A 71,426-nucleotide genomic window follows, 5' to 3' on the forward strand; every position below is an offset into this window, starting at 1 on the left:
CCGAGGCCCATATCTGTATGTTGTGCCGGTCGGCAGAATGTCTGAGATTTCCCTCTGAAAACAGACTTGGGGTTACTTGTGTTTTAGGCTTTCCCCTTGGCGGCCAGATAGGTGCACCCACACATGTGAGGTACCGTTTTCATCGGGACACCTGTGGGAATGCGTGACAGTAGGCCATGTGTTGTTGGGGGCGTGTTTCGATGGGTGCATCGAGCGAAATGTGCGGAAAATGTGTTTTTTTTCCCAAATTTCGGACTTTGTAGGGGTGTCTGGGTAATAAATTCTGGGGCAATGTGCGCAAATCATACCTCTGCGGATTCCCACGGGTGTTCTCTTTTCGGAAATGCATGGGGTTCCCTGTATTCCTTGGTGGCTTGGACACCCGAGGCCCATATCTGTATGATGTGCCGGTCAGCAGAATGGCTGAGATTCCCCTCTGCAAACAGACTGGGGGTTGCTTGCGTTTTCGGCTTGCCCCTTGCCAGCCAGGTAGGTGCACCCACGCATGTGAGGTACCGTTTTCATCGGGACACCTGTGGGAATGCGGGACGGTAGGCCATGTGTTGTTGGGGGCTTGTTTCAATGGGTGTGTCGAGCGAAATGTGCGTAAAAAGCATTTTTTTCCCGACTTTTCGGAATTTGCGGGGCTGTCTGGGTAATAAAATCTGGGGCGATGTGCGCAAATCATACCTCTGTGGATTCCCACGGGTGTCCTCTTTTCGGAAATGCATGGGGTTCCCCATTTTCCTTGTTGGCTTGGACACCCGAGGCCCATATCTGTACGTTGTGCCGGTCGGCAGAATGTCTGAGATTTCGCTCTGAAAACAGACTTGTGGTTACTTGTGTTTTAGGCTTTCCCCTTGGCGGCCAGTTAGGTGCACCTACACATGTGAAGTACTGTTTTCATCAGGACACCTGTGGGAATGCGTGACGGTAGGCCATGTGTTGTTGGGGGTGTGTTTCCATGGGTGCGTCGAGCGAAATGTGCGGAAAATGCGTTTTTTCCCCACATTTCGTATTTGCAGGGCTGTCTGGGTAATAAATTCTGGGCCGATGTGCGCAAATCATACCTCTGCGGATTCCCACGGGTGTCCTTTTTTCGGACATGCATGGGAGTTCCTGTTTTTCTTAGTGGGTGAAGCACCCCAGGCCTAAATCTGTCGGTTGCCTCCCCAAACACTTTGGGGGGGATAGCAGTGTTTTAGGCTTTCCCCTTGGCTGCCAGGTCGATGCACCCACACATGTGAGGTACCGTTTTCATCAGGACACCTGTGGGAACACATGACAGTAGGCCATGTGTTGTTGGGGGTGTGTTTCGATGGGTGCGTCAAGCAAAATGTGCGGAAAAAGCATTTTTTACCCCACATTTCGGATTTGCAGGGCTGTCTGGGTAATAAATTCTGGCCCGATGTGCGGAAATCATACCTCTGCGGATTCCCACGGGTGTCCTTTTTTCGGACATGCATGGGAGTTCCTGTTTTTCTTAGTGGGTGAAGCACCCCAGGCCTAAATCTGTCGGTTGCCTCCCCAAACACTTTGGGGGGGATAGCAGTGTTTTAGGCTTTCCCCTTGGCTGCCAGGTCGATGCACCCACACATGTGAGGTACCGTTTTCATCAGGACACCTGTGGGAACACATGACAGTAGGCCATGTGTTGTTGGGGGTGTGTTTCGATGGGTGCGTCAAGCAAAATGTGCGGAAAAAGCATTTTTTTCCCCACATTTCGGACTTTGCAGTGCTGTCTGGGTAATACATTCTGGGGCGATGTGCGCAAATAATACCTCTGCAGATTCCCACAGGTGTCCTCTTTTCAGAAATGCATGGGGGTTCCCTGTTTTCCTTGGTGGCTTGGACACCCGAGGCCCATATCTGTATGTTGTACCGGTCGGCAGAATGGCTGAGATTCCCCTCTGCAAACAGACTGGGGGTTGCTTGCGTTTACGGCTTGCCTCTTGCCAACCAGGTAGGTGCACCCACACATGTGAGGTACCGTTTTCATCGGGACACCTGTGGGAACGCGTGATGGTAGGCCATGTGTTGTTGGGGGCGTGTTTCGATTGGTGCGTCGAGCGAAATGTGCGGAAAAGGCATTTTTTCCCCACATTTCGGACTTTGCAGGGCTGTCTGGGTAATAAATTCTGGGGCGATGTGCCCAAATCATACCTCTGCGGATTCCCACGGGTGTCCTCTTTTCGGAAATGCATGGGGTTCCCTGTTTTCCTCGGTGGCTTGGACACCCGAGGCCCATATCTGTATGTTGTGCCGGTCGGCAGAATGGCTGAGATTCCCCTCTGCAAACAGACTGGGGGTTGCTTGCGTTTTAGGCTTTCCCCTTGGCGGCCAGGTAGGTGCACCCACACATGTGAGGTACCGTTTTCATCGGGACACCTGTGGGAATGCGTGACGGTAGGCCATGTGTAGTAGGGGGCGTATTTCGATGGTGCGTCGAGAAAAATGTGCGGAAAATGCGTTTTTTTCCCCGAATTTCGGACTTTGCGGGGGTGTCTGGGTCATACATTCGGGGGCGATGAGCGCAAATCATACCTCTGCAGATTCCCAGGGGTGTCCTCTTTTCGGAAATGCATGGGGTTCCCTGTTTTCCTTGGTGGCTTGGACACCCGAGGCCCATATCTGTATGTTGTGCCGGTCGGCAGAATGGCTGAGATTCCCCTCTGCAAACAGACTGGCGGTCGCTTGCGTTTTCGGTTTGCCCCTTGCCTGCCAGGGATGTGCACCCACGCATGTGAGGTACCGTTTTCATCAGGACACCGTGGGGAACGCAGGACGGTAGGCCATGTGTTGTTGGGGGCGTGTTTCGATGGGTGCGTCGAGCAAAATGTGCGGAAAAAGCATTTTTTTTCCGACTTTTCGGAATTTGCGGGGCTGTCTGGGTGATAAAATCTGGGGCGATGTGCGCAAATCATACCTCTGCGGATTCCCACTTGTGTCCTCTTTTTGGAAATGCATGGAGTTGCCCGTTTTCCTTGGTGGCTTGGACACCCGAGGCCCATATCTGTACGTTGTGCCGGTCAGCAGAATGTCTGAGATTTCCCTCTGAAAACAGACTTGGGGTTACTTGTGTTTTAGGCTTTCCCCTTGGCGGCCAGGTAGGTGCACCCACGCATGTGAGGTACCGTTTTCATCGGGACACCTGTGGGAATGCGTGACGGTAGGCCATGTGTTGTTGGGGGCATGTTTCAATGGGTGCATCGAGCGAAATGTGCGGAAAATGCGTTTTTTTCCCCACATTTCGGACTTTGCGGGGGTGTCTGGGTAATAAATTCTGGGGCGATGTGCGCAAATCATACCTCTGCGGATTCCCACGGGTGTCCTCTTTTCGGAAATGCATGGGGTTCCCTGTTTTCCTTGTTGGCTTTGACACCCGAGGCCCATATCTGTATGTTGTGCCGGTCGGCAGAATGGCTGAGATTCCGCTCTGCAAACAGACTGGGGGTTGCTTGCGTTTACGGCTTGCCTCTTGCCAGCCAGGTAGGTGCACCCACACATGTGTGGTACCGTTTTCATCGGGACACCTGTGGGAACGCGTGACGGTAGGCCATGTGTTGTTGGGGGCGTGTTTCGATGGGTGCGTCGAGCGAAATGTGCGGAAAAAGCATTTTTTTCCCCACATTTCGGACTTTGCAGGGCTGTCTGGGTAATACATTCTGGGGCGATGTGCGCAAATCATACCTCTGCGGATTCCCAGGGGTGTCCTCTTTTTGGAAATGCATGGGGTTCCCTGTTTTCCTTGGTGGCTTGGACACCCGAGGCCCATATCTGTATGTTGTGCCGGTCGGCAGAATGGCTGAGATTCCCCTCTGCAAACAGACTGGGGGTTGCTTGCGTTTTAGGCTTTCCCCTTGGCGGCCAGGTAGGTGCACCCACACATGTGAGGTACCGTTTTCATCGGGACACCTGTGGGAATGCGTGACGGTAGGCCATGTGTTGTAGGGGGCGTGTTTCGATGGGTGCGTTGAGAAAAATGTGCGGAAAATGCGTTTTTTTCCCCACATTTCGGACTTTGCGGGGGTGTCTGGGTCATAAATTCTGGGGCGATGTGCGCAAATCATACCTCTGCGGATTCCCAGGGGTGTCCTCTTTTCGGAAATGCATGGGGTTCCCTGTTTTCCTTGGTGGCTTGGACACCCGAGGCCCATATCTGTATGTTGTGCCGGTCGGCAGAATGGCTGAGATTCCCCTCTGCAAACAGACTTGGGGTTACTTGTGTTTTAGGCTTTCCCCTTGGCGGCCAGTTAGGTGCACCCACACATGTGAGGTACTGTTTTCATCAGGACACCTGTGGGAATGCGTGACGGTAGGCCATGTGTTGTTGGGGGCTTGTTTCCATGGGTGCGTCGAGCGAAATGTGCGGAAAAAGCGTTTTTTCCCCACATTTCGGATTTGCAGGGCTGTCTGGGTAATAAATTCTGGGCCGATGTGCGCAAATCATACCTCTGCGGATTCCCACGGGTGTCCTTTTTTCGGAAATGCATGGGAGTTCCTGTTTTTCTTAGAGGGTGAAGCACCCCAGGCCTAAATCTGTCGGTTGCCTCCCCAAACACTTTGTGGGGGATAGCAGTGTTTTAGGCTTTCCCCTTGGCTGCCAGGTAGATGCACCCACACATGCAAGGTACCGTTTTCATCAGGACACCTGTGGGAACATTTGACAGTAGGCCATCTGTTTTTGGGGGCGTGTTTCGATGGGTGCGTCAAGCAAAATGAGCAGAAAAAGCATTTTTTTCCCCACATTTCGTACTTTTCAGGGCTGTCTGGGTAATAAATTCTGGGGCGATGTGCGCAAATAATACCTCTGCGGATTCCCACGGGTGTCCTCTTTTCGGAAATGCATGGGGGTTCCCTGTTTTCCTTGGTGGCTTGGACACCCGAGGCCCATATCTGTATGTTGTGCCGGTCGGCAGAATGGCTGAGATTCCCCTCTGCAAACAGACTGGGGGTTGCTTGCGTTTACGGCTTGCCTCTTGCCAGCCAGGTAGGTGCACCCACACATGTGAGGTACTGTTTTCATCGGGACACCTGTGGGAACGCGTGACGGTAGGCCATGTGTTGTTGGGGGCGTGTTTCGATTGGTGCGTCGAGCGAAATGTGCGGAAAAAGCATTTTTTTCCCCACATTTCGGACTTTGCAGGGCTGTCTGGGTAATAAATTCTGGGGCGATGTGCCCATATCATACCTCTGCGGATTCCCACGGGTGTCCTCTTTTCGGAAATGCATGGGGTTCCCTGTTTTCCTCGGTGGCTTGGACACCCGAGGCCCATATCTGCACGTTGTGCCGGTCGGCACAATGTGTGAGATTTCCCTCTGAAAACAGACTTGGGGTTACTTGTGTTTTAGGCTTTCCATTTGGCGGCCAGGTAGGTGCACCCACACATGTGAGGTACCGTTTTCATCGGGACACCTGTGGGAATGCGTGACGGTAGGCCATGTGTTGTAGGGGGCGTGTTTCCATGGGTGCGTCGAGCAAAATGTGCGGAAAATGCATTTTTTTCCCCACATTTCGGACTTTGCGGGGGTGTCTGGGTCATATATTCTGGGGCGATGTGTGCAAATAATACCTCTGCGGATTCCCAGGGGTGTCCTCTTTTCGGAAATGCATGGGGTTCCCTGTTTTCCTTGGTGGCTTTGACACCCGAGGCCCATATCTGTATGTTGTGCCGGTCGGCAGAATGGCTGAGATTCCCCTCTGCAAACAGACTGGGGGTTGCTTGCGTTTTAGGCTTTCCCCTTGGCGGCCAGGTAGGTGCACCCACACATGTGAGGTACCGTTTTCATCGGGACACCTTTGGGAATGCGTGACGGTAGGCCATGTGTTGTTGGGGGCGTGTTTCGATGGGTGCGTCGAGCGAAATGTGCAGAAAAAGCATTTTTTTCCCGACTTTTCGGAATTTGCGGGGCTGTCTGGGTAATAAAATCTGCGGCGATGTGCGCAAATCATACCTCTGCGGATTCCCACGGGTGTCCTCTTTTTGGAAATGCATGGAGTTCCCCGTTTTTAGTTGGTGGCTTGGACACCCGAGGCCCATATCTGTACGTTGTGCCGGTCGGCAGAATGTCTGAGATTTCCCTCTGAAAACAGAATGGGGATACTTGTGTTTTAGGCTTTCCCCTTGGCGGCCAGGTAGGTGCACCCACACATGTGAGGTACCGTTTTCATCGGGACACCTGTGGGAATGCGTGACGGTAGGCCATGTGTTGTTGGGGGCATGTTCCGATGGGTGCATCGAGCGAAATGTGCGGAAAATGCGTTTTTTTCCCCACATTTCGGACTTTGCGGGGGTGTCTGGGTAATAAATTCTGGGGCGATGTGCGCAAATCATACCTCTGCGGATTCCCACGGGTGTCCTCTTTTCAGAAATGCATGGGGTTCTCTGTTTTCCTTGGTGGCTTGGACACCCGAGGCCCATATCTGTATGTTGTGCCGGTCAGCAGAATGGCTGAGATTCCCCTCTGCAAACAGACTGGTGGTTGCTTGCGTTTTCGGCTTGCCCCTTGCCAGCAAGGTAGGTGCACCCACGCATGTGAGGTACCGTTTTCATAGGGACACCTGTGGGAACACGGGACGGTAGGCCATGTGTTGTTGGGGGTGTGTTCTAATGGGTGCGTCGAGCGAAATGTGCGTAAAAAGCGTTTTTTTCCTGACTTTTCGGACTTTGCGGGGCTGTCTGGGTAATAAAATCTGGGGCGATGTGCGCAAATCATACCTCTGTGGATTCCCACGGGTGTCCTCTTTTCAGAAATGCATGGGGTTCCCTGTTTTCCTTGTTGGCTTGGACACCCGAGGCCCATATCTGTATGTTGTGCCGGTCGGCAGAATGGCTGAGATTCCCCTCTGCAAACAGACTGGGGGTTGCTTGCGTTTACGGCTTGCCTCTTGCCAGCCAGGTAGGTGCACCCACACATGTGAGGTACCGTTTTCATCGGGACACCTCTGGGAACGCGTGACGGTAGGCCATGTGTTGTTGGGGGCGTGTTTCGATGGGTGCGTCGAGCGAAATGTGCGGAAAAATAATTTTTTTCCCCACATTTCGGACTTTGCAGGGCTGTCTGGGTAATAAATTCTGGGGCGACGTGCGCAAATCATACCTCTGCGGTTTCCCACGGGTGTCCTCTTTTCGGAAATGCATGGGGTTCCCTGTTTTCCTTGGTGACTTGGACACCCGAGGCCCATATCTGTATGTTGTGCCGGTCAGCAGAATGGCTGAGATTCCCCTCTGCAAACAGACTGGTGGTTGCTTGCGTTTTCGGCTTGCCCTTTGCCAGCCAGGTAGGTGCACCCATGCATGTGAGGTACCGTTTTGATCGGGACACCTGTGGGAACGCGGGACGGTAGGCCATGTGTTGTTGGGGGCGTGTTTCAATGGGTGCGTCGAGCAAAATGTGCGGAAAAAGCGTTTTTTTCCCGACTTTTCTGACTTTGCGGGGCTGTCTGGGTAATAAAATCTGGGGCGATGTGCGCAAATCATACCTCTGCGGATTCCCACGGCTGTCCTCTTTTCGGAAATGCATGGGGTTCCCCGTTTTCCTTGTTGGCTTGGACACCCGAGGCCCATATCTGTATGTTGTGCTGGTCGGCAGAATGGCTGAGATTCCCCTCTGCAAACAGACTGGGGGTTGCTTGCGTTTACGGCTTGCCTATTGCCAGCCAGGTAGGTGCACCCACACATGTGAGGTACCGTTTTCATCAGGACACCTGTGGGAACGCGTGATGGTAGGCCATGTGTTGTTGGGGGTGTGTTTCGATGGGTGCGTCGAGCGAAATGTGCGGAAAAAGCATTTTTTTCTCCACATTTCAGACTTTGCAGGGCTGTCTGGGTAATAAATTCTGGGGCGATGTGCGCAAATCATACCTCTGCGGATTCCCACGGGTGTCCTCTTTTCGGAAATGCATGGGGTTCCCTGTTTTCCTTGGTGGCTTGGACACCAGAGGCCCATATCTGTATGTTGTGCAGGTCGGCAGAATGGCTGAGATTCCCCTCTGCATACAGACTGGGGGTTGCTTGCGTTTTCGGCTTGCCCCTTGCCAGCCAGGTAGGTGCACCCACGCATGTGAGGTACCGTTTTCATCGGGACACCTGTGGGAACGTGTGACTGTAGGCCATGTGTTGTTGGGGGCATGTTTCGATGGGTGCGTCGAGCGAAATGTGCGGTAAAAGCATTTTTTTCCCCACATTTCGGACTTTGCAGGGCTGTTTGGGTAATAAATTCTGGGGCGATGTGCGCAAATCATACCACTGCGGATTCGCACGGGTGTCCTCTTTTCGGAAATGCACGGGGTTCCCTGTTTTCCTCGGTGGCTTGGACACCCGAGGCCCATATCTGTACGTTGTGCCGGTCGGCAGAATGTGTGAGATTTCCCTCTGAAAACAGACTTGGGGTTACTTGTGTTTTAGGCTTTCCCCTTGGCGGCCAGGTAGGTGCACCCACACAGGTGAGGTACCGTTTTCATCGGGACACCTGTGGGAACGCGTGACAGTAGGCCACGTGTTGTTGGGGGCGTGTTTCCATGGGTGCGCCGAGCGAAATGTGCGGAAAAAGCGTTTTTTCTCCACATTTCGGACTTTGCAGGGCTGTCTGGGTAATAAATTCTGGGCCGATGTGCGCAAATCATACCTCTGTGGATTCCCACGTGTGTCCTCTTTTCGGAAATGCATGGGGGTTCCTGTTTTTCTTGGTGGCTGAAGCACCCCAGGCCTAAATCTGTCGGTTGCCTCCCCAAACCCTTTGGGGGGGATAGCAGTGTTTTAGGCTTTCCCCTTGACGGCCTGGTAGGTGCACCCACACATGTGAGGTACCATTTTCATTGGGTCACCTGTGGAAATGCGTGATGGTAGGCCATGTGTTGTTGGGGGCATGTTTCGATGGATGTGCCGAGCGAAATGTGCGGAAAATGCATTTTTCCCCCACATTTCAGACTTTGCGGGGGTGTCTGTGTAATAAATTCTGGGGCGATGTGCGCAAATCATACCTCTGCGGATTCCCACGGGTGTCCTATTTTCGGAAATGCTTGGGATTCCCTGTTTTCCTTGGTGGCTTGGACACCCGAGGCCCATATCTGTATGTTGTGCCGGACGGCAGAATGGCTGTGATTCCCCTCTGCAAACAGACTGGGGGTTGCTTGTGTTTTCGGCTTGCCCCTTGCCAGCCAGGTAGGTGCACCCACACATGTGAGGTACTGTTTTCATTGGGACCCCTGTGGGAACACGTGACGGTAGGCCATGTGTTGTTGGGGGCGTGTTTCGATGGGTGCGCCGAGCGAAATGTGCGGAAAATGCGTTTTTTCCCCACATTTCGGACTTTGCGGGGGTGTCTGGGTAATAAATTCTGGGGCGATGTGCGCAAATCATACCTCTGCGGATTCCCACAGGTGTCCTCTTTTAGGAAATGCATGGGGTTCCCTGTTTTCCTTGGTGGCTTGAACACCCGAGGCCCATATCTGTATTTTGTGCCGGTCGGCAGAATGGCTGAGATTCCCCTCTGCAAACAGACTGGGGGTTGCTTGCGTTTTCGGCTTGCCCCTTGCCAGCCAGGTAGGTGCACACACGCATGTGAGGTACCGTTTTCATCGGGACACCTGTGGGAACGCGAGACAGTAGGCCATGTGTTGTTGCGGGCGTGTTTCGAAAGGTGCGTCGAGCGAAATGTGCGGAAAAAGCGTTTTTTTCCCGACTTTTCAGACTTTGCGGGGCTGTCTGGGTAATCAAATCTGGGGCGATGTGCGCCAATCATACCTCTGCGGATTCCCACGGGTGTCCTCTTTTTGGAAATGCATGGGGTTCCCCGTTTTCCTTGGTGGCTTGGACACCCGAGGCCCATATCTGTACGTTGTGCCGGTCGGCAGAATGTCTGAGATTTCGCTCTGAAAACAGACTTGGGGTTACTTGTGTTTTAGGCTTGCCCCTTGGCGGCCAGGAAGGTGCACCCACACATGTGAGGTACCGTTTTCATCGGGACACCTGTGGGAACGCGAGACGGTAGGCCATGCGTTGTTGGGGGCGTGTTTCGATGGGTGCGTCGAGCGAAATGTGCGGAAAAAGCATTTTTTTCCCCACATTTCAGACTTTACAGGGCTGTCTGGGTAATAAATTCTGGGGCGATGTGCGCAAATCATACCTCAGCAGATTCCCACGGGTGTCCTTTTTTTGGAAATGGATGGGGTTCCCTGTTTTCCTTGGTGGCTTGGACACCCGAGGCCTATATCTGTATGTTGTGCCGGTAGGCAGAATGGCTGAGATTCCCCTCTGCAAACAGACTGGGGGTTACTTGCGTTTTCGGCTTGCCCCTTGCCAGCCAGGTAGGTGCACCCACACATGTGAGGTACCATTTTCATCAGGACCCCTGTGGGAACGCGTGACGGTAGGCCATGTGTTGTTGGGGGCGTGTTTCGATGGGTGCGCCGAGCAAAATGTGCGGAAAATGTGTTTTTTTTCCCCACATTTCGGACTTTGCAGGGGTGTCTGGGTAATACATTCTGGGGTGATGTGCGCAAATCATACCTCTGCGGATTCCCACAGGTGTCCTATTTTCGGAAATGCATGGGATTCCCTGTTTTCCTTGGTGGCTTGGACACCCAAGGCCCATATCTGTATGTTGTGCCGGTCGGCAGAATGGCTGAGATTCCCCTCTGCATACAGACTGGGGGTTGCTTGCGTTTTCGGCTTGCCCCTTGCCAGCCAGGTAGGTGCACCCACGCATGTGAGGTACCATTTTCATCAGGACCCCTGTGGGAACGCGTGACGGTAGGCCATGTGTTGTTGGGGGCGTGTTTCGATGGGTGCGCCGAGCAAAATGTGCGGAAAATGTGTTTTTTTTCCCCACATTTCGGACTTTGCAGGGCTGTTTGGGTAATAAATTCTGGGGCGATGTGCGCAAATCATACCACTGCGGATTCGCACGGGTGTCCTCTTTTCGGAAATGCACGGGGTTCCCTGTTTTCCTCGGTGGCTTGGACACCCGAGGCCCATATCTGTACGTTGTGCCGGTCGGCAGAATGTGTGAGATTTCCCTCTGAAAACAGACTTGGGGTTACTTGTGTTTTAGGCTTTCCCCTTGGCGGCCAGGTAGGTGCACCCACACAGGTGAGGTACCGTTTTCATCGGGACACCTGTGGGAACGCGTGACAGTAGGCCACGTGTTGTTGGGGGCGTGTTTCCATGGGTGCGCCGAGCGAAATGTGCGGAAAAAGCGTTTTTTCTCCACATTTCGGACTTTGCAGGGCTGTCTGGGTAATAAATTCTGGGCCGATGTGCGCAAATCATACCTCTGTGTATTCCCACGTGTGTCCTCTTTTCGGAAATGCATGGGGGTTCCTGTTTTTCTTGGTGGCTGAAGCACCCCAGGCCTAAATCTGTCGGTTGCCTCCCCAAACCCTTTGGGGGGGATAGCAGTGTTTTAGGCTTTCCCCTTGACGGCCTGGTAGGTGCACCCACACATGTGAGGTACCATTTTCATCGGGTCACCTGTGGAAATGCGTGATGGTAGGCCATGTGTTGTTGGGGGCATGTTTCGATGGATGCGCCGAGCGAAATGTGCGGAAAATGCATTTTTCCCCCACATTTCAGACTTTGCGGGGGTGTCTGTGTAATAAATTCTGGGGCGATGTGCGCAAATCATACCTCTGCGGATTCCCACGGGTGTCCTATTTTCGGAAATGCTTGGGATTCCCTGTTTTCCTTGGTGGCTTGGACACCCGAGGCCCATATCTGTATGTTGTGCCGGTCGGCAGAATGGCTGTGATTCCCCTCTGCAAACAGACTGGGGGTTGCTTGCATTTTCGGCTTGCCCCTTGCCAGCCAGGTAGGTGCACCCACACATGTGAGGTACTGTTTTCATTGGGACCCCTGTGGGAACACGTGACGGTAGGCCATGTGTTGTTGGGGGCGTGTTTCGATGGGTGCGCCGAGCGAAATGTGCGGAAAATGCGTTTTTTCCCCACATTTCGGACTTTGCGGGGGTGTCTGTGTAATAAATTCTGGGGCGATGTGCGCAAATCATACCTCTGCGGATTCCCACAGGTGTCCTCTTTTAGGAAATGCATGGGGTTCCCTGTTTTCCTTGGTGGCTTGGACACCCGAGGCCCATATCTGTATTTTGTGCCGGTCGGCAGAATGGCTGAGATTCCCCTCTGCAAACAGACTGGGGGTTGCTTGCGTTTTCGGCTTGCCCCTTGCCAGCCAGGTAGGTGCACACACGCATGTGAGGTACCGTTTTCATCGGGACACCTGTGGGAACGCGAGACAGTAGGCCATGTGTTGTTGCGGGCGTGTTTCGAAAGGTGCGTCGAGCGAAATGTGCGGAAAAAGCGTTTTTTTCACCGACTTTTCAGACTTTGCGGGGCTGTCTGGGTAATCAAATCTGGGGCGATGTGCGCCAATCATACCTCTGCGGATTCCCACGGGTGTCCTCTTTTTGGAAATGCATGGGGTTCCCCGTTTTCCTTGGTGGCTTGGACACCCGAGGCCCATATCTGTACGTTGTGCCGGTCGGCAGAATGTCTGAGATTTCGCTCTGAAAACAGACTTGGGGTTACTTGTGTTTTAGGCTTGCCCCTTGGCGGCCAGGAAGGTGCACCCACACATGTGAGGTACCGTTTTCATCGGGACACCTGTGGGAACGCGAGACGGTAGGCCATGCATTGTTGGGGGCGTGTTTCGATGGGTGCGTCGAGCGAAATGTGCGGAAAAAGCATTTTTTTCCCCACATTTCAGACTTTACAGGGCTGTCTGGGTAATAAATTCTGGGGCGATGTGCGCAAATCATACCTCAGCAGATTCCCACGGGTGTCCTCTTTTCGGAAATGCATGGGGTTCCCTGTTTTCCTCAGTGGCTTGGACACCCGAGGCCAATATCTGTATGTTGTGCCGGTCGGCAGAATGTGTGAGATTTCCCTCTGAAAACAGACTTGGGGTTACTTGTGTTTTAGGCTTTCCCCTTGGCGGCCAGGTAGGTGCACCCAACAGGTGAGGTACCATTTTCATCGGCACACATGTGGGAACGCGTGACAGTAGGCCATGTGTTGTTGGGGGCATGTTTCCATGGGTGCGTCGAGCGAAATGTGCGGAAAAAGTGTTTTTTCCCCACATTTCGGACTTTGCAGGGCTGTCTGGGTAATAAATTCTGGGCCGATGTGCGCAAATCATACCTCTGCGGATTATCACGGGTGTCCTCTTTTCGGAAATGTATGGGGGTTTCTGTTTTACTTGGTGGCTGAAGCACCCCAGGCCTAAATCTGTCGGTTGCCTCTCCAAACCCTTTGGGGGGGATAGCAGTGTTTTAGGCTTTCCCCTTGGCGGCCAGGTAGGTGCACCCACACATGTGAGGTACCATTTTCATCGGGACACGTGTGGGAACACGTGACAGTAGGCCATGTGTTGCTGGGGGCGTGTTTCGATGGGTGCATCGAGCAAAATGTGGGGAAAAAGCATTTTTTTCCCCACATTTCGAACTTTGCAGGGCTGTCTGGGTAATAAATTCTGGGGCGGTGTGCGCAAATCATACCTCTGCGGTTTCCCACGGGTGTCCTCTTTTCGGAAATGCATCGGGTTCCCTGTTTTCCTCGGTGGCTTGGACACCCGAGGCCCATATCTGTACGTTGTGCCGGTCAGCAGAATGTCTGAGATTTCGCCATGAAAACAGACTTGGGGTTACTTGTGTTTTAGGCTTTCCCCTTGGCGGCCATGTAGGTGCACCCACACATGTGAGGTACCGTTTTCATCAGGACACCTGTGGGAACGCGTGACAGTAGGCCATGTGTTGTCGGGGGCGTGTTTCGATGGGTGCGTTGAGCGAAATGTGCGGAAAAAACATGTTTTTCCCCACATTTCGGACTTTGCAGGGCTGTCTGGGTAATAAATTCTGGGGCGATGTGCGCAAATCATACCTCTGCAGATTCCCACGGGTGTCCTCTTTTCGGAAATGCATGGGGTTCCCTGTTTTCCTCGGTGGCTTGGACACCCGAGGCCCATATCTGTATGTTGTGCCGGTCGGCAGAATGTGTGAGAATTCCCTCTGAAAACAGACTTGGGGTTACTTGTGTTTTAGGCTTTCCCCTTGGCGGCCAGGTAGGTGCACCCACACAGGTGAGGTACCATTTTCATCGGCACACCTGTGGGAACGCGTGACAGTAGGCCATGTGTTGTTGGGGGCATGTTTCCATGGGTGCGTCGAGCGAAATGTGCGGAAAAAGCATTTTTTCTCCACATTTCGGACTTTGCAGGGCTGTCTGGGTAATAAATTCTGGGCCGATGTGCGCAAATCATACCTCTGTGGATTCCCACGGGTGTCCTCTTTTCGGAAATGCATGGGGGTTCCTGTTTTTCTTGGTGGCTGAAGCACCTCAGGCCTAAATCTGTCGGTTGCCTCCCCAAACCCTTTGGGGGGGATAGCAGTGTTTTAGGCTTTCCCCTTGGCGGCCTGGTAGGTGCACCCACACATGTGAGGTACCGTTTTCATCGGGACACCTGTGGGAATGCGTGACGGTAGGCCATGTGTTGTTGGGGGCGTGTTTCGATGCGTGCGTCGAGCGAAATGTGCGGAAAATGTGTTTTTTTCTCCACAAATTTGGACTTTGCGGGGGTGTCTGGGTAATAAATTCTGGGGCGATGTGCTCAAATCATACCTCTGCAGATTCCCACGGGTGTCCTCTTTTCGGAAATGCATGGGGTTCCCTGTTTTCCTTGGTGGCTTGGACACCCGAGGCCCATATCTGTATGTTGTGCCGGTCGGCAGAATGGCTGAGATTCCCCTCTGCAAACAGACTGGGGGTTGCTTGCGTTTTCGGCTTGCCCCTTGCCAGCCAGGTAGGTGCACCCACGCATGTGAGGTACCGTTTTCATCGGGACACCTGTGGGAACGCGTGACGGTAGGCCATGTGTTGTTGGGGGCGTGTTTCGATGGGTGCGTCGAGCGAAATGTGCGGAAAAAGCATTTTTTTCCCCACATTTCGGACTTTGCAGGGCTGTCTGGGTAATAAATTCTGGGGCGATGTGCGCAAATCATACCTCTGCGGATTCCCACAGGTGTCCTCTTTTTGGAAATGCATGCGGTTCCCTGTTTTCCTCAGTGGCTTGGACACCCGAGGCCCATATCTGTACGTTGTGTCGGTCGGCAAAATGTCTGAGATTTCCCTCTGCAAACAGACTGGGGGTTGCTTGTTTTTTCGGCTTGCCCCTTGCCAGCCAGGTAGGTGCACCCACACATGTGAGGTACCGTTTTCATTGGGACACCTGTGGGAACGCGTGACGGTAGGCCACGTGTTGTTGGGGGCTTGTTTCCATGGGTGCGTCGAGCGAAATGTGGGGAAAAAGCGTTTTTTCCCCACATTTCGGACTTTGCGGGGCTGTCTGGGTAATAAATTCTGGGGCGATGTGCACAAATCATACCTCTGCGGATTCCCACGGGTGTCCTCTTTTCGGAAATGCATGGGGTTCCCTGTTTTCCTTGGTGGCTTGAACACCCGAGGCCCATACCTGTACGTTGTGCCGGTCGGCAGAATGTCTGAGATTTCCCTCTGCAAACAGACTGGGGGTTGCTTGCGTTTTCGGCTTGCCCCTTGCCAGCCAGGTAGGTGCACCCACACATGTGAGGTACCGTTTTCATCAGGACACCTGTGGGAACGCGTGACAGTAGGCCATGTGTTGTCGGGGGCGTGTTTCGATGGGTGCGTTGAGCGAAATGTGTGGAAAAAGCATTTTATTCCCCACATTTCGGACTTTGCAGGGCTGTCTGGGTAATAAATTCTGGGGCGATGTGCGCAAATCATACCTCTGCAGATTCCCACGGGTGTCCTCTTTTCGGAAATGCATGGGGTTCCCTGTTTTCCTCGGTGGCTTGGACACCCGAGGCCCATATCTGAATGTTGTGCCGGTCGGCAGACTGTCTGAGATTTCCCTCTGAAAACAGACTTGGGGTTACTTGTGTTTTAGGCTTTCCCCTTGGCGGCCAGGTAGGTGCACCCACACAGGTGAGGTACCATTTTCATCGGCACACCTGTGGGAACGCGTGACAGTAGGCCATGTGTTGTTGGGGGCATGTTTCCCTGGGTGCGTCGAGCGAAATGTGCGGAAAAAGCATTTTTTCTCCACATTTCGGACTTTGCAGGGCTGTCTGGGTAATAAATTCTGGGCCGATGTGCGCAAATCATACCTCTGTGGATTCCCACGGGTGTCCTCTTTTCGGAAATGCATGGGGGTTCCTGTTTTTCTTGGTGGCTGAAGCACCTCAGGCCTAAATCTGTCGGTTGCCTCCCCAAACCCTTTGGGGGGATAGCAGTGTTTTAGGCTTTCCCCTTGGCGGCCTGGTAGGTGCACCCACACATGTGAGGTACCGTTTTCATCGGGACACCTGTGGGAATGCGTGACGGTAGGCCATGTGTTGTTGGGGGCGTGTTTCGATGCGTGCGTCGAGCGAAATGTGCGGAAAATGTGTTTTTTTCCCCACAAATTTGGACTTTGCGGGGGTGTCTGGGTAATAAATTCTGGGGCGATGTGCGCAAATCATACCTCTGCAGATTCCCACGGGTGTCCTCTTTTCGGAAATGCATGGGGTTCCCTGTTTTCCTTGGTGGCTTGGACACCCGAGGCCCATATCTGAATGTTGTGCCGGTCGGCAGACTGTCTGAGATTTCCCTCTGAAAACAGACTTGGGGTTACTTGTGTTTTAGGCTTTCCCCTTGGCGGCCAGGTAGGTGCACCCACACAGGTGAGGTACCGTTTTCATCGGGACACCTGTGGGAACGCGTGACGGTAGGCCATGTGTTGTTGGGGGCGTGTTTCGATGGGTGCGTCGAGCGAAATGTGCGGAAAAAGCATTTTTTTCCCCACATTTCGGACTTTGCAGGGCTGTCTGGGTAATAAATTCTGGGGCGATGTGCGCAAATCATACCTCTGCGGATTCCCACAGGTGTCCTCTTTTTGGAAATGCATGCGGTTCCCTGTTTTCCTCAGTGGCTTGGACACCCGAGGCCCATATCTGTACGTTGTGTCGGTCGGCAAAATGTCTGAGATTTCCCTCTGCAAACAGACTGGGGGTTGCTTGCGTTTTCGGCTTGCCCCTTGCCAGCCAGGTAGGTGCACCCACACATGTGAGGTACCGTTTTCATTGGGACACCTGTGGGAACGCGTGACGGTAGGCCACGTGTTGTTGGGGGCTTGTTTCCATGGGTGCGTCGAGCGAAATGTGCGGAAAAAGCGTTTTTTCCCCACATTTCGGACTTTGCGGGGCTGTCTGGGTAATAAATTCTGGGGCGATGTGCACAAATCATACCTCTGCGGATTCCCACGGGTGTCCTCTTTTCGGAAATGCATGGGGTTCCCTGTTTTCCTTGGTGGCTTGAACACCCGAGGCCCATATCTGTACGTTGTGCCGGTCGGCAGAATGTCTGAGATTTCCCTCTGCAAACAGACTGGGGGTTGCTTGCGTTTTCGGCTTGCCCCTTGCCAGCCAGGTAGGTGCACCCACACATGTGAGGTACCATTTTCATCGGGACACCTGTGGGAACGCCTGACGGTAGGCAATGTGTTGTTGGGGGCATGTTTCGATGGGTGCGTCGAGCGAAATGTGTGGAAAAAGCATTTTATTCCCCACATTTCGGACTTTGCAGGGCTGTCTGGGTAATAAATTCTGGGGCGATGTGCGCAAATCATACCTCTGCGGATTCCCACCGTTGTCCTCTTTTCGGAAATGCATGGGATTCCCTGTTTTCCTCGGTGGCTTGGACACCCGAGGCCCATATCTGAATGTTGTGCCTGTCGGCAGAATGTCTGAGATTTCGCTCTGAAAACAGACTTGTGGTTACTTGTGTTTTAGGCTTTCCCCTTGGCGGCCAGGTAGGTGCACCCACACATGTGAGGTACCGTTTTCATCGGGACACCTGTGGGAACGTGTGACGGTAGGCCATGTGTTGTTGGGGGCGTGTTTCGATGGGTGCGTCGTGCAAAATGTGCTGAAAAAGTGTTTTTTTCCCGACATTTCGGAATTTGCGGGGCTGTCTGGGTAAAAAATTCTGGGGCGATGTGCGCAAATCATACCTCTGCGGATTCCCACGGGTGTCCTCTTTTCAGAAATGCATCGGGTTCCCTGTTTTTCTCGGTGGCTTGGATACCCGAGGCCCATATCTGTATGTTGTGCCTGTCGGCAGAATGTCTGAGATTTCGCTCTGAAAACAGACTTGTGGTTACTTGTGTTTTAGGCTTCCCCTTGACAGCCAGGTAGGTGTACACACACATGTATGGTACCGTTTTCATCGGGACACCTGTGGGAACGTGTGACAGTAGGCCATGTGTTGTTGGGGTCGTGTTTCGATGGGTGCGTCGAGCGAAATCCGTTGAAAAAGTGTTTTTTTCCCCACATTTCGGACTTTGCGGGGCTGTCTGGGTAAAAAATTCTTCGGCGATGTGCGCAAATCATACCTCTGCGGATTCCCACGGGTGTCCTCTTTTTGGAAATGCATGGGGTTCCCTATTTTCCTCGGTGGCTTGGACACCCGAGGCCTATATCTGTAAGTTGTGCCGGTCGGCAGAATGTCTGAGATTTCGCTCTGAAAACAGACTTGGGGTTACTTGTGTTTTAGGCTTTCCACTTGGCGGCCAGGTAGGTGCACCCATACATGTGAGGTACCGTTTTTATCGGGACACCTGTGGGAACGCGTGACGGTAGGCCATGTGTTGTTAGGGGCGTGTTTCCATGGGTGCGTGGAGCGAAATGTGCGGAAAAAGTGTTTTTTCCCCACATTTCGGACTTTGCAGGGCTGTCTGGGTAATAAATTCTGGGCCGATGTGCGCAAATCATACCTCTTTGGATTCCCACAGGTGTCCTCTTTTTGGAAATGCATGGGGGTTCCTGTTTTTCTTGGTGGCTGAAGCACCCCAGGCCTAAATCTGTCGGTTGCCTCCCCAAACCCTTTGGGGGGGATAGCAGTGTTTTAGGCTTTCCCCTTGGCGGCAGGTAGGTGCACCCACACATGTGAGGTACCGTTTTCATAAGGATACCTGTGGGAATGCGTGACGGTAGGCCATGTGTTGTTGGGGGCGTGTTTCGATTGGTGCGTCGAGCGAAATGTGCGGAAAAAGCGTTTTTCCCCACATTTCGGACTTTGCAGGGCTGTCTGGGTAATAAATTCTGGGCCGATGTGCGCAAATAATACCTCTGCAGATTCCCACGCGTGTCCTCTTTTCGGAAATGCATGGGGGTTCCTGTTTTTCTTGGTGGCTGAAGCACCCCAGGCCTAAATCTGTCGGTTGCCTCCCAAAACCCTTTGGGGGGGATAGCAGTGTTTTCGGCTTTCCCCTTGGCGGCCAGGTAGGTGCACCCACAATTGTGAGGTACCATTTTCATCGGGACACTTGTGGGAATGCATGACAGTAGGCCATGTGTTGTTGGGGGCGTGTTTCGATGGGTGCATCGAGCGAAATGTGCGGAAAATGCGTTTTTTCCCCACATTTCGGACTTTGCGGGGGTGTCTGGGTAATAAATTCTGGGGCGATGTGCGCAAATCATACCTCTGCGGATTCCCACGGGTGTCCTCTTTTCGGAAATGCATGGGGTTCCCTGTTTTCCTTGGTGGCTTGGACACCCAAGGCCCATATCTGTATGTTGTGCCGGTCGGCAGAATGGCTGAGATTCCCCTCTGCAAACAGACTGGGGGTTGCTTGCGTTTTCGGCTTGCCCCTTGCCAGCCAGGTAGGTGCACCCACACATGTGAGGTACCGTTTTCATCGGGACACCTGTGGTAACGCGTGACAGTAGGCCATGTGTTGTTGGGGGCGTGTTTCGATGGGTGCGCAGAGCAAAATGTGAGGAAAAAGGCCTTTTTTTCCCCACATTTCGGACTTTGCGGGGGTGTCTGGGTAATCAATTCTGGGGCGATGTGCGCAAATCATACCTCTGCGGATTCCCACGGGTGTCCTCTTTTTGGAAATGCATGGGGTTCCCTGTTTTCCTTGGTGGCTTGGACACCCGAGGCCCATATCTGTATGTTGTGCCGGTCGGCAGAATGGCTGAGATTCCCCTCTGCAAACAGACTGGGGGTTGCTTGCGTTTTCGGCTTGCCCCTTGCCAGCCAGGTAGGTGCACCCAAGCATGTGAGGTACCGTTTTCATCGGGACACCTGTGGAAACGCGGGACGGTAGGCCATGTGTTGTTGGGGGCGTGTTTCGATGGGTGCGTCGAGCGAAATGTGCGGAAAAAGAGTTTTTTTCCCGACTTTTTGGACTTTGCGGGGCTGTCTGGGTAATATAATCTGGGGCGATGTGCACAAATCATACCTCTGCCGATTCTCATCCGTGTCCTCTTTTCGGAAATGCATGGGGTTCCCCGTTTTACTTGGTGACTTGGACAGCCGAGGCCCATATCTGTACGTTGTGCCGGTCGGCAGAATGTCTGAGATTTTGCTCTGAAAACAGACTTGGGGTTACTTGTGTTTTAGGCTTTCCACTTGGCGGCCAGGTAGGTGCACCCATACATGTGAGGTACCGTTTTTATCGGGACACCTGTGGGAACGCGTGACGGTAGGCCATGTGTTGTTAGGGGCGTGTTTCCATGGGTGCGTGGAGCGAAATGTGCGGAAAAAGTGTTTTTTCCCCACATTTCGGACTTTGCAGGGCTGTCTGGGTAATAAATTCTGGGCCGATGTGCGCAAATCATACCTCTTTGGATTCCCACAGGTGTCCTCTTTTTGGAAATGCATGGGGGTTCCTGTTTTTCTTGGTGGCTGAAGCACCCCAGGCCTAAATCTGTCGGTTGCCTCCCCAAACCCTTTGGGGGGGATAGCAGTGTTTTAGGCTTTCCCCTTGGCGGCAGGTAGGTGCACCCACACATGTGAGGTACCGTTTTCATAAGGATACCTGTGGGAATGCGTGACGGTAGGCCATGTGTTGTTGGGGGCGTGTTTCGATTGGTGCGTCGAGCGAAATGTGCGGAAAAAGCGTTTTTCCCCACATTTCGGACTTTGCAGGGCTGTCTGGGTAATAAATTCTGGGCCGATGTGCGCAAATAATACCTCTGCAGATTCCCACGCGTGTCCTCTTTTCGGAAATGCATGGGGGTTCCTGTTTTTCTTGGTGGCTGAAGCACCCCAGGCCTAAATCTGTCGGTTGCCTCCCAAAACCCTTTGGGGGGGATAGCAGTGTTTTCGGCTTTCCCCTTGGCGGCCAGGTAGGTGCACCCACAATTGTGAGGTACCATTTTCATCGGGACACTTGTGGGAATGCATGACAGTAGGCCATGTGTTGTTGGGGGCGTGTTTCGATGGGTGCATCGAGCGAAATGTGCGGAAAATGCGTTTTTTCCCCACATTTCGGACTTTGCGGGGGTGTCTGGGTAATAAATTCTGGGGCGATGTGCGCAAATCATACCTCTGCGGATTCCCACGGGTGTCCTCTTTTCGGAAATGCATGGGGTTCCCTGTTTTCCTTGGTGGCTTGGACACCCAAGGCCCATATCTGTATGTTGTGCCGGTCGGCAGAATGGCTGAGATTCCCCTCTGCAAACAGACTGGGGGTTGCTTGCGTTTTCGGCTTGCCCCTTGCCAGCCAGGTAGGTGCACCCACACATGTGAGGTACCGTTTTCATCGGGACACCTGTGGTAACGCGTGACAGTAGGCCATGTGTTGTTGGGGGCGTGTTTCGATGGGTGCGCAGAGCAAAATGTGAGGAAAAAGGCCTTTTTTTCCCCACATTTCGGACTTTGCGGGGGTGTCTGGGTAATCAATTCTGGGGCGATGTGCGCAAATCATACCTCTGCGGATTCCCACGGGTGTCCTCTTTTTGGAAATGCATGGGGTTCCCTGTTTTCCTTGGTGGCTTGGACACCCGAGGCCCATATCTGTATGTTGTGCCGGTCGGCAGAATGGCTGAGATTCCCCTCTGCAAACAGACTGGGGGTTGCTTGCGTTTTCGGCTTGCCCCTTGCCAGCCAGGTAGGTGCACCCAAGCATGTGAGGTACCGTTTTCATCGGGACACCTGTGGAAACGCGGGACGGTAGGCCATGTGTTGTTGGGGGCGTGTTTCGATGGGTGCGTCGAGCGAAATGTGCGGAAAAAGAGTTTTTTTCCCGACTTTTTGGACTTTGCGGGGCTGTCTGGGTAATATAATCTGGGGCGATGTGCACAAATCATACCTCTGCCGATTCTCATCCGTGTCCTCTTTTCGGAAATGCATGGGGTTCCCCGTTTTACTTGGTGACTTGGACAGCCGAGGCCCATATCTGTACGTTGTGCCGGTCGGCAGAATGTCTGAGATTTTGCTCTGAAAACAGACTTGGGGTTACTTGTGTTTTAGGCTTTCCCCTTGGCGGCCAGGTAGGTGCACCCACACATGTGAGGTACAGTTTTCATCGGGCCACCTGTGGGAACGCGTGACGGTAGGCCATGTGTTGTTGGGGGCATTTTTCGATGGGTGCGTCGAGCGAAATGTGTGGAAAAAGCATTTTATTCCCCACATTTCGGACTTTGCAGGGCTGTCTGGGTAATAAATTCTGGGGTGATGTGCGCAAATCATACCTCTGCGGATTCCCACGGTTGTCCTCTTTTCGGAAATGCATGGGATTCCCTGTTTTCCTCGGTGGCTTGGACACCCGAGGCCCATATCTGTACGTTGTGCCGGTCGGCAGAATGTCTGAGATTTCCCTCTGAAAACAGACTTGGGGTTACTTGTGTTTTAGGCTTTCCCCTTGGCGGCCAGGTATGTGCACCCACACATGTGAGGTACCGTTTTCATCGGGACACCTGTGGGAACGTGTGACGGTAGGCCATGTGTTATTGGGGGCGTGTTTCGATGGGTGCGTCGAGCGAAATCCGCAGAAAAAGTGTTTTTTTTCCCCACATTTAGGACTTTGCGGGGCTGTCTGGGTAAAAAATTCTAGGGCGATGTGCACAAATCATACCTCTGCGGATTCCCACGGGTGTCTTCTTTTTGGAAATGCATGGGGTTCCCTGTTTTCCTCGGTGCCTTGGACACCCGAGGCCTATATCTGTACGTTGTGCCGGTCGGCAGAATGTCTGAGATTTCGCTCTGAAAACAGACTTGGGGTTACTTGTGTTTTAGGCTTTCCACTTGGCGGCCAGGTAGGTGCACCCATACATGTGAGGTACCGTTTTCATCGGGACACCTGTGGGAACGCGTGACGGTAGGCCATGTGTTGTTAGGGGCATGTTTCCATGGGTGCGTGGAGCGAAATGTGCGGAAAAAGCGTTTTTTTCCCCACATTTCGGACTTTGCAGGGCTGTCTGGGTAATAAATTCTGGGCCGATGTGCGCAAATCATACCTCTGTGGATTCCCACAGGTGTCCTCTTTTTGGAAATGCATGGGGGTTCCTGTTTTTCTTGGTGGCTGAAGCACCCCAGGCCTAAATCTGTCGGTTGCCTCCCCAAACCCTTTAGGGGGGATAGCAGTGTTTTAGGCTTTCCCCTTGGCGGCAGGTAGGTGCACCCACACATGTGAGGTATAGTTTTCATCGGAACACCTGTGGGAATATGTGACGGTAGGCCATGTGTTGTTGGGGGCGTGTTTCGATGGGTGCGTCGAGCGAAATGTGCGGAAAATGCGTTTTTTTCCCCACATTTCAGACTTTGCGGGGGTGTCTGGGTAATAAATTCTGGGGCGATGTGCACAAATCATACCTCTGCGTTTTCCCACGGGTGTCCTCTTTTCGGAAATGCATGGGGTTCCCTGTTTTCCTTGGTGGCTTGGACACCCGAGGCCCATATCTGTACGTTGTGCCGGTCAGCAGAATGTCTGAGATTTCCCTCTGCAAACAGACTGGGGGTTGCTTGCGTTTTCGGCTTGCCCCTTGCCAGCCAAGTAGGTGCACCCACACATGTGAGATACCGTTTTCATTGGGACACCGGTGGGAACGCGTGACGGTAGGCCATGTGTTGTTGGGGGCGTTTTTCAATGGGTGCGTCGAGCGAAATGTGCGGAAAAAGCATTTTTTTCCCCACATTTCAGACTTTGCAGGGCTCTCTGGTTAATAAATTCTGGGGCGATGTGCGCAAATCATACCTCTGCGGATTCCCACGGGTGTCCTCTTTTCGGAAATGCATGGGGTTCCCTGTTTTCCTCGGTGGCTTGGACACCCGAGGCCCATATCTGTATGTTGTGCCGGTCGGCAGAATGTCTGAGATTTCCCTCTGCAAACAGACTGGGGGTTGCTTGCGTTTTCGGCTTGCCCCTTGCCAGCCAGGTAGGTGCACCCACACATGTGAGGTACCGTTTTCATCGGGACACCTGTGGGAACGCGTGACGGTAGGCCATGTGTTGTTGGGGGCATGTTTCGATGGGTGCGTCGAGCGAAATGTGTGGAAAAAGCACTTTATTCCCCACATTTCGGACTTTGCAGGGCTGTCTGGGTAATAAATTCTGGGGCGATGTGCGCAAATCATACCTCTGCGGATTCCCACGGTTGTCCTCTTTTCGGAAATGCATGGGATTCCCTGTTTTCCTCGGTGGCTTTGACACCCGAGGCCCATATCTGTACGTTGTGCCGGTCGGCAGAATGTCTGAGATTTCCCTCTGAAAACAGACTTGGGGTTACTTGTGTTTTAGGCTTTCCCCTTGGCGGCCAGGTAGGTGCACCCACACATGTGAGGTACCGTTTTCATCGGGACACCTGTGGGAACATGTGACGGTAGGCCACGTGTTGTTGGGGGCGTGTTTCGATGGGTGCGTCGAGCAAAATGTGCTGAAAAAGTTTTTTTTTTTCCCGAAATTTCGGACTTTGCAGGGCTGTCTGGGTAAAAAATTCTGGGGCGATGTGCGCAAATCATACCTCTGCGGATTCCCACGGGTGTCCTCTTTTCGGAAATGCATCGGGTTCCCTTTTTTCCTCTGTGGCTTGGACACCCGAGGCCCATATCTGTATGTTGTGCCTGTCGGCAGAATGTCTGAGATTTCGCTCTGAAAACAGACTTGGCAGCCAGGTAGGTGCACCCACACATGTGAGGTACCATTTTCATCGGGACACCTGTGGGAACGTGTGACGGTAGGCCATGTGTTGTTGGGGTCGTGTTTCAATGGGTGCGTCGAGCGAAATCCGCGGAAAAAGTGTTTTTTTTCCCCACATTTCGGACTTTGCGGGGCTGTCTGGGTAAAAAATTCTGGGGCGATGTGCGCAAATCATACCTCTGCGGATTCCCACAGGTGTCCTCTTTTTGGAAATGCATGGGGTTCCCTGTTTTCCTTGGTGGCTTGGACACCCAAGGCCTATATCTGTACATTGTGCCGGTCGGCAGAATTTCTGAGATTCCCCTCTGCAAACAGATTGGGGGTTGCTAGCGTTTTCGGCTTGCCCCTTGCCAGCCAGGTAGGTGCACCCACGCATGTGAGGTACCATTTTCATTGGGACACCTGTGGAAACGCGGGACGGTAGGCCATGTGTTGTTGGGGGCGTGTTTCGATGGGTGCGTCGAGCGAAATGTGCGGAAAAAGAGTTTTTTCCCCGACTTTTTGGACTTTGCGGGGCTGTCTGGGTAATATAATCTGGGGCGATGTGCACAAATCATACCTCTGCCGATTCCCATGCGTGTCCTCTTTTCGGAAATGCATGGGGTTCCCCGTTTTCCTTGGTGACTTGGACACCCGAGGCCCATATCTGTGTGTTGTGCCGGTCGGCAGAATGTCTGAGATTTCGCTCTGAAAACAGACTTGGGGTTACTTGTGTTTTAGGCTTTCCCCTTGGTGGCCAGGTAGGTGCACCCACACATGTGAGGTACAGTTTTCATCGGGACACCTGTGGGATTGCGTGACGGTAGGCCATGTTTTGTTGGGGGCGTGTTTCAATGGGTGCGTCGAGCGAAATGTGCGGAAAAAGCATTTTTTTCCCCACATTTCGGACTTTGCAGGGCTGTCTGGGTAATAAATTCTGGGGCGATGTGCGCAAATCATACCTCTGCGGATTCCCACTGGTGTCCTCTTTTCGTAAATGCATGGGTTTCACTGTTTTCCTCGGTGGCTTGGACACCCGAGTCCCATATCTGTACGTTGTGCCGGTCGGCAGAATGTCTGAGATTTCCCTCTGAAAACAGACTTGGGGTTATTTGTGTTTTAGGCTTTCCCCTTGGCGGCCAGGTAGGTGCACCCACACATGTGAGGTACCGTTTTCATCGGGACACCTGTGGGAACGTGTGACGGTAGGCCATGTGTTGTTGGGGGCGTGTTTCGATGGGTGCGTCGAGCGAAATGTGCGGAAAAAGTGTTTTTTTCCCGACATTTCGGACTTTGCGGGGCTGTTTGGGTAAAAAATTCTGGGGCGATGTGCGCAAATAATACCTCTGCGGATTCCCACAGGTGTCCTCTTTTTGGAAATGCATCGGGTTCCCTGTTTTTCTCGGTGGCTTGGACACCCGAGGCCCATATCTGTATGTTGTGCCGGTCGGCAGAATGTCTGAGATTTCGCTCTGAAAACAGACTTGGGGTTACTTGTGTTTTAGGCTTTCCCCTTGGCAGCCAGGTAGGTGCACCCACACATGTGAGGTACCGTTTTCATCGGGACACCTGTGGGAACGTGTGACGGTAGGCCATGTGTTGTTGGGGTTGTGTTTCGATGGGTGCGTCGAGCGAAATCCGCGGAAAAAGTGTTTTTTTCCCCACATTTCAGACTTTGAGGGGCTGTCTGGGTAAAAAATTCTGGGGTGATGTGCGCAAATCATACCTCTGCGGATTCCCACGGGTGTCCTCTTTTCGGAAATGCATGGGGTTCCCTGTTTTCCTCGGTGGCTTGGACACCCGAGGCCTATATCTGTACGTTGTGCGGGTCGGCAGAATGTCTGGGATTTCGCTCTGAAAACAGACTTGGGGTTACTTGTGTTTTAGGCTATCCCCTTGGCGGCCAGGTAGGTGCACCCATACATGTGAGGTACCGTTTTCATCGGGACACCTGTGGGAACGCGTGACGGTAGGCCATGTGTTGTTGGGGGCGTGTTTCCATGGGTGCGTGGAGCGAAATGTGCGGAAAAAGCGTTTTTTCCCCACATTTCGGACTTTGCAGGGCTGTCTGGGTAATAAATTCTGGGCCGATGTGCGCAAATCATACCTCTGTGGATTCCCACAGGTGTCCTCTTTTTGGAAATGCATGGGGGTTCCTGTTTTTCTTGGTGGCTGAAGCACCCCAGGCCTAAATCTGTCGGTTGCCTCCCCAAACCCTTTGGGGGATAGCAGTGTTTTAGGCTTTCCCCTTGGCGGCAGGTAGGTGCACCCACACATGTGAGGTACCGTTTTCATCGGGACTCCTGTGGGAATACGTGACAGTAGGCCATGTGTTATTGGGGGTATGTTTCGATGGGTGCGTCGAGCGAATTGTGCGGAAAATGCGTTTTTTTCCCCACATTTCGGACCTTGCGGGGGTGTCTGGGTAATAAATTCTGGGGCGATGTGCGCAAATCATACCTCTGCGCATTCCCATGGGTGTCCTCTTTTCGGAAATGCATGGGGTTCCCTGTTTTCCTTGGTGGCTTGGACACCCGAGGCCCATATCTGTATGTTGTGCCGGTCGGCAGAATGGCTGAGATTCCCCTCTGCAAACAGACTGGGGGTTGCTTGTGTTTTAGGCTTTCCCCTTGGCGGCCAGGTAGGTGCACCCACACATGTGAGGTACCGTTTTCATCAGGACACCTGTGGGAACGTGTGACAGTAGGCCATGTGTTTTTGGGGGCGTGTTTCGATGGGTGCATCGAGCAAAATGTGCGGAAAAAGCATTTTTTTCCCGACATTTCGGACTTTGCGGGGCTTTCTGGGTAATAAAATCTGGGGCAATGTGCACAAATCATATCTCTGCGGATTCCCACGGGTGTCCTCTTTTCGGAAATGCATGGGATTCCCCGTTTTCCTCGGTGGCTTGGACACCCGAGGCCCATATCTGTACGTTGTGCCGGTCGGCAGAATGTCTGAGATTTCCCTCTGAAAACAGACTTGGGGTTACTTGTGTTTTAGGCTTTCCCCTTGGCGGCCAGGTAGGTGCACCGACACATGTGAGGTACCGTTTTCATCGGGACACCTGTGGGAACGCGTGACGGTAGGCCATGTGTTGTTGGGGGTGTGTTTTGTTGGGTGCGTCGAGCGAAATGTGCGGAAAAAGTGTTTTTTTTCCCACATTTCGGACTTTGCGGGGCTGTCTGGGTAAAAAATTCTGGGGCGATGTGCGCAAATCATACCTCTGCGGATTCCCACGGGTGTCCTCTTTTTGGAAATGCATGGGCTTCCCTGTTTTCCTCGGTGGCTTAGACACCCGAGGCCCATATCTGTACATTGTGCCGGTCGGCAGAATGTCTGAGATTTCGCTCTCTGAAAACAGACTTGGGGTTACTTGTGTTTTAGGCTTTCCCCTTGGCGGCCAGGTAGGTTCACCCACACATGTGAGATACCGTTTTCATCGAGACACCTGTGGAAACGTGTGACGGTAGGCCTTGTGTTGTTGGGGGCGTGTTTCGATGGGTGCGTCGAGCAAAATGTGCGGAAAAAGCGTTTTTCCCCACATTTCGGACTTTGCAGGGCTGTCTGGGTAATAAATTCTGGGCCGATGTGCGCAAATAATACCTCTGCGGATTCCCACACGTGTCCTCTTTTCGGAAATGCATGGGGGTTCCTGTTTTTCTTGGTGGCTGAAGCACCCCAGGCCTAAATCTGTCGGTTGCCTCCCAAAACCCTTTGGGGGGGATAGCAGTGTTTTAGGCTTTCCCCTTGGCGGCCAGGTAGGTGCACCCATAATTGCGAGGTACCGTTTTCATCGGGACACTTGTGGGAATGTGTGACAGTAGGCCATGTGTTGTTGGGGGCGTGTTTCGATGGGTGCATCGAGCGAAATGTGCAGAAAATGCATTTTTTTCCCCACATTTCGGACTTTGCGGGGGTGTCTGGGTAATAAATTCTGGGGCGATGTGCGCAAATCATACCTCTGCGGATTTCCACGGGTGTCCTCTTTTTGGAAATGCATGGGATTCCCTGTTTTCCTTGGTGACTTGGACACCCGAGGCCCATATCTGTATGTTGTGCCGGTCGGCAGAATGGCTGAGATTCCCCTCTGCAAACAGACTGGGGGTTGCTTGCGTTTTCGGCTTGCCCCTTGCCAGCCAGGTAGGTGCACCCACGCATGTGAGGTACCATTTTCATCGGGACACCTGTGGAAACGCGGGACGGTAGGCCATGTGTTGTTGGGGGCGTGTTTCGATGGGTGCGTCGAGCGAAATGTGCGGAAAAAGAGTTTTTTCCCCGACTTTTTGGACTTTGCGGGGCTGTCTGGGTAATATAATCTGGGGCGATGTGCACAAATCATACCTCTGCCGATTCCCATGCGTGTCCTCTTTTCGGAAATGCATGGGGTTCCCCGTTTTCCTTGGTGACTTGGACACCCGAGGCCCATATCTGTGTGTTGTGCCGGTCGGCAGAATGTCTGAGATTTCGCTCTGAAAACAGACTTGGGGTTACTTGTGTTTTAGGCTTTCCCCTTGGCGGCCAGGTAGGTGCACCCACACATGTGAGGTACAGTTTTCATCGGGACACCTGTGGGATTGCGTGACGGTAGGCCATGTTTTGTTGGGGGCGTGTTTCAATGGGTGCGTCGAGCGAAATGTGCGGAAAAAGCATTTTTTTCCCCACATTTCGGACTTTGCAGGGCTGTCTGGGTAATAAATTCTGGGGCGATGTGCGCAAATCATACCTCTGCGGATTCCCACTGGTGTCCTCTTTTCGTAAATGCATGGGTTTCCCTGTTTTCCTCGGTGGCTTGGACACCCGAGTCCCATATCTGTTAGTTGTGCCGGTCGGCAGAATGTCTGAGATTTCCCTCTGAAAACAGACTTGGGGTTACTTGTGTTTTAGGCTTTCCCCTTGGCGGCCAGGTAGGTGCACCCACACATGTGAGGTACCGTTTTCATCGGGACACCTGTGGGAACGCGTGACGGTAGGCCATGTGTTGTTGGGGGCGTGTTTCCATGGGTGCGTGGAGCGAAATGTGCGGAAAAAGCGTTTTTTCCCCACATTTCGGACTTTGCAGGGCTGTCTGGGTAATAAATTCTGGGCCGATGTGCGCAAATCATACCTCTGCGGATTCCCATGGGTGTCCTCTTTTCGGAAATGCATGGGGTTCCCTGTTTTCCTTGGTGGCTTGGACACCCGAGGCCCATATCTGTATGTTGTGCCGGTCGGCAGAATGGCTGAGATTCCCCTCTGCAAACAGACTGTAGGTTGCTTGTGTTTTAGGCTTTCCCCTTGGCGGCCAGGTAGGTGCACCCACACATGTGAGGTACCGTTTTCATCAGGACACCTGTGGGAACGCTTGACAGTAGGCCATGTGTTTTTGGGGGCGTGTTTCGATGGGTGCATCGAGCAAAATGTGCGGAAAAAGCATTTTTTTCCCGACATTTCAGGCTTTGCGGGGCTTTCTGGGTAATAAAATCTGGGGCAATGTGCGCAAATCATACCTCTGCGGATTCCCACGGGTGTCCTCTTTTCGGAAATGCATGGGGTTCCCCGTTTTCCTCGGTGGCTTGGACACCCGAGGCCCATATCTGTACGTTGTGCCGGTCGGCAGAATGTCTGAGATTTCCCTCTGAAAACAGACTTGGGGTTACTTGTGTTTTAGGCTTTCCCCTTGGCGGCCAGGTAGGTGCACCCACACATGTGAGGTACTGTTTTCATCGGGACACCTGTGGGAACGTGTGACGGTAGGCCATGTGTTGTTGGGGGCGTGTTTCGATGGGTGCGTCGAGCGAAATCCGCGGAAAAAGTGTTTTTTTCCCCACATTTCAGACTTTGAGGGGCTGTCTGGGTAAAAAATTCTGGGGTGATGTGCGCAAATCATACCTCTGCGGATTCCCACGGGTGTCCTCTTTTCGGAAATGCATGGGGTTCCCTGTTTTCCTCGGTGGCTTGGACACCCGAGGCCTATATCTGTACGTTGTGCCGGTCGGCAGAATGTCTGGGATTTCGCTCTGAAAACAGACTTGGGGTTACTTGTGTTTTAGGCTATCCCCTTGGCGGCCAGGTAGGTGCACCCATACATGTGAGGTACCGTTTTCATCGGGACACCTGTGGGAACGCGTGACGGTAGGCCATGTGTTGTTGGGGGCGTGTTTCCATGGGTGCGTGGAGCGAAATGTGCGGAAAAAGCGTTTTTTCCCCACATTTCGGACTTTGCAGGGCTGTCTGGGTAATAAATTCTGGGCCGATGTGCGCAAATCATACCTCTGTGGATTCCCACAGGTGTCCTCTTTTTGGAAATGCATGGGGGTTCCTGTTTTTCTTGGTGGCTGAAGCACCCCAGGCCTAAATCTGTCGGTTGCCTCCCCAAACCCTTTGGGGGATAGCAGTGTTTTAGGCTTTCCCCTTGGCGGCAGGTAGGTGCACCCACACATGTGAGGTACCGTTTTCATCGGGACACCTGTGGGAATACGTGACAGTAGGCCATGTGTTATTGGGGGTATGTTTCGATGGGTGCGTCGAGCGAATTGTGCTTAAAATGCGTTTTTTTCCCCACATTTCGGACCTTGCGGGGGTGTCTGGGTAATAAATTCTGGGGCGATGTGCGCAAATCATACCTCTGCGGATTCCCATGGGTGTCCTCTTTTCGGAAATGCATGGGGTTCCCTGTTTTCCTTGGTGGCTTGGACACCCGAGGCCCATATCTGTATGTTGTGCCGGTCGGCAGAATGGCTGAGATTCCCCTCTGCAAACAGACTGGGGGTTGCTTGTGTTTTAGGCTTTCCCCTTGGCGGCCAGGTAGGTGCACCCACACATGTGAGGTACCGTTTTCATCGGGATACCTGTGGGAACGCGTGACGGTAGGCCATGTGTTGTTGGGGGCGTAATTCGATGGGTGCGTTGAGCGAAATGTGCGGAAAAAGCATTTTTTTTCCCACATTTCGCTCTTTGCAGGGCTGTCTGGGTAATAAATTCTGGGGCGATGTGCGCAAATCATTACTCTGCGGATTCCAACGGGTGTCCTCTTTTTGGAAATGCATGGGGTTCCCTTTTTTCCTCTGTGGCTTGGACACCCGAGGCCCATATCTGTACATAGTGCCGGTCGGCAGAATGTCTGAGATTTCCCTCTGAAAACAGACTTGGGGTTACTTGTGTTTTAGGCTTTCCCCTTGGCGGCCAGGTAGGTGCACCCACACATATGAGATACCGTTTTCATCGGGACACCTGTGGGAACGCGTGACAGTAGGCCATGTGTTGTTGGGGGTGTGTTTCGATGGGTGCGTCGAGCGAAATGTGCGGAAAAGGCGTTTTTCCCCACATTTCGGACTTTGCAGGGCTGTCTGGGTAATAAATTCTGGGTCGATGTGCGCAAATAATACTTCTGCGGATTCCCACGCGTGTCCTCTTTTCGGAAATGCATGGGGGTTCCTGTTTTTCTTGGTGGCTGAAGCACCCCAGGCCTAAATCTGTCGGTTGCCTCCCAAAACCCTTTGGGGGGGATAGCAGTGTTTTAGGCTTTCCCCTTGGCGGCCAGGTAGGTGCACCCACAATTGTGAGGTACCGTTTTCATCGGGACACTTGTGGGAATGCGTGACAGTAGGCCATGTGTTGTTGGGGGCATGTTTCGATGGGTGCATCGAGCGAAATGTGCGGAAAATGCGTTTTTTTCCCCACATTTCGGACTTTGCGGGGGTGTCTGGGTAATAAATTCTGGGGCGATGTGCGCAAATCATACCTCTGCGGATTCCCACGGGTGTCCTCTTTTCGGAAATGCATGGGGTTCCCTGTTTTCCTTGGTGGCTTGGACACCCGAGGCCCATATCTGTATGTTGTGCCGGTCGGCAGAATGGCTGAGATTCCCCTCTGCAAACAGACTGGGGGTTGCTTGCGTTTTCGGCTTGCCCCTTGCCAGCCAGGTAGATGCACCCACACATGTGAGGTACCGTTTTCATCGGGACACCTGTGGGAACGCGTGACAGTAGGCCATGTGTTGTTGGGGGCGTGTTTCGATGGGTGCGCCGAGCAAAATGTGAGGAAAAAGGCCTTTTTTTCCCCATATTTCGGACTTTGCGGGGGTGTCTGGGTAATCAATTCTGGGTCGATGTGCGCAAATCATACCTCTGCGGATTCCCACGGTGTCCTCTTTTTGGAAATGCATGGGGTTCCCTGTTTTCCTTGGTGGCTTGGACACCCGAGGCCCATATCTGTATGTTGTGCCGGTCGGCAGAATGGCTGAGATTCCCCTCTGCAAACAGACTGGGGGTTGCTTGCGTTTTCGGCTTGCCTCTTGCCAGCCAGGTAGGTGCACCCAAGCATGTGAGGTACCGTTTTCATCGGGACACCTGTGGAAACGCGGGACGGTAGGCCATGTGTTGTTGGGGGTGTGTTTCGATGGGTGCGTTGAGCGAAATGTGCAGAAAAAGAGTTTTTTTCCCGACTTTTTGGACTTTGCGGGGCTGTTTGGGTAATATAATCTGGGGCGATGTGCACAAATCATACCTCTGCCGATTCCCATGCGTGTCCTCTTTTCGGAAATGCATGGGGTTCCCCGTTTTCCTTGGTGACTTGGACACCCGAGGCCCATAGCTGTACGTTGTGCCGGTCGGCAGAATGTCTGAGATTTCGCTCTGAAAACAGACTTGGGGTTACTTGTGTTTTAGGCTTTCCCCTTGGCGGCCAGGTAGGTGCACCCACACATGTGAGGTACAGTTTTCATCGGGACACCTGTGGGAACGTGTGACGGTAGGCCATGTGTTGTTGGGGGCATGTTTCGATGGGTGCGTCGAGCGAAATGTGTGGAAAAAGCATTTTATTCCCCACATTTCGGACTTTGCAGGGCTGTCTGGGTAATAAATTCTTGGGCGATGTGCGCAAATCATACCTGTGCGGATTCCCACAGTTGTCCTCTTTTCGGAAATGCATGGGATTCCCTGTTTTCCTCGGTGGCTTGGACACCCGAGGCCCATATCTGTACGTTGTGCCGGTCGGCAGAATGTCTGAGATTTCCCTCTGAAAACAGACTTGGGGTTACTTGTGTTTTAGGCTTTCCCCTTGGTGGCCAGGTAGGTGCACCCAAACATGTGAGGTACCGTTTTCATCGGGACACCTGTGGGAACGTGTGACGGTAGGCCATGTGTTGTTGGGGGCGTGTTTCGAGGGTGCGTCGAGCGAAATGTGCTGAAAAAGTGTTTTTTTCCCGACATTTCGGAATTTGCGGGGCTGTCTGGGTAAAAAATTCTGGGGCGATGTGCGCAAATCATACCTCTGCGGATTCCCAAGGGTGTCCTCTTTTCGGAAATGCATCGGGTTCCCTGTTTTTCTCGGTGGCTTGGACACCCGAGGCCCATATCTGTATGTTGTGCCTGTCGGCAGAATGTCTGAGATTTCGCTCTTAAAACAGACTTGGGGTTACTTGTGTTTTAGGCTTTCCCCTTGGCAGCCAGGTAGGTGCACCCACACATGTGAGGTACCATTTTCATCGGGACACCTGTGGGAACGTGTGATGGTAGGCCATGTGTTGTTGGGGTCGTGTTTCGATGGGTGCGTCGAGCGAAATCCGCAGAAAAAGTGTTTTTTTCCCGACATTTCGGACTTTGCGGGGCTGTCTGGGTAAAAAATTCTGGGGCGATGTGCGCAAATCATACCTCTGTAAATTCCCACGGGTGTCCTCTTTTCGGAAATGCATGGGGTTCCCTGTTTTCCTCAGTGGCTTGGACACCCGAGGGCCATATCTGTACGTTGTGCCGGTCGGCAGAATGTCTGAGATTTCGCTCTGAAAACAGACTTGGGGTTACTTGTGTTTTAGGCTTTCCCCTTGGCGGCCAGGTAGGTGCACCCACACATGTGAGGTACCGTTTTCATCAGGACACCTGTGGGAACGCGTGACAGTAGGCCATGTGTTGTTGGGGGCGTGTTTCGATGGGGGCATCGAGCAAAATGTGCGGAAAAAGCATTTTTTTCCCGACATTTCGGACTTTGCAGGGCTTTCTGGGTAATAAAATCTGGGGCGATGTGCGCAAATCATACCTCTGCGGATTCCCATGGGTGTCCTCTTTTCGGAAATGCATGGGGTTCCCCGTTTTTCTCGGTGGCTTGGACACCCGAGGCCCATATCTGTACGTTGTGCCGGTCGGCAGAATGTCTGAGATTTCCCTCTGAAAACAGACTTGGGGTTACTTGTGTTTTAGGCTTTCCCCTTGGCGGCCAGGTAGGTGCACAGACACATGTGAGGTACCGTTTTCATCGGGACACCTGTGGGAACGCGTGACGGTAGGCCATGTGTTGTTGGGGGGGGTGTTTTGATGGGTGCGTTGAGCGAAATGTGCGGAAAAAGTGTTTTTTTCCCACATTTCGGACTTTACGGGGCTGTCTGGGTAAAAAATTCTGGGGCGATGTGCGCAAATCATACCTCTGTGGATTCCCACGGGTGTCCTCTTTTCGGAAATGCATGGCTTCCCTGTTTTCCTCGGTGGCTTGGACACCCGAGGGCCATATCTGTACGTTGTGCCGGTCGGCAGAATGTCTGAGATTTCGCTCTCTGAAAACAGACGTGGGGTTACTTGTGTTTTAGGCTTTCCCCTTGGCGGCCAGGTAGGTGCACCCACACATGTGAGGTACCGTTTTCATCGGGACACCTGTGGGAACGCGTGACGGTAGGCCATGTGTTGTTGGGGGCGTGTTTCAATGTGTGCGTTGAGCGAAATGTGCGGACAAAGCATTTTTTTTCCCACATTTCGCACTTTGCATGGCTGTCTGGGTAATAAATTCTGGGGCGATGTGCGCAAATCATACCTCTGCGGATTCCCACGGGTGTCCTCTTTTTGGAAATGCATGGGGTTCCCTTTTTTCCTCTGTGGCTTGGACACCCGAGGCCCATATCTGTACATTGTGCCGGTCAGCAGAATGTCTGAGATTTCCCTCTGAAAACAGACTTGGGGTTACTTGTGTTTTAGGCTTTCCCCTTGGCAGCCAGGTAGGTGCACACACACATGTGAGATACCGTTTTCATCGGGACACCTGTGGGAACGCGTGACGGTAGGCCATGTGTTGTTGGGGGCGTGTTTCGATGGGTGCGTCGAGCGAAATGTGCGGAAAAAGCGTTTTTCCCCACATTTCGGACTTTGCAGGGCTGTCTGGGTAATAAATTCTGGGCCGATGTGCGCAAATAATACCTCTGCGGATTCCCACGCGTGTCCTCTTTTCGGAAATGCATGGGGGTTCCTGTTTTTCTTGGTGGCTGAAGCACCCCAGGCCTAAATCTGTCGGTTGCCTCCCAAGACCCTTTGGGGGGGATAGCAGGGTTTTAGGCTTTCCCCTTGGCGGCCAGGTAGGTGCACCCACAATTGTGAGGTACCGTTTTCATCGGGACACTTGTGGGAATGCGTGACAGTAGGCCATGTGTTGTTGGGGGCGTGTTTCGATGGGTGCATCGAGCGAAATGTGCGGAAAATGCGATTTTTTCCCCACATTTCGGACTTTGCGGGGTTGTCTGGGTAATAAATTCTGGGGCGATGTGCGCAAATCATACCTCTGCAGATTCCCACGGGTGTCCTCTTTTCGGAAATGCATGGGGTTCCCTGTTTTCCTTGGTGGCTTGGACACCCGAGGCCCATATCTGTATGTTGTGCCGGTCGGCAGAATGGCTGAGATTCCCCTCTGCAAACAGACTGGGGGTTGCTTGCGTTTTCGGCTTGCTCCTTGCCAGCAAGGTAGGTGCACCCACACATGTGAGGTACCGTTTTCATCGGGACACCTGTGGAAACGCGTGACAGTAGGCCATGTGTTGTTGGGGGCGTGTTTCGATGGGTGCGCCGAGCAAAATGTGAGGAAAAAGGCCTTTTTTTCCCCACATTTCCGACTTTGCGGGGGTGTCTGGGTAATCAATTCTGGGGCGATGTGCGCAAATCATACCTCTGCAGATTCCCACGGGTGTCCTCTTTTTGGAAATGCATGGGGTTCCCTGTTTTCCTTGGTGGCTTGGACACCCGAGGCCCATATCTGTATGTTGTGCCGGTCAGCAGAATGGCTGAGATTCCCCTCTGCAAACAGACTGGGGGTTGCTTGCATTTTCGGCTTGCCCCTTGCCAGCCAGGTAGGTGCACCCACGCATGTGAGGTACCGTTTTCATCGGGACACCTGTGGAAACGCGGGACGGTAGGCCATGTGTTGTTGGGGGCGTGTTTCGATGGGTGCGTCGAGCGAAATGTGCGGAAAAAGAGTTTTTTTCCCAACTTTTTGGACTTTGCGGGGCTGCATGGGTAATATAATCTGGGGCGATGTGCACAAATCATACCTCTGCTGATTCCCATGCGTGTCCTCTTTTCGGAAATGCATGGGGTTCCCCGTTTTCCTTGGTGACTTGGACACCCGAGGCCCATATCTGTACCTTGTGCCGGTCGGCAGAATGTCTGAGATTTCGCTCTGAAAACAGACTTGGGGTTACTTGTGTTTTAGGCTTTCCCCTTGGCGGCCAGGTAGGTGCACCCACACATGTGAGGTACAGTTTTCATTGGGACACCTGTGGGAATGCGTGACGGTAGGCCATGTGTTGTTGGGGGCGTGTTTCAATGGGTGCGTCAAGCGAAATGTGCGGAAAAAGCATTTTTTTCCCCACATTTCGGACTTTGCAGGGCTGTCTGGGTAATACATTCTGGGGCGATGTGCACAAATCATACCTCTGCGGATTCCCACTGGTGTCCTATTTTCAGAAATGCATGGGTTTCCCTGTTTTCCTCGGTGGCTTGGACACCCGAGTCCCATATCTGTACGTTGTGCCGGTCGGCAGAATGTCTGAGATTTCCCTCTGAAAACAGACTTGGGGTTACTTGTGTTTTAGGCTTTCCCCTTGGCGGCCAGGTAGGTGCACCCACACATGTGAGGTACCGTTTTCATCGGGACACCTGTGGGAACGTGTGACAGTAGGCCATGTGTTGTTGGGGTCGTGTTTCGATGGGTGCGTCGAGCAAAATCCGCGGAAAAAGTGTTTTTTTCCCCACATTTCGAACTTTGCGGGGCTGTCTGGGTAAAAAATTCTGGGGCGATGTGCGCAAATCATACCTCTGCGGATTCCCACAGGTGTCCTCTTTTCGGAAATGCATCGGGTTCCCTGTTTTTCTCGGTGGCTTGGAAACCCGAGGCCCATATCTGTATGTTGTGCCGGTCGGCAGAATGTCTGAGATTTCGCTCTGAAAACAGACTTGGGGTTACTTGTGTTTTAGGCTTTCCCCTTGGCAGCCAGGTAGGTGCACCCACACATGTGAGGTACCGATTTCATCGGGACACCTGTGGGAACGTGTGACGGTAGGCCATGTGTTGTTGGGGTCGTGTTTCGATGGGTGCGTCGAGCAAAATCCGCGGAAAAAGTGTTTTTTTCCCCACATTTCGAACTTTGCGGGGGTGTCTGGGTAATAAATTCTGGGGCGATGTGCGCAAATCATACCTCTGCGGATTCCCACAGGTGTCCTCTTTTCGGAAATGCATGGGGTTCCCTGTTTTCCTTGGTGGCTTGGACACCCGAGGCCCATATCTGTATGTTGTGCCGGTCGGCAGAATGGCTGAGATTCCCCTCTGCAAACAGACTGGGGGTTGCTTGTGTTTTAGGCTTTCCCCTTGGTGGCCAGGTAGGTGCACCCACAATTGTGAGGAACAGTTTTCATCGGGATACCTGTGGGAACGCGTGACGGTAGGCCATGTGTTGTTGGGGGCCTGTTTCGATTGGTGCGTCGAGCGAAATGTGTGGAAAAAGCTTTTTTTATCCCACATTTTGGACTTTGCAGGGCTGTCTGGGTAATAAATTCTGGGGCGATGTGCGCAAATCATACCTCTGCGGATTCCCACGGTGTCCTCTTTTCGGAAATGCATGGGTTTCCCTGTTTTCCTCGGTGGCTTGGACACCCGAGGGCCATATCTGTACGTTGTGCCGGTCGGCAGAATGTCTGAGATTTCGCTCTGAAAACAGACTTGGGGTTACTTGTGTTTTAGGCTTTCCCCTTGGCGGCTAGGTAGGTGCACCCACACATGTGAGGTACCGTTTTCATCGGGACACCTGTGGGAACGCGTGACGGTAGGCCATGTGTTGTTGGGGACGTGTTTTGATGGGTGCGTCGAGCGAAATGTGCGGAAAAAGGGTTTTTTTCACGACATTTCAGACTTTGCAGGGCTGTCTGGGTAATAAATTCTGGAGCGATGTGCGCAAATCATACCTCTGCGGATTCCCACGGGTGTCCTCTTTCTGGAAATGCATGGGGTTCCCCGTTTTCCTTGGTGGCTTGGACACCCGAGGCCCATATCTGTACGTTGTGCCCGTCGGCAGAATGTCTGAGATTTCGCTCTGAAAACAGTCTTGGGGTTACTTGTGTTTTAGGCTTTCCCCTTGGCGGCCAGGTAGGTGCACCCACACATTTGAGGTATCATTTTCATCGGGACACCTGTGGGAACGTTTGACAGTAGGCCATGTGTTATTGGGGGCGTGTTTCGATGGGTGCGTCGAGCAAAATGTGCGGAAAAAGCGTTTTTTTCCCGACATTTCGGACTTTGCAGGGCTGTCTGGGTAAAGAATTCTACGGCGATGTGCGCAAATCATACCTCTGCGGATTCCCACGGGTGTCCTCTTTTCGGAAATGCATGGGGTTCCCCGTTTTCCTCTGTGGCTTGGACACCCGAGGCCCATATCTGTACGCTGTGCCGGTCGGCAGAATGTCTGAGATTTCCCTCTGAAAACAGACTTGGGGTTACTTGTGTTTTAGGCTTTCCCCTTGGCGGCCAGATAGGTGCACCGACACATGTGAGGTACCGTTTTCATCGGGACACCTGTGGGAACGCGTGACGGTAGGCCATGTGTTGTTGGGGGCGTGTTTTGATGGGTGCGTCGAGCAAAATGTGCGGAAAAAGTGTTTTTTTCCCCACATTTCGGACTTTGCGGGGCTGTCTCGGTAAAAAATTCTGGGGCGATGTGCGCAAATCATACCTCTGTGGATTCCCAGGGGTGTCCTCTTTTTGGAAATGCATGGGTTCCCTGTTTTCCTCGGTGTCTTGGACACCCGAGGGCCATATCTGTATGTTGTGCCGGTCGGCAGAATGGCTGAGATTCCCCTCTGCAAACAGACTGGGGTTGCTTGTGTTTTAGGCTTTCCCCTTGGCGGCCAGGTAGGTTCACCCACACATGTGAGGTACTGTTTTCATCGGAATACCTGTGGGAACGCGTGACGGTAGGCCATGTGTTGTTGGGGGCGTGTTTCGATTGGTGCGTCGAGCGAAATGTGCGGAAAAAGCATTTTTTTCCCCACATTTTGGACTTTGCAGGGCTGTCTGGGTAATAAATTCTGGGGCGATGTGCGCAAATCATACCTCTGCGGATTCCCACGGGTGTCCTCTTTTCGGAAATGCATGGGGTTCCCTGTTTTCCTCGGTGGCTTGGACACCCGACGCCCATATCTGTACGTTGTGCCGGTCGGCAGAATGTCTGAGATTTCCCTCTGAAAACAGACTTGGGGTTACTTGTGTTTTAGGCTTTCACCTTGGCGGCCAGGTACGTGCACCCACACATGTGAGGTACCGTTTTCATCAGGACACCTGTGGGAACGCGTGACAGTAGGCCATGTGTTGTTTGGGGCGTGTTTCGATGGGTGCATCGAGCAAAATGTGCGGAAAAAGCGTTTTTTTCCCGACATTTCGGACTTTGCGGGGCTTTCTGGGTAATAAAATCTGGGGCGATGTGCGCAAATCATACCTCTGCGGATTCTCACGAGTGTCCTCTTTTCGGAAATGCATGGGGTTCCCTGTTTTCCTTGGTGGCTTGGACACCCGACGCCCATATCTGTACGTTGTGCCGGTCGGCAGAATGTCTGAGATTTCCCTCTGAAAACAGACTTGGGGTTACTTGTGTTTTAGGCTTTCCCCTTGGCGGCCAGGCAGGTGCAACCACACATGTGAGGTACCGTTTTCATTGGGATACCTGTGGGAATGCGGGACGGTAGGCCATGTGTTGTTGGGGGCGTGTTTCGATGGGTGCGTCGAGCGAAATGTGCGGAAAAAGAGTTTTTTTCCCGACTTTTTGGACTTTGCGGGGCTGTCTGGGTAATATAATCTGGGGCGATGTGCACAAATCATACCTCTGCCGATTCCCATGCGTGTCCTCTTTTCGGAAATGCATGGGGTTCCCCGTTTTCCTTGGTGACTTGGAAACCCGAGGCCCATATCTGTACGTTGTGCCGGTCGGCAGAATGTCAGATTTCGCTCTGAAAACAGACTTGGGGTTACTTGTGTTTTAGGCTTTCCCCTTGGCGGCCAGGTAGGTGCACCTACACATGTGAGGTACAGTTTTCATCGGGACACCTGTGGGAACGCGTGATGGTAGGCCATGTGTTGTTGGGGGTGTGTTTCGATGGGTGCGTCGAGCGAAATGTGCAGAAAAAGCATTTTTTTCCCCACATTTCGGACTTTGCAGGGCTGTCTGGGTAATAAATTCTGGGGCGATGTGCGCAAATCATACCTCTGCGGATTCCCACGGGTGTCCTCTTTTCGGAAATGCATGGGTTTCCCTGTTTTCCTCGGTGGCTTGGACACCCGAGGGCCATATCTGTACGTTGTGCCGGTCGGCAGAATGTCTGAGATTTCGCTCTGAAAACAGACTTGGGGTTACTTGTGTTTTAGGCTTTCCCCTTGGCGGCTAGGTAGGTGCACCCACACATGTGAGGTACCGTTTTCATCGGGACACCTGTGGGAACGCGTGACGGTAGGCCATGTGTTGTTGGGGGCGTGTTTTGATGGGTGCGTCGAGCGAAATGTGCGGAAAAAGGGTTTTTTTCACGACATTTCAGACTTTGCAGGGCTGTCTGGGTAATAAATTCTGGAGCGATGTGCGCAAATCATACCTCTGCGGATTCCCACGGGTGTCCTCTTTCCGGAAATGCATGGGGTTCCCCGTTTTCCTTGGTGGCTTGGACACCCGAGGCCCATATCTGTACGTTGTGCCCGTCGGCAGAATGTCTGAGATTTTGCTCTGAAAACAGACTTGGGGTTACTTGTGTTTTAGGCTTTCCCCTTGGCGGCCAGGTAGGTGCACCCACACATTTGAGGTATCATTTTCATCGGGACACCTGTGGGAACGTGTGACGGTAGGCCATGTGTTATTGGGGGCGTGTTTCGATGGGTGCGTCGAGCAAAATGTGCGGAAAAAGCGTTTTTTTTCCCGACATTTCGGACTTTGCAGGGCTGTCTGGGTAAAGAATTCTACGGCGATGTGCGCAAATCATACCTCTGCGGATTCCCACGGGTGTCCTCTTTTCGGAAATGCATGGGGTTCCCCGTTTTCCTCTGTGGCTTGGACACCCGAGGCCCATATCTGTACGCTGTGCCGGTCGGCAGAATGTCTGAGATTTCCCTCTGAAAACAGACTTGGGGTTACTTGTGTTTTAGGCTTTCCCCTTGGCGGCCAGATAGGTGCACCAACACATGTGAGGTACCGTTTTCATCGGGACACCTGTGGGAACGCGTGACGGTAGGCCATGTGTTGTTGGGGGCGTGTTTTGATGGGTGCGTCGAGCAAAATGTGCGGAAAAAGTGTTTTTTTCCCCACATTTCGGACTTTGCGGGGCTGTCTCGGTAAAAAATTCTGGGGCGATGTGCGCAAATCATACCTCTGTGGATTCCCAGGGGTGTCCTCTTTTTGGAAATGCATGGGTTCCCTGTTTTCCTCGGTGGCTTGGACACCCGAGGGCCATATCTGTACGTTGTGCCGGTCGGCAGAATGTCTGAGATTTCACTCTCTGAAAACAGACTTGGGGTTACTTTTGTTTTAGGCTTTCCCCTTGGCGGACATGTAGGTGCACCCACACATGTGAGGTACCGTTTTCATCGGGATACCTGTGGGAACGCGTGACGGTAGGCCATGTGTTGTTGGGGGCGTGTTTCGATGGGTGCGTTGAGCGAAATGTGCGGAAAAAGCATTTTTTTCCCACATTTCAGACTTTGCAGGGCTGTCTGGGTAATAAATTCTGGGGCGATGTGCGCAAAACATACCTCTGCAGATTCCCACGGGTGTCCTCTTTTCGGAAATGCATGGGTTTCCCTGTTTTCCTATTTGGCTTGGAGACCCGAGGGCCATATCTGTACGTTGTGCCCGTCGGCAGAATGTCTGAGATTTCGCTCTGAAAACAGACTTGGGGTTACTTGTGTTTTAGGCTTTCCCCTTGGCGGCCAGGTAGGTGCACCCACACATTTGAGGTATCATTTTCATCGGGACACCTGTGGGAACGTGTGACGGTAGGCCATGTGTTATTGGGGGCGTGTTTCGATGGGTGCGTCGAGCAAAATGTGCGGAAAAAGCATTTTTTTCCCGACATTTCGGATTTTGCGGGGCTGTCTCGGTAAAAAATGCAGGGGCGATGTGCGCAAATCATACCTCTGTGGATTCCCACGGGTGTCCTCTTTTTGGAAATGCATGGGTTCCCTGTTTTCCTCGGTGGCTTGGACACCCGAGGGCCATATCTGTACGTTGTGCCGGTCGGCAGAATGTCTGAGATTTCGCTCTCTGAAAACAGACTTGGGGTTACTTGTGTTTTAGGCTTTCCCCTTGGCGGACAGGTAGGTGCACCCACACATGTGAGGTACCGTTTTCATCGGGATACCTGTGGGAACGCGTGACAGTAGGCCATGTGTTGTTGGGGGCGTGTTTCGATGGGTGCGTTGAGCGAAATGTGCGGAAAAAGCATTTTTTTCCCACATTTCAGACTTTGCAGGGCTGTCTGGGTAATAAATTCTGGGGCGATGTGCGCAAATCATACCTCTGCAGATTCCCACGGGTGTCCTCTTTTCAGAAATTCATGGGGTTCCCTGTTTTCTTCAGTGGCTTGGACACCCGAGGCCCATATCTGTACATTGTGCCGGTCGGCAGAATGTCTGAGATTTCCCTCTGAAATCAGACTTCGGGTTACTTGTGTTTTAGACTTTCCCCTTGGCGGCCAGGTAGGTGCACCCACACATGTGAGATACCGTTTTCATTGGGACACCTGTGGGAACGCTTGACGGTAGGCCATGTGTTGTTGGTGGCGTGTTTCGATGGGTGCGTCGAGCAAAATGTGCGGAAAAAGCGTTTTTTTCCCGACATTTCGGACTTTGCGGGGCTGTCTCGGTAAAAAATTCAGGGGCGATGTGCGCAAATCATACCTCTGTGGATTCCCACGGGTGTCCTCTTTTTGGAAATGCATGGGTTCCCTGTTTTCCTCGGTGGCTTGGACACCCGAGGGCCATATCTGTACGTTGTGCCGGTCGGCAGAATGTCTGAGATTTCGCTCTCTGAAAACAGACTTGGGGTTACTTGTGTTTTAGGCTTTCCCCTTGGCGGACAGGTAGGTGCACCTACACATGTGAGGTACCGTTTTCATCGGGATACCTGTGGGAACGCGTGACAGTAGGCCATGTGTTGTTGGGGGCGTGTTTCGATGGGTGCGTTGAGCGAAATGTGCGGAAAAAGCATTTTTTTCCCACATTTCAGACTTTGCAGGGCTGTCTGGGTAATAAATTCTGGGGCGATGTGCGCAAATCATACCTCTGCAGATTCCCACGGGTGTCCTCTTTTCAGAAATTCATGGGGTTCCCTGTTTTCTTCAGTGGCTTGGACACCCGAGGCCCATATCTGTACATTGTGCCGGTCGGCAGAATGTCTGAGATTTCCCTCTGAAATCAGACTTGGGGTTACTTGTGTTTTAGGCTTTCCCCTTGGCGGCCAGGTAGGTGCACCCACACATGTGAGATACCGTTTTCATTGGGACACCTGTGGGAACGCTTGACGGTAGGCCATGTGTTGTTGGTGGCGTGTTTCGATGGGTACGTCGAGCGGAATGTGCGGAAAAAGTGTTTTTCCCCACATTTCGGACTTTGCAGGGCTGTCTGGGTAATAAATTCTGGGCCGATGTGCGCAAATCATACCTCTGCGGATTCCCACGGGTGTCCTCTTTTCGGAAATGCATGGGGGTTCCTGTTTTTCTTCGTGGCTGAAGCACCCCAGGCCTAAATCTGTCGGTTGCCTCCCCAAACCCTTTGGCTGGGATAGCAGTGTTTTAGGCTTTCCCCTTGGCGGCCAGGTAGGTGCACCCACAACTGTGAGGTACCGTTTTCATCGGGACACTTGTGGGAATGCGTGACGGTAGGCCATGTGTTGTTGGGGTCGTGTTTCGATGGGTGCGTCGAGCGAAATCCGCTGAAAAAGTGTTTTTTTTCCCCACATTTCGGACTTTGCGGGGCTGTCTGGGTAAAAAATTCTGGGGCGATGTGCGCAAATCATACCTCTGCGGATTCCCACGGGTGTCCTCTTTTTGGAAATGCATGGGGTTCCCTGTTTTCCTCGGTGGCTTGGACACCCGAGGCCTATATCTGTACGTTGTGCCAGTCGGCAGAATGTCTGAGATTTCGCTCTGAAAACAGACTTGGGGTTACTTGTGTTTTAGGCTTTCCACTTGGCGGCCAGGTAGGTGCACCCATACATGTGAGGTACCGTTTTCATCGGGACACCTGTGGGAACGCGTGACAGTAGGCCATGTGTTGTTGGGGGCGTGTTTCCATAGGTGCGTGGAGCGAAATGTACGGAAAAAGCGTTTTTTCCCCACATTTCGGACTTTGCAGGGCTGTCTGGGTAATAAATTCTGGGCCGATGTGCGCAAATCATACCTCTGTGGATTCCCACAGGTGTCCTCTTTTTGGAAATGCGTGGGGGTTCCTGTTTTTCTTGGTGGCTGAAGCACCCCAGGCCTAAATCTGTCTGTTGCCTCCCCAAACCCTTTGGGGGGGATAGCAGTGTTTTAGGCTTTCCCCTTGGCGGCAGGTATGTGCACCCACACATGTGAGGTACCGTTTTCATTGGGACACCTGTGGGAATACGTGACAGTAGGCCATGTGTTGTTGGGGGCATGTTTCGTTGGATGCGTCGAGCGAATTGTGCGGAAAATGCATTTTTTCCCCACATTTCGGACTTTGCGGGGTGTATGGGTAATAAATTCTGGGGCGATGTGCGCAAATCATACCTCTGCGGATCCCCATGGGTGTCCTCTTTTCGGAAATGCATGGGATTCCCTGTTTTCCTTGGTGGCTTGGACACCCGAGGCCCATATCTGTATGTTGTGCCGGTCGGCAGAATGGCTGAGATTCCCCTCTGCAAACAGACTGGGGGTTGCTTGTGTTTTAGGCTTTCCCCTTGGCGGCCAGGTAGGTTCACCCACACATGTGAGGTACTGTTTTCATCGGGATACCTGTGGGAACGCGTGACGGTAGGCCATGTGTATTTGGGGGCGTGTTTCGATTGGTGCGTCGAGCGAAATGTGCGGAAAAAGCATTTTTTTCCCCACATTTTGGACTTTGCAGGGCTGTCTGGGTAATAAATTCTGGGGCGATGTGCGCAAATCATACCTCTGCGGATTCCCACGGGTGTCCTCTTTTCGGAAATGCATGGGGTTCCCTGTTTTCCTCGGTGGCTTGGACACCCGACGCCCATATCTGTACGTTGTGCCGGTCGGCAGAATGTCTGAGATTTCCCTCTGAAAACAGACTTGGGGTTACTTGTGTTTTAGGCTTTCACCTTGGCGGCCAGGAACGTGCACCCACACATGTGAGGTACCGTTTTCATCAGGACACCTGTGGGAACGCGTGACAGTAGGCCATGTGTTGTTGGGGGCGTGTTTCGATGGGTGCATCGAGCAAAATGTGCGGAAAAAGCGTTTTTTTCCCGACATTTCGGACTTTGCGGCGCTTTCTGGGTAATAAAATCTGGGTCGATGTGCGCAAATCATACCTCTGCGGATTCCCACGAGTGTCCTCTTTTCGGAAATGCATGGGGTTCCCCGTTTTCCTCGGTGGCTTGGACACCCGAGGCCCATATCTGTACGTTGTGCCAGTCGGCAGAATGTCTGAGATTTCCCTCTGAAAACAGACTTGGGGTTACTTGTGTTTTAGGCTTTCCCCTTGGCGGCCAGGCAGGTGCAACCACACATGTGAGGTACCGTTTTCATTGGGATACCTGTGGGAATGCGGGACGGTAGGCCATGTGTTGTTGGGGGCGTGTTTCGATGGGTGCGTCGAGCGAAATGTGCGGAAAAAGAGTTTTTTTCCCGACTTTTTGGACTTTGCGGGGCTGTCTGGGTAATATAATCTGGGGCGATGTGCACAAATCATACCTCTGCCGATTCCCATGCGTGTCCTCTTTTCGGAAATGCATGGGGTTCCCCGTTTTCCTTGGTGACTTGGAAACCCGAGGCCCATATCTGTACGTTGTGCCGGTCGGCAGAATGTCAGATTTCGCTCTGAAAACAGACTTGGGGTTACTTGTGTTTTAGGCTTTCCCCTTGGCGGCCAGGTAGGTGCACCTACACATGTGAGGTACAGTTTTCATCGGGACACCTGTGGGAACGCGTGATGGTAGGCCATGTGTTGTTGGGGGTGTGTTTCGATGGGTGCGTCGAGCGAAATGTGCAGAAAAAGCATTTTTTTCCCCACATTTCGGACTTTGCAGGGCTGTCTGGGTAATAAATTCTGGGGCGATGTGCGCAAATCATACCTCTGCGGATTCCCACGGGTGTCCTCTTTTCGGAAATGCATGGGTTTCCCTGTTTTCCTCGGTGGCTTGGACACCCGAGGGCCATATCTGTACGTTGTGCCGGTCGGCAGAATGTCTGAGATTTCGCTCTGAAAACAGACTTGGGGTTACTTGTGTTTTAGGCTTTCCCCTTGGCGGCTAGGTAGGTGCACCCACACATGTGAGGTACCGTTTTCATCGGGACACCTGTGGGAACGCGTGACGGTAGGCCATGTGTTGTTGGGGGCGTGTTTTGATGGGTGCGTCGAGCGAAATGTGCGGAAAAAGGGTTTTTTTCACGACATTTCAGACTTTGCAGGGCTGTCTGGGTAATAAATTCTGGAGCGATGTGCGCAAATCATACCTCTGCGGATTCCCACGGGTGTCCTCTTTCCGGAAATGCATGGGGTTCCCCGTTTTCCTTGGTGGCTTGGACACCCGAGGCCCATATCTGTACGTTGTGCCCGTCGGCAGAATGTCTGAGATTTTGCTCTGAAAACAGACTTGGGGTTACTTGTGTTTTAGGCTTTCCCCTTGGCGGCCAGGTAGGTGCACCCACACATTTGAGGTATCATTTTCATCGGGACACCTGTGGGAACGTGTGACGGTAGGCCATGTGTTATTGGGGGCGTGTTTCGATGGGTGCGTCGAGCAAAATGTGCGGAAAAAGCGTTTTTTTTCCCGACATTTCAGACTTTGCAGGGCTGTCTGGGTAAAGAATTCTACGACGATGTGCGCAAATCATACCTCTGCGGATTCCCACGGGTGTCCTCTTTTCGGAAATGCATGGGGTTCCCCGTTTTCCTCTGTGGCTTGGACACCCGAGGCCCATATCTGTACGCTGTGCCGGTCGGCAGAATGTCTGAGATTTCCCTCTGAAAACAGACTTGGGGTTACTTGTGTTTTAGGCTTTCCCCTTGGCGGCCAGATAGGTGCACCGACACATGTGAGGTACCGTTTTCATCGGGACACCTGTGGGAACGCGTGACGGTAGGCCATGTGTTGTTGGGGGCGTGTTTTGATGGGTGCGTCGAGCAAAATGTGCGGAAAAAGTGTTTTTTTCCCCACATTTCGGACTTTGCGGGGCTGTCTCGGTAAAAAATTCTGGGGCGATGTGCGCAAATCATACCTCTGTGGATTCCCAGGGGTGTCCTCTTTTTGGAAATGCATGGGTTCCCTGTTTTCCTCGGTGGCTTGGACACCCGAGGGCCATATCTGTACGTTGTGCCGGTCGGCAGAATGTCTGAGATTTCACTCTCTGAAAACAGACTTGGGGTTACTTTTGTTTTAGGCTTTCCCCTTGGCGGACATGTAGGTGCACCCACACATGTGAGGTACCGTTTTCATCGGGATACCTGTGGGAACGCGTGACGGTAGGCCATGTGTTGTTGGGGGCGTGTTTCGATGGGTGCGTTGAGCGAAATGTGCGGAAAAAGCATTTTTTTCCCACATTTCAGACTTTGCAGGGCTGTCTGGGTAATAAATTCTGGGGCGATGTGCGCAAAACATACCTCTGCAGATTCCCACGGGTGTCCTCTTTTCGGAAATGCATGGGTTTCCCTGTTTTCCTCGGTGGCTTGGACAACCGAGGGCCATATCTGTACGTTGTGCCGGTCGGCAGAATGTCTGAGATTTCGCTCTGAAAACAGACTTGGGATTACTTGTGTTTTAGGCTTTCCCCTTGGCGGCTAGGTAGGTGCACCCACACATGTGAGGTACCGTTTTCATAGGGACACCTGTGGGAACGCGTGACGGTAGGCCATGTGTTGTTGGGGGCGTGTTTTGATGGGTGCGTCGAGCGACATGTGCGGAAAAAGGGTTTTTTTCACGACATTTCAGACTTTGCAGGGCTGTCTGGGTAATAAATTCTGGAGCGATGTGCGCAAATCATACCTCTGCGGATTCCCACGTGTGTCCTCTTTCCGGAAATGCATGGGGTTCCCCGTTTTCCTTGGTGGCTTGGACACCCGAGGCCCATATCTGTACGTTGTGCCCGTCGGCAGAATGTCTGAGATTTCGCTCTGAAAACAGACTTGGGGTTACTTGTGTTTTAGGCTTTCCCCTTGGCGGCCAGGTAGGTGCACCCACACATTTGAGGTATCATTTTCATCGGGACACCTGTGGGAACGTGTGACGGTAGGCCATGTGTTATTGGGGGCGTGTTTCGATGGGTGCGTCGAGCAAAATGTGCGGAAAAAGCGTTTTTTTCCCGACATTTCGGACTTTGCGGGGCTGTCTCGGTAAAAAATTCAGGGGCGATGTGCGCAAATCATACCTCTGTGGATTCCCACGGGTGTCCTCTTTTTGGAAATGCATGGGTTCCCTGTTTTCCTCGGTGGCTTGGACACCCGAGGGCCATATCTGTACGTTGTGCCGGTCGGCAGAATGTCTGAGATTTCGCTCTCTGAAAACAGACTTGGGGTTACTTGTGTTTTAGGCTTTCCCCTTGGCGGACAGGTAGGTGCACCCACACATGTGAGGTACCGTTTTCATCGGGATACCTGTGGGAACGCGTGACAGTAGGCCATGTGTTGTTGGGGGCGTGTTTCGATGGGTGCGTTGAGCGAAATGTGCGGAAAAAGCATTTTTTTCCCACATTTCAGACTTTGCAGGGCTGTCTGGGTAATAAATTCTGGGGCGATGTGCGCAAATCATACCTCTGCGGATTCCCACGGGTGTCCTCTTTTCAGAAATTCATGGGGTTCCCTGTTTTCTTCAGTGGCTTGGACACCCGAGGCCCATATCTGTACATTGTGCCGGTCGGCAGAATGTCTGAGATTTCCCTCTGAAATCAGACTTGGGGTTACTTGTGTTTTAGGCTTTCCCCTTGGCGGCCAGGTAGGTGCACCCACACATGTGAGATACCGTTTTCATTGGGACACCTGTGGGAACGCTTGACGGTAGGCCATGTGTTGTTGGTGGCGTGTTTCGATGGGTACGTCGAGCGGAATGTGCGGAAAAAGTGTTTTTCCCCACATTTCGGACTTTGCAGGGCTGTCTGGGTAATAAATTCTGGGCCGATGTGCGCAAATCATACCTCTGCGGATTCCCACGGGTGTCCTCTTTTCGGAAATGCATGGGGGTTCCTGTTTTTCTTCGTGGCTGAAGCACCCCAGGCCTAAATCTGTCGGTTGCCTCCCCAAACCCTTTGGCTGGGATAGCAGTGTTTTAGGCTTTCCCCTTGGCGGCCAGGTAGGTGCACCCACAACTGTGAGGTACCGTTTTCATCGGGACACTTGTGGGAATGCGTGACGGTAGGCCATGTGTTGTTGGGGTCGTGTTTCGATGGGTGCGTCGAGCGAAATCCGCTGAAAAAGTGTTTTTTTTCCCCACATTTCGGACTTTGCGGGGCTGTCTGGGTAAAAAATTCTGGGGCGATGTGCGCAAATCATACCTCTGCGGATTCCCACGGGTGTCCTCTTTTTGGAAATGCATGGGGTTCCCTGTTTTCCTCGGTGGCTTGGACACCCGAGGCCTATATCTGTACGTTGTGCCGGTCGGCAGAATGTCTGAGATTTCGCTCTGAAAACAGACTTGGGGTTACTTGTGTTTTAGGCTTTCCACTTGGCGGCCAGGTAGGTGCACCCATACATGTGAGGTACCGTTTTCATCGGGACACCTGTGGGAACGCGTGACAGTAGGCCATGTGTTGTTGGGGGCGTGTTTCCATAGGTGCGTGGAGCGAAATGTACGGAAAAAGCGTTTTTTCCCCACATTTCGGACTTTGCAGGGCTGTCTGGGTAATAAATTCTGGGCCGATGTGCGCAAATCATACCTCTGTGGATTCCCACGGGTGTCCTCTTTTTGGAAATGCGTGGGGGTTCCTGTTTTTCTTGGTGGCTGAAGCACCCCAGGCCTAAATCTGTCTGTTGCCTCCCCAAACCCTTTGGGGGGGATAGCAGTGTTTTAGGCTTTCCCCTTGGCGGCAGGTATGTGCACCCACACATGTGAGGTACCGTTTTCATTGGGACACCTGTGGGAATACGTGACAGTAGGCCATGTGTTGTTGGGGGCATGTTTCGTTGGATGCGTCGAGCGAATTGTGCGGAAAATGCATTTTTTCCCCACATTTCGGACTTTGCGGGGTGTATGGGTAATAAATTCTGGGGCGATGTGCGCAAATCATACCTCTGCGGATCCCCATGGGTGTCCTCTTTTCGGAAATGCATGGGATTCCCTGTTTTCCTTGGTGGCTTGGACACCGGAGGCCCATATCTGTATGTTGTGCCGGTCGGCAGAATGGCTGAGATTCCCCTCTGCAAACAGACTGGGGGTTGCTTGTGTTTTAGGCTTTCCCCTTGGCGGCCAGGTAGGTTCACCCACACATGTGAGGTACTGTTTTCATCGGGATACCTGTGGGAACGCGTGACGGTAGGCCATGTGTATTTGGGGGCGTGTTTCGATTGGTGCGTCGAGCGAAATGTGCGGAAAAAGCATTTTTTTCCCCACATTTTGGACTTTGCAGCGCTGTCTGGGTAATAAATTCTGGGGCGATGTGCGCAAATCATACCTCTGCGGATTCCCACGGGTGTCCTCTTTTCGGAAATGCATGGGGTTCCCTGTTTTCCTCGGTGGCTTGGACACCCGACGCCCATATCTGTATGTTGTGCCGGTCGGCAGAATGTCTGAGATTTCCCTCTGAAAACAGACTTGGGGTTACTTGTGTTTTAGGCTTTCACCTTGGCGGCCAGGAACGTGCACCCACACATGTGAGGTACCGTTTTCATCAGGACACCTGTGGGAACGCGTGACAGTAGGCCATGTGTTGTTGGGGGCGTGTTTCGATGGGTGCATCGAGCAAAATGTGCGGAAAAAGCGTTTTTTTCCCGACATTTCGGACTTTGCGGGGCTTTCTGGGTAATAAAATCTGGGGCGATGTGCGCAAATCATACCTCTGCGGATTCCCACGAGTGTCCTCTTTTCGGAAATGCATGGGGTTCCCCGTTTTCCTCGGTGGCTTGGACACCCGAGGCCCATATCTGTACGTTGTGCCAGTCGGCAGAATGTCTGAGATTTCCCTCTGAAAACAGACTTGGGGTTACTTGTGTTTTAGGCTTTCCCCTTGGCGGCCAGGTAGGTGCACCGACACATGTGAGGTACCGTTTTCATCGGGACACCTGTGGGAACGCGTGACGGTAGGCCATGTGTTGTTAGGGGCGTGTTTTGATGGGTGCGTCGAGCGAAATGTGCGTAAAAAGTGTTTTTTTTCCCACGTTTCGGACTTTGCGGGGCTGTCTGGGTAAAAAATTCTGGGGCGATGTGCGCAAATCATACCTCTGTGGATTCCCACGGGTGTCCTCTTTTCGGAAATGCATGGCTTCCCTGTTTTCCTCGGTGGCTTGGACACCCGAGGGCCATATCTGTACGTTGTGCCGGTCGGCAGAATGTCTGAGATTTCGCTCTGAAAACAGACTTGGGGTTACTTGTGTTTTAGGCTTTCCACTTGGCGGCCAGGTAGGTGCACCCATACATGTGAGGTAATGTTTTCATCGGGACACCTGTGGGAACGCGTGACGGTAGGCCATGTGTTGTTGGGGGCGTGTTTCCATGGGTGCGTGGAGCGAAATGTACGGAAAATGCGTTTTTTCCCCACATTTCGGACTTTGCAGGGCTGTCTGGGTAATAAATTCTGGGCCGATGTGCGCAACTCATACCTCTGTGGATTCCCACAGGTGTCCTCTTTTTGTATATGCATGGGGGTTCCTGTTTTTCTTGGTGGCTGAAGCACCCCAGGCCTAAATCTGTCGGTTGCCTCCCCAAACCTTTTGGGGGGGATAGCAGTGTTTTAGGCTTTCCCCTTGGCGGCAGGTAGGTGCACCCACACATGTGAGGTACCGTTTTCATTGGGACACCTGTGGGAATACGTGACAGTAGGCCATGTGTTGTTGGGGGTATGTTTCGATGGATGCGTCGAGCGAATTGTGCGGAAAATGCATTTTTTTCCCAACATTTCGGACTTTGCGGGGTGTCTGGGTAATAAATTCTGGGGCGATGTGCGCAAATCATACCTCTGCGGATCCCCATGGGTGTCCTCTTTTCGGAAATGCATGGGATTCCCTGTTTTCCTTCGTGGCTTGGACACCCGAAGCCCATATCTGTATGTTGTGCCGGTCAGCAGAATGGCTGAGATTCCCCTCTGCAAACAGACTGGGGGTTGCTTGTGTTTTAGGCTTTCCCCTTGGCGGCCAGGTAGGTGAACCCACACATGTGAGGTACCGTTTTGATCGGGATACCTGTGGGAACGCGTGACGGTAGGCCATGTGTTGTTGGGGGCGTGTTTCGATTGGTGCGTCGAGCGAAATGTGCGGAAAAAGTATTTTTTCCCCACATTTTGGACTTTGCAGGGCTGTCTGGGTAATAAATTCTGGGGCGATGTGCGCAAATCATACCTCTGCGGATTCCCACGGGTGTCCTCTTTTTGGAAATGCATGGGGTTCCCTGTTTTCCTCGGTGGCTTGGACACTCGAGGCCTATATCTGTACGTTGTGCCGGTCGGCAGAATGTCTGGGATTTCGCTCTGAAAACAGACTTGGGTTACTTGTGTTTTAGGCTATCCCCTTGGCGGCCAGGTAGGTGCACCCATACATGTGAGGTACCGTTTTCATCGGGACACCTGTGGGAACGCGTGACGGTAGGCCATGTGTTGTTGGGGGCGTATTTCGATGGGTGCGTTGAGCGAAATGTGCGGAAAAAGCATTTTTTTTCCCACATTTCGTACTTTGCAGGGCTGTCTGGGTAATAAATTCTGGGCCGATGTGCGCAAATCATACCTCTGTGGATTCCCACAGGTGTCCTCTTTTTGGAAATGCATGGAGGTTCCGGTTTTTCTTGGTGGCTGAAGCACCCCAGGCCTAAATCTGTCGGTTGCCTCCCCAAACCCTTTGGGGGATAGCAGTGTTTTAGGCTTTCCCCTTGGCGGCAGGTAGGTGCACCCACACATGTGAGGTACCGTTTTCATCGGGACACCGGTGGGAATACGTGACAGTAGGCCATGTGTTATTGGGGGTATGTTTCGATGGGTGCGTCGAGCGAATTGTGCAGAAAATGCGTTTTTTTCCCCACATTTCGGACCTTGCGGGGGTGTCTGGGTAATAAATTCTGGGGCGATGTGCGCAAATCATACCTCTGCGGATTCCCATGGGTGTCCTCTTTTCGGAAATGCATGGGGTTCCCTGTTTTCCTTGGTGGCTTGGACACCCGAGGCCCATATCTGTATGTTGTGCCGGTCGGCAGAATGGCTGAGATTCCCCTCTGCAAACAGACTGGGGGTTGCTTGTGTTTTAGGCTTTCCCCTTGGCGGCCAGGTAGGTGCACCCACACATGTGAGGTACCGTTTTCATCGGGATACCTGTGGGAACGCGTGACGGTAGGCCATGTGTTGTTGGGGGCGTGTTTCGATTGGTGCGTCGAGCGAAATGTTTGGAAAAAGCATTTTTTACCCCACATTTTGGACTTTGCAGGGCTGTCTGGGTAATAAATTCTGGGGCGATGTGCGCAAATCATACCTCTGCGGATTCCCACGGGTGTCCTCTTTTCGGAAATGCCTGGGGTTCCCTGTTTTCCTCGGTGGCTTGGACACCCGAGGGCCATATCTGTACGTTGTGCCGTTCGGCAGAATGTCTGAGATTTCGCTCTCTGAAAACAGACTTGGGGTTACTTGTGTTTTAGGCTTTCCCCTTGGCGGCCAGGTAGGTGCACACACACATGTGAGGTACCGTTTTCATCGGGACACCTGTGGGAACGCGTGACGGTAGGCCATGTGTTGTTGGGGGCGTATTTCGATGGGTGCGTTGAGCGAAATGTGCGGAAAAAGCATTTTTTTTCCCACATTTCGTACTTTGCAGGGCTGTCTGGGTAATAAATTCTGGGGCGATGTGCGCAAATCATTACTCTGCGGATTCCAACGGGTGTCCTCTTTTTGGAAATGCATGGGGTTCCCTTTTTTCCTCTGTGGTTTGGACACCCGAGGCCCATATCTGTACATTGTGCCGGTCGGCAGAATGTCTGAGATTTCCCTCTGAAAACAGACTTGGGGTTACTTGTGTTTTAGGCTTTCCCCTTGGCGGCCAGGTAGGTGCACCCACACATATGAGATACCGTTTTCATAGGGACACCTGTGGGAACGCGTGACGGTAGGCCATGTGTTGTTGGGGGCGTGTTTCGATGGGTGCGTCGAGCGAAATGTGCGGAAAAGGCGTTTTTCCCCACATTTCGGACTTTGCAGGGCTGTCTGGGTAATAAATTCTGGGCCGATGTGCGCAAATAATACTTCTGCGGATTCCCACGCGTGTCCTCTTTTCGCAAATGCATGGGGGTTCCTGTTTTTCTTGGTGGCTGAAGCACCCCAGGCCTAAATCTGTCGGTTGCCTCCCAAAACCCTTTGGGGGGGGATAGCAGTGTTTTAGGCTTTCCCCTTGGCGGCCAGGTAGGTGCACCCACAATTGTGAGGTACCGTTTTCATCGGGACACTTGTGGGAATGCGTGACAGTAGGCCATGTGTTGTTGGGGGCATGTTTCGATGGGTGCATCGAGCGAAATGTGCGGAAAATGCGTTTTTTTCCCCACATTTCGAACTTTGCGGGGGTGTCTGGGTAATAAATTCTGGGGCGATGTGCGCAAATCATACCTCTGCGGATTCCCAAGGGTGTCCTCTTTTCGGAAATGCATGGGGTTCCCTGTTTTCCTTGGTGTCTTGGACACCCGAGGCCCATATCTGTATGTTTTGCCGGTCGGCAGAATGGCTGAGATTCCCCTCTGCAAACAGACTGGGGGTTGCTTGTGTTTTCGGCTTGCCCCTTGCCAGCCAGGTAGGTGCACCCACACATGTGAGGTACCGTTTTCATCGGGACACCTGTGGGAACCGGTGACAGTAGGCCATGTGTTGTTGGGGGCGTGTTTCGATGGGTGCGCCGAGCAAAATGTGCAGAAAAAGAGTTTTTTTCCCGACTTTTTGGACTTTGCGGGGCTGTCTGGGTAATATAATCTGGGGCGATGTGCACAAATCATACCTCTGCCGATTCCCATGCGTGTCCTCTTTTCGGAAATGCATGGGGTTCCCCGTTTTCCTTGGTGACTTGGACACCCGAGGCCCATAGCTGTACGTTGTGCCGGTCGGCAGAATGTCTGAGATTTCGCTCTGAAAACAGACTTGGGGTTACTTGTGTTTTAGGCTTTCCCCTTGGCGGCCAGGTAGGTGCACCCACACATGTGAGGTACAGTTTTCATCGGGACACCTGTGGGAACGTGTGACGGTAGGCCATGTGTTGTTGGGGGCATGTTTCGATGGGTGCGTCGAGCGAAATGTGTGGAAAAAGCATTTTATTCCCCACATTTCGGACTTTGCAGGGCTGTCTGGGTAATAAATTCTGGGGCGATGTGCGCAAATCATACCTCTGCGGATTCCCAAGGGTGTCCTCTTTTCGGAAATGCATGGGGTTCCCTGTTTTCCTCAGTGGCTTGGACACCCGAGGGCCATATCTGTACGTTGTGCCGGTCGGCAGAATGTCTGAGATTTCGCTCTGAAAACAGACTTGGGGTTACTTGTGTTTTAGGCTTTCCCCTTGGCGGCCAGGTAGGTGCACCCACACATGTGAGGTACCGTTTTCCTCAGGACACCTGTGGGAACGCGTGACAGTAGGCCATGTGTTGTTGGGGGGGTGTTTTGATGGGTGCGTCGAGCGAAATGTGCGGAAAAAGTGTTTTTTTTCCCACATTTCGGACGTTGCGGGGCTGTCTGGGTAAAAAATTCTGGGGCGATGTGCGCAAATCATACCTCTGTGGATTCCCACGGGTGTCCTCTTTTCAGAAATGCATGGCTTCCCTGTTTTCCTCGGTGGCTTGGACACCCGAGGGCCATATCTGTACGTTGTGCCGGTCGGCAGAATGTCTGAGATTTCGCTCTCTGAAAACAGACTTGGGGTTACTTGTGTTTTAGGCTTTCCCCTTGGCGGCCAGGTAGGTGCACCCACACATGTGAGGTACCGTTTTCATCGGGACACCTGTGGGAACGCGTGACGGTAGGCCATGTGTTGTTGGGGGCGTGTTTCGATGGGTGCGTTGAGCAAAATGTGCGGAAAAAGCATTTTTTTTCCCACATTTCGCACTTTGCATGGCTGTCTGGGTAATAAATTCTGGGGCGATGTGCGCAAATCATACCTCTGCGGATTCCCACGGGTGTCCTCTTTTTGGAAATGCATGGGGTTCCCTTTTTTCCTCTGTGGCTTGGACACCCGAGGCCCATATCTGTACATTGTGCCGGTCGGCAGAATGTCTGAGATTTCCCTCTGAAAACAGACTTGGGGTTACTTGTGTTTTAGGCTTTCCCCTTGGCAGCCAGGTAGGTGCACCCACACATGTGAGATACCGTTTTCATCGGGACACCTGTGGGAACGCGTGACAGTAGGCCATGTGTTGTTGGGGGCGTGTTTCGATGGATGCGTCGAGCGAAATGTGCGGAAAAAGCGTTTTTTCCCACATTTCGGACTTTGCAGGGCTGTCTGGGTAATAAATTCAGGGCCGATGTGCGCAAATAATACCTCTGCGGATTCCCACGCGTGTCCTCTTTTTGGAAAATGCATGGGGGTTCCTGTTTTTCTTGGTGGCTGAAGCACCCCAGGCCTAAATCTGTCGGTTGCCTCCCAAAACCCTTTGGGGGGGATAGCAGTGTTTTAGGCTTTCCCCTTGGCGGTCAGGTAGGTGCACCCACAATTGTGAGGTACCGTTTTCATCGGGACACTTGTGGGAATGCGTGACAGTAGGCCATGTGTTGTTGGGGGCGTGTTTCGATGGGTGCATCGAGCGAAATGTGCCTAAAATGCGTTTTTTTCCCCACATTTCGGACTTTGCAGGGTTGTCTGGGTAATAAATTCTGGGGCGATGTGCGCAGATCATACCTCTGCGGATTCCCACGGGTGTCCTCTTTTCGGAAATGCATGGGGTTCCCTGTTTTCCTTGGTGGCTTGGACACCCAAGGCCCATATCTGTATGTTGTGCCGGTCGGCAGAATGGCTGAGATTCCCCTCTGCAAACAGACTGGGGGTTGCTTGCGTTTTCGGCTTGCCCCTTGCCAGCCAGGTAGGTGCACCCACACATGTGAGGTACCGTTTTCATTGGGACACCTGTGGAAACGCATGACAGTAGGCCATGTGTTGTTGGGGGCGTGTTTCGATGGGTGCGCCGAGCAAAATGTGAGGAAAAAGGCCTTTTTTTCCCCACATTTCCGACTTTGCGGGGGTGTCTGGGTAATCAATTCTGGGGCGATGTGCGCAAATCATACCTCTGCAGATTCCCACGGGTGTCCTCTTTTTGGAAATGCATGGGGTTCCCTGTTTTCCTTGGTGGCTTGGACACCCGAGGCCCATATCTGTATGTTGTGCCGTTCGGCAGAATGGCTGAGATTCCCCTCTGCAAACAGACTTGGGGTTGCTTGCATTTTCGGCTTGCCCCTTGCCAGCCAGGTAGGTGCACCCACCCATGTGAGGTACCATTTTCATCGGGACACCTGTGGAAACGCGGGACGGTAGGCCATGTGTTGTTGGGGGCATGTTTCGATGGGTGCGTCGAGCGAAATGTGCGGAAAAAGAGTTTTTTTCCCAACTTTTTGGACTTTGCGGGGCTGCATGGGTAATATAATCTGGGGCGATGTGCACAAATCATACCTCTGCCAATTCCCATGCGTGTCCTCTTTTCGGAAATGCATGGGGTTCCCCGTTTTCCTTGGTGATTTGGACACCCGAGGCACATATCTGTACCTTGTGCCGGTCGGCAGAATGTCTGAGATTTCGCTCTGAAAACAGACTTGGGGTTACTTGTGTTTTAGGCTTTCCCCTTGGCGGCCAGGTAGGTGCACCCACACATGTGAGGTACAGTTTTCATCGGGACACCTGTGGGAACGCGTGACGGTAGGCCATGTGTTGTTGGGGGCGTGTTTCAATGGGTGCGTCAAGCGAAATGTGCGGAAAAAGCATTTTTTTCCCCACATTTCGGACTTTGCAGGGCTGTCTGGGTAATAAATTCTGGGGCGATGTGCGCAATTCATACCTCTGCGGATTCCCACTGGTGTCCTCTTTTCGGAAATGCATGGGTTTCCCTGTTTTCCTCGGTGGCTTGGACACCCGAGTCCCATATCTGTACGTTGTGCCGGTCGGCAGAATGTCTGAGATTTCCCTCTGAAAACAGACTTGGGGTTACTTGTGTTTTAGGCTTTCCCCTTGGCGGCCAGGTAGGTGCACCCACACATGTGAGGTACCGTTTTCATCGGGACACCTGTGGGAACGTGTGACGGTAGGCCATGTGTTGTTGGGGGCGTGTTTCGATGGGTGCGTCGAGCGAAATGTGCGGAAAAAGTGTTTTTTTCCCGACATTTCGGACTTTGCGGGGCTGTCTGGGTAAAAAATTCTGGGGCGATGTGCGCAAATCATACCTCTGCGGATTCCCACAGGTGTCCTCTTTTCGGAAATGCATCGGGTTCCCTGTTTTTCTCGGTGGCTTGGACACCCGAGGCCCATATCTGTATGTTGTGCCGGTCGGCAGAATGTCTGAGATTTCGCTCTGAAAACAGACTTGGGGTTACTTGTGTTTTAGGCTTTCCCCTTGGCAGCCAGGTAGGTGCACCCACACATATGAGGTACCGTTTTCATCGGCACACCTGTGGGAACGTGTGACGGTAGGCCATGTGTTGTTGGGGTCGTGTTTCGATGGGTGCGTCGAGCGAAATCCGCGGAAAAAGTGTTTTTTTTCCCCACATTTCGGACTTTGCGGGGCTGTCTGGGTAAAACATTCTGGGACGATGTGCGCAAATCATACCTCTGCGGATTCCCACGGGTGTCCTCTTTTCGGAAATGCATGGGGTTCCCTGTTTTCCTCGGTGGCTTGGACACCCGAGGCCTATATCTGTACGTTGTGCCGGTCGGCAGAATGTCTGAAATTTCGCTCTGAAAACAGACTTGGGGTTACTTGTGTTTTAGGCTTTCCCCTTGGCGGCCAGGTAGGTGCACCCATACATGTGAGGTACCGTTTTCATCGGGACACCTGTGGGAACGCGTGACGGTAGGCCCTGTGTTGTTGGGGGCGTTTTTCCATGGGTGCGTGGAGCGAAATGTGCGGAAAAAGCGTTTTTTCCCCACATTTCGGACTTTGCAGGGCTGTCTGGGTAATAAATTCTGGGCCGATGTGCGCAAATCATACCTCTGTGGATTCCCACAGGTGTCCTCTTTTTGGAAATGCATGTGGGTTCCTGTTTTTCTTGGTGGCTGAAGCACCCCAGGCCTAAATCTGTCGGTTGCCTCCCCAAACCCTTTGGGGGGGATAGCAGTGTTTTAGGCTTTCCCCTTGGTGGCAGGTAGGTGCACCCACACATGTGAGGTACCGTTTTCATCGGGACACCTGTGGGAATACGTGACAGTAGGCCATGTGTTATTGGGGGTATGTTTCGATGGGTGCGTCGAGCGAATTGTGCGGAAAATGCGTTTTTTTCCCACATTTCGAACTTTGCAGGGGTGTCTGGGTAATAAATTCTGGGGCGATGTGCGCAAATCATACCTCTGCGGATTCCCATGGGTGTCCTCTTTTCGGAAATGCATGGGGTTCCCTGTTTTCCTTGGCTTGGACACCCGAGGCCCATATCTGTATGTTGTGCCGGTCGGAAGAATGGCTGAGATTCCCCTCTGCAAACAGACTGGGGGTTGCTTGTGTTTTAGGCTTTCCCCTTGGCGGCCAGGTAGGTGCACCCACACATGTGAGGTACCGTTTTCATCGGGATACCTGTGGGAACGCGTGACGGTAGGCCATGTGTTGTTGGGGGCCTGTTTCGATTGGTGCGTCGAGCGAAATGTGTGTAAAAAGCTTTTTTTACCCCACATTTTGGACTTTGCAGGGCTGTCTGGGTAATAAAATCTGGGGCGATGTGCGCAACTCATACCTCTGCGGATTCCCACGGGTGTCCTCTTTTCGGAAATGCATGGGGTTTCCCGTTTTCCTCGGTGGCTTGGACACCCGAGGCCCATATCTGTACGTTGTGCCGGTCGGCAGAATGTCTGAGATTTCCCTCTGAAAACAGACTTGGGTTACTTGTGTTTTAGGCTTTCCCCTTGGCGGCCAGGTAGGTGCACCGACACATGTGAGGTACCGTTTTCATCGGGACACCTGTGGGAACGCGTGACGGTAGGCCATGTGTTGTTGGGGGCGTGTTTTGATGGGTGCGTCGAGCGAAATGTGCGTAAAAAGTGTTTTTTTTCCCACATTTCGGACTTTGCGGGGCTGTCTGGGTAAAAAATTCTGGGGCGATGTGCGCAAATCATACCTCTGTGGATTCCCACGGGTGTCCTCTTTTCAGAAATGCATGGCTTCCCTGTTTTCCTCGGTGGCTTGGACACCCGAGGGCCATATCTGTACGTTGTGCCGGTCGGCATAATGTCTGAGATTTCGCTCTGAAAACAGACTTGGGGTTACTTGTGTTTTAGGCTTTCCACTTCACGGCCAGGTAGGTGCACCCATACATGTGAGGTACCGTTTTCATCGGGACACCTGTGGGAACGCGTGACGGTAGGCCATGTAATGTTGGGGGCGTGTTTCCATGGGTGCGTGGAGCGAAATGTACGGAAAAAGCGTTTTTTCCCCACATTTCGGACTTTGCAGGGCTGTCTGGCTAATAAATTCTGGGCCGATGTGCGCAAATCATACCTCTGTGGATTCCCACAGGTGTCCTCTTTTTGGAAATGCATGGGGGTTCCTGTTTTTCTTGGTGGCTGAAGCACCCCAGGCCTAAATCTGTCGGTTGCCTCCCCAAACCCTTTGAGGGGGATAGCAGTGTTTTAGGCTTTCCCCTTGGCGGCAGGTAGGTGCACCCACACATGTGAGGTACCGTTTTCATTTGGACACCTGTGGGAATACGTGACAGTAGGCCATGTGTTGTTGGGGGTATGTTTCGATGGATGCGTCGAGCGAATTGTGCGGAAAATGCATTTTTTTCCCTACATTTCGGACTTTGCGGGGTGTCTGGGTAATAAATTCTGGGGCGATGTGCGCAAATCATACCTCTGCGGATCCCCATGGGTGTCCTCTTTTCGGAAATGCATGGGATTCCCTGTTTTCCTTGGTGGCTTGGACACCCGAAGCCCATATCTGTATGTTGTGCCGGTCGGCAGAATGGCTGAGATTCCCCTCTGCAAACAGACTGGGGGTTGCTTGTGTTTTAGGCTTTCCCCTTGGCAGCCAGGTAGGTGAACCCACACATGTGAAGTACCGTTTTCATCGGGATACCTGTGGGAACGCGTGACGGTAGGCCATGTGTTGTTGGGGGCGTGTTTCGATTGGTGCGTCGAGCGAAATGTGCGGAAAAAGCATTTTTTTCCCCACATTTTGGACTTTGCAGGGCTGTCTGGGTAATAAATTCTGGGGCGATGTGCGCAAATCATACCTCTGCGGATTCCCACGGGTGTCCTCTTTTTGGAAATGCATGGGGTTCCCTGTTTTCCTCGGTGGCTTGGACACCCGACGCCCATATCTGTACGTTGTGCCGGTCGGCAGAATGTCTGAGATTTCCCTCTGAAAACTGACTTGGGGTTACTTGTGTTTTAGGCTTTCCCCTTGGCGGCCAGATAGGTGCACCGACACATGTGAGGTACCGTTTTCATCGGGACACCTGTGGGAACGCGTGACAGTAGGCCATGTGTTGTTGGGGGCGTGTTTTGATGGGTGCGTCGAGCAAAATGTGCGGAAAAAGTGTTTTTTTCCCCACATTTCGGACTTTGCGGGGCTGTCTCGGTAAAAAATTCTGGGGCGATGTGCGCAAATCATACCTCTGTGGATTCCCACGGGTGTCCTCTTTTCGGAAATGCATGGGGTTCCCCGTTTTCCTCTGTGGCTTGGACACCCGAGGCCCATATCTGTACGCTGTGCCGGTCGGCAGAATGTCTGAGATTTCCCTCTGAAAACAGACTTGGGGTTACTTGTGTTTTAGGCTTTCCCCTTGGCGGCCAGATAGGTGCACCGACACATGTGAGGTACCGTTTTCATCGGGACACCTGTGGGAACGTGTGACGGTAGGCCATGTGTTGTTGGGGGCGTGTTTCGATGGGTGCGTTGAGCGAAATGTGCGGAAAAAGCATTTTTTCCCGACATTTCGGACTTTGCGGGGCCGTCTGGGTAATAAATTCTGGGCCGATGTGCGCAAATCATACCTCTGCGGATTCCCACGGGTGTCCTCTTTTTGGAAATACATGGGGGTTCCTGTTTTTCTTGGTGGCTGAAGCACCTCAGGCCTAAATCTGTCGGTTGCCTCCCCAAACCCTTTGGGGGGGATAGCAGTGTTTTAGGCTTTCCCCTTGGCGGCCAGGTACGTGCACCCACACATGTGAGGTACCGTTTTCATCGGGATACCTGTGGGAACGCGTGACGGTAGGCAATGTGTTGGTGGGGGCGTGTTTCGATGGGTGCGTCGAGCGAAATGTGTGGAAAAAGTGTTTTTTTCCCGACATTTCGGACTTTGCGGGGCTGTCTGGGGAAAAATTTCTGGGGCGATGTGCGCAAATCATACCTCTGTGGATTCCCACGGGTGTCCTCTTTTCGGAAATGCATAGGGTTCCCTGTTTTCCTCAGTGGCTTGGACACCTGAGGGCCATATCTGTACGTTGTGCCGGTCGGCAGAATGTCTGAGATTTCGCTCTGAAAGCAGACTTGCGGTTACTTGTGTTTTAGGCTTTCCCCTTGGCGGCCAGGTAGGTGCACCCACACATGTGAGGCACCGTTTTCATCAGGACACCTGTGGGAACGCGTGACAGTAGGCCATGTGTTGTTGGGGGCGTGTTTCGATGGGTTCATCAAGCAAAATGTGCGGAAAAAGCGTTTTTTCCCAACATTTCGGACTTTGCGGGGCTTTCTGGGTAATAAAATCTGGGGCGATGTGCGCAAATCATACATCTGCGGATTCCCACGAGTGTCCTCTTTTCGGAAATGCATGGGGTTCCCTTTTTTCCTCTGTGGCTTGGACACCCGAGGCCCATATCTGTACGTTGTGCCGGTCGGCAGAATGTCTGAGATTTCCCTCTGAAAACAGACTTGGGGTTACTTGTGTTTTAGGCTTTCCCCTTGGCGGCCAGGTAGGTGCACCGACACATGTGAGGTACCGTTTTCATCATCGGGACACATGTGGGAACGCGTGACGGTAGGCCATTTGTTGTTGGGGGCGTGTTTCGATGGGTGCGTCAAGCGAATTGTGCGGAAAATGCTTTTTTTTCCCCACATTTCGGACTTTGCGGGTTGTCTGGGTAATAAATTCTGGGGCGATGTGCGCAAATCATACCTCTGCAGATTCCCACGGGTGTCCTCTTTTTGGAAATGCATGGGGTTCCCTGTTTTCCTTGGTGGCTTGGACACCCGAGGCCCATATCTGTATGTTGTGCCGGTCGGCAGAATGGCTGAGATTCCCCTCTGCAAACAGACTGGGGGTTGCTTGCATTTTCGGCTTGCCCCTTGCCAGCCAGGTAGGTGCACCCACCCATGTGAGGTACCATTTTCATCGGGACACCTGTGGAAACGCGGGACGGTAGGCCATGTGTTGTTGGGGGCGTGTTTCGATGGGTGCGTCGAGCGAAATGTGCGGAAAAAGAGTTTTTTTCCCAACTTTTTGGACTTTGCGGGGCTGCATGGGTAATATAATCTGGGGCGATGTGCACAAATCATACCTCTGCCGATTCCCATGCGTGTCCTCTTTTCGGAAATGCATGGGGTTCCCCGTTTTCCTTGGTGATTTGGACACCCGAGGCACATATCTGTACCTTGTGCCGGTCGGCAGAATGTCTGAGATTTCGCTCTGAAAACAGACTTGGGGTTACTTGTGTTTTAGGCTTTCCCCTTGGCGGCCAGGTAGGTGCACCCACACATGTGAGGTACAGTTTTCATCGGGACACCTGTGGGAACGCGTGACGGTAGGCCATGTGTTGTTGGGGGCGTGTTTCAATGGGTGCGTCAAGCGAAATGTGCGGAAAAAGCATTTTTTTCCCCACATTTCGGACTTTGCAGGGCTGTCTGGGTAATAAATTCTGGGGCGATGTGCGCAATTCATACCTCTGCGGATTCCCACTGGTGTCCTCTTTTCGGAAATGCATCGGGTTCCCTGTTTTTCTCGGTGGCTTGGACACCCGAGGCCCATATCTGTATGTTGTGCCGGTCGGCAGAATGTCTGAGATTTCGCTCTGAAAACAGACTTGGGGTTACTTGTGTTTTAGGCTTTCCCCTTGGCAGCCAGGTAGGTGCACCCACACATATGAGGTACCGTTTTCATCGGCACACCTGTGGGAACGTGTGACGGTAGGCCATGTGTTGTTGGGGTCGTGTTTCGATGGGTGCGTCGAGCGAAATCCGCAGAAAAAGTGTTTTTTTTCCCCACATTTCGGACTTTGCGGGGCTGTCTGGGTAAAAAATTCTGGGACGATGTGCGCAAATCATACCTCTGCGGATTCCCACGGGTGTCCTCTTTTCGGAAATGCATGGGGTTCCCTGTTTTCCTCGGTGGCTTGGACACCCGAGGCCTATATCTGTACGTTGTGCCGGTCGGCAGAATGTCTGAAATTTCGCTCTGAAAACAGACTTGGGGTTACTTGTGTTTTAGGCTTTCCCCTTGGCGGCCAGGTAGGTGCACCCATACATGTGAGGTACCGTTTTCATCGGGACACCTGTGGGAACGCGTGACGGTAGGCCCTGTGTTGTTTTGGGGCGTTTTTCCATGGGTGCGTGGAGCGAAATGTGCGGAAAAAGCATTTTTTCCCCACATTTCGGACTTTGCAGGGCTGTCTGGGTAATAAATTCTGGGCCGATGTGCGCAAATCATACCTCTGTGGATTCCCACAGGTGTCCTCTTTTTGGAAATGCATGGGGGTTCCTGTTTTTCTTGGTGGCTGAAGCACCCCAGGCCTAAATCTGTCGGTTGCCTCCCCAAACCCTTTGGGGGGGATAGCAGTGTTTTAGGCTTTCCCCTTGGTGGCAGGTAGGTGCACCCACACATGTGAGGTACCGTTTTCATCGGGACACCTGTGGGAATACGTGACAGTAGGCCATGTGTTATTGGGGGTATGTTTCGATGGGTGCGTCGAGCGAATTGTGCGGAAAATGCGTTTTTTTCCCACATATCGAACTTTGCAGGGGTGTCTGGGTAATAAATTCTGGGGCGATGTGCGCAAATCATACCTCTGCGGATTCCCATGGGTGTCCTCTTTTCGGAAATGCATGGGGTTCCCTGTTTTCCTTGGCTTGGACACCCGAGGCCCATATCTGTATGTTGTGCCGGTCGGCAGAATGGCTGAGATTCCCCTCTGCAAACAGACTGGGGGTTGCTTGTGTTTTAGGCTTTCCCCTTGGCGGCCAGGTAGGTGCACCCACACATGTGAGGTACCGTTTTCATCGGGATACCTGTGGGAACGCGTGACGGTAGGCCATGTGTTGTTGGGGGCCTGTTTCGATTGGTGCGTCGAGCGAAATGTGTGTAAAAAGCTTTTTTTACCCCACATTTTGGACTTTGCAGGGCTGTCTGGGTAATAAAATCTGGGGCGATGTGCGCAACTCATACCTCTGCGGATTCCCACGGGTGTCCTCTTTTCGGAAATGCATGGGGTTCCCCGTTTTCCTCGGTGGCTTGGACACCCGAGGCCCATATCTGTACGTTGTGCCGGTCGGCAGAATGTCTGAGATTTCCCTCTGAAAACAGACTTGGGGTTACTTGTGTTTTAGGCTTTCCCCTCGGCGGCCAGGTAGGTGCACCGACACATGTGAGGTACCGTTTTCATCGGGACACCTGTGGGAACGCGTGACGGTAGGCCATGTCTTGTTGGGGGCGTGTTTTGATGGGTGCGTCGAGCGAAATGTGCGTAAAAAGTGTTTTTTTTCCCACATTTCGGACTTTGCGGGGCTGTCTGGGTAAAAAATTCTGGGGCGATGTGCGCAAATCATACCTCTGTGGATTCCCACGGGTGTCCTCTTTTCAGAAATGCATGGCTTCCCTGTTTTCCTCGGTGGCTTGGACACCCGAGGGCCATATCTATACGTTGTGCCGGTCGGCAGAATGTCTGAGATTTCGCTCTGAAAACAGACTTGGGGTTACTTGTGTTTTAGGCTTTCCACTTCGCGGCCAGGTAGGTGCACCCATACATGTGAGGTACCGTTTTCATCGGGACACCTGTGGGAACGCGTGACGGTAGGCCATGTGTTGTTGGGGCGTGTTTCCATGGGTGCGTGGAGCGAAATGTACGGAAAAAGCGTTTTTTCCCCACATTTCGGACTTTGCAGGGCTGTCTGGGTAATAAATTCTGGGCCGATGTGCGCAAATCATACCTCTGTGGATTCCCACAGGTGTCCTCTTTTTGGAAATGCATGGGGGTTCCTGTTTTTCTTGGTGGCTGAAGCACCCCAGGCCTAAATCTGTCGGTTGCCTCCCCAAACCCTTTGAGGGGGATAGCAGTGTTTTAGGCTTTCCCCTTGGCGGCAGGTAGGTGCACCCACACATGTGAGGTACCGTTTTCATTGGGACACCTGTGGGAATACGTGACAGTAGGCCATGTGTTGTTGGGGGTATGTTTCGATGGATGCGTCGAGTGAATTGTGCGGAAAATGCATTTTTTTCCCTACATTTCGGACTTTGCGGGGTGTCTGGGTAATAAATTCTGGGGCGATGTGCGCAAATCATACCTCTGCGGATCCCCATGGGTGTCCTCTTTTCGGAAATGCATGGGATTCCCTGTTTTCCTTAGTGGCTTGGACACCCGAAGCCCATATCTGTATGTTGTGCCGGTCGGCAGAATGGCTGAGATTCCCCTCTGCAAACAGACTGGGGGTTGCTTGTGTTTTAGGCTTTCCCCTTGGCAGCCAGGTAGGTGAACCCACACATGTGAAGTACCGTTTTCATCGGGATACCTGTGGGAACACGTGACGGTAGGCCATGTGTTGTTGGGGGCGTGTTTCGATTGGTGCGTCGAGCGAAATGTGCGGAAAAAGCATTTTTTCCCCACATTTTGGACTTTGCAGGGCTGTCTGGGTAATAAATTCTGGGGCGATGTGCGCAAATCATACCTCTGCGGATTCCCACGGGTGTCCTCTTTTTGGAAATGCATGGGGTTCCCTGTTTTCCTCGGTGGCTTGGACACCCGACGCCCATATCTGTACGTTGTGCCGGTCGGCAGAATGTCTGAGATTTCCCTCTGAAAACTGACTTGGGGTTACTTGTGTTTTAGGATTTCCCCTTGGCGGCCAGATAGGTGCACCGACACATGTGAGGTACCGTTTTCATCGGGACACCTGTGGGAACGCGTGACAGTAGGCCATGTGTTGTTGGGGGCGTGTTTTGATGGGTGCGTCGAGCAAAATGTGCGGAAAAAGTGTTTTTTTCCCCACATTTCGGACTTTGCGGGGCTGTCTCGGTAAAAAATTCTGGGGCGATGTGCGCAAATCATACCTCTGTGGATTCCCACGGGTGTCCTCTTTTCGGAAATGCATGGGGTTCCCCGTTTTCCTCTGTGGCTTGGACACCCGAGGCCCATATCTGTACGCTGTGCCGGTCGGCAGAATGTCTGAGATTTCCCTCTGAAAACAGACTTGGGGTTACTTGTGTTTTAGGCTTTCCCCTTGGCGGCCAGATAGGTGCACCGACACATGTGAGGTACCGTTTTCATCGGGACACCTGTGGGAACGTGTGACGGTAGGCCATGTGTTGTTGGGGGCGTGTTTCGATGGGTGCGTTGAGCGAAATGTGCGTAAAAAGCATTTTTTCCCGACATTTCGGACTTTGCGGGGCTGTCTGGGTAATAAATTCTGGGCCGATGTGCGCAAATCATACCTCTGCGGATTCCCACGGGTGTCCTCTTTTCGGAAATGCATGGGGGTTCCTGTTTTTCTTGGTGGCTGAAGCACCTCAGGTCTAAATCTGTCGGTTGCCTCCCCAAACCCTTTGGGGGGGATAGCAGTGTTTTAGGCTTTCCCCTTGGCGGCCAGGTACGTGCACCCACACATGTGAGGTACCGTTTTCATCGGGATACCTGTGGGAACGCGTGACGGTAGGCAATGTGTTGGTGGGGGCGTGTTTCGATGGGTGCGTCGAGCGAAATGTGTGGAAAAAGTGTTTTTTTCCCGACATTTCGGACTTTGCGGGGCTGTCTGGGGAAAAATTTCTGGGGCGATGTGCGCAAATCATACCTCTGTGGATTCCCACGGGTGTCCGCTTTTCGGAAATGCATAGGGTTCCCTGTTTTCCTCAGTGGCTTGGACACCCGAGGGCCATATCTGTACGTTGTGCCGGTCGGCAGAATGTCTGAGATTTCGCTCTGAAAGCAGACTTGCGGTTACTTGTGTTTTAGGCTTTCCCCTTGGCGGCCAGGTAGGTGCACCCACACATGTGAGGCACCGTTTTCATCAGGACACCTGTGGGAACGCGTGACAGTAGGCCATGTGTTGTTGGGGGCGTGTTTCGATGGGTTCATCAAGCAAAATGTGCGGAAAAAGCATTTTTTCCCGACATTTCGGACTTTGCGGGGCTTTCTGGGTAATAAAATCTGGGGCGATGTGCGCAAATCATACATCTGCGGATTCCCACGAGTGTCCTCTTTTCGGAAATGCATGGGGTTCCCTTTTTTCCTCTGTGGCTTGGACACCCGAGGCCCATATCTGTACGTTGTGCCGGTCGGCAGAATGTCTGAGATTTACCTCTGAAAACAGACTTGGGGTTACTTGTGTTTTAGGCTTTCCCCTTGGCGGCCAGGTAGGTGCACCGACACATGTGAGGTACCGTTTTCATCATCGGGACACATGTGGGAACGCGTGACGGTAGGCCATGTGTTGTTGGGGGCGTGTTTCGATGGGTGCGTCAAGCGAATTGTGCGGAAAATGCTTTTTTTTCCCCACATTTCGGACTTTGCGGGGTGTCTGGGTAATAAATTCTGGGGCGATGTGCGCAAATCATACCTCTGCGGATTCCCACGGGTGTCTGCTTTTTGGAAATGCATGGGGTTCCCTGTTTTCCTTGGTGGCTTGGACACCCGAGGCCCATATCTGTATGTTGTGCCGGTCGGCAGAATGGCTGAGATTCCCCTCTGCAAACAGACTGGGGGTTGCTTGCGTTTTCGGCTTGCCCCTTGCCAGCCAGGTAGGTTCACCCATGCATGTGAGGTACCGTTTTCATCGGGACACCTGTGGAAACGCGGGACGGTAGGCCATGTGTTGTTGGGGGCGTGTTTTGATGGGTGCGCCGAGCGAAATGTGCGGAAAAAGAGTTTTTTTCCCGACTTTTTGGAATTTGCAGGGCTGTCTGGGTAATATAATCTGGGGCGATGTGCACAAATCATACCTCTGCCGATTCCCATGCATGTCCTCTTTTCGGAAATGCATGGGGTTCCCCGTTTTCCTTGGTGACTTGGACAACCGAGGCCCATATCTGTACGTTGTGCCTGTCGGCAGAATGTCTGAGATTTCGCTCTGAAAACAGACTTGGGGTTACTTGTGTTTTAGGCTTTCCCCTTGGCGGCCAGGTAGGTGCACCCACACATGTGAGGTACAGTTTTCATCGGGACACCTGTGGGAACGTGTGACGGTAGGCCATGTGTTGTTGGGGGCGTGTTTCGATGGGTGCGTCGAGCGAAATGTGCGGAAAAAGTGTTTTTTTCCCGACATTCCAGACTTTGCAGGGCTGTCTGGGTAATAAATTCTGGGGCGATGTGCGCAAATCATACCTCTGCGGATTCCCACGGGTGTCCTCTTTTCGGAAATGCATGGGTTTCCCTGTTTTCCTCGGTGGCTTGGACACCCGAGGGCCATATCTGTACGTTGTGCCGGTCGGCAGAATGTCTGAGATTTCGCTCTGAAAACAGACTTGGGGTTACTTGTGTTTTAGGCTTTCCCCTTGGCGGCTAGGTAGGTGCACCCACACATGTGAGGTACCGTTTTCATCGGGACACCTGTGGGAACGC

The sequence above is a fragment of the Ambystoma mexicanum genome, chromosome 2p, assembly GCF_040938575.1.
Source record: "Ambystoma mexicanum isolate Mex_15411 chromosome 2p, UKY_AmexF1_1, whole genome shotgun sequence".
Taxonomy (NCBI): domain Eukaryota; kingdom Metazoa; phylum Chordata; class Amphibia; order Caudata; family Ambystomatidae; genus Ambystoma; species Ambystoma mexicanum.